Source organism: Lactuca serriola, chromosome 9 (genome assembly GCF_051521515.1).
Source record: "Lactuca serriola cultivar US96UC23 chromosome 9, Lser_US96UC23_V15, whole genome shotgun sequence".
NCBI lineage: Eukaryota > Viridiplantae > Streptophyta > Magnoliopsida > Asterales > Asteraceae > Lactuca > Lactuca serriola.
Genome location: NC_136416.1, coordinates 57770028 through 57842116, shown reverse-complemented (window position 1 = coordinate 57842116; position 72089 = coordinate 57770028). Strand labels below are relative to the sequence as shown.

The following is a 72089-nucleotide window of genomic DNA, read 5'->3' as shown; positions in this document are numbered from 1 at the left end:
GTGGGGTAGGTTTTGTTTGAAGGTGGTCACCACCATGTCGTTAATGGTGGTGGCGGATGACATCTAACATTATTCCATTCTTTCTTCATCTCCCATGAAACTGAAGAGATAGACCTTTTGAGATGGCAAATACTATTTTGTGAGTGCCATGAAATGCTGCAACAATGTTCTCTGCAGGAATCACCTGAAAAAACATAAGTGATAACAAAATAAGTAAGGATAACTCTTAAGATCTTTAAGCTTCCATATAGACCAGATATACTAATATATGTTTGTATAAAACATATAAAATTAACAAGTGTGAATGACATAAATTGTCTGCAATCTTGCTGATGACATATAGAATAAGATTGAAAGGGATGATGCATACATACCTGCCAATCCAATAGATCAACAATAATGTTATCTGCATGCTCATAAGCTGACTGGAGTTGCTCCAATTCTTGGGGAGAAGATATTTCAGAAATCGTGCTAACCAATTTATCCTTGTTGTCAAAAAGACTCTTGTCTTCAATGAAGATGGGATTTATCAATGCTATTGCTGCGTGTAGCAACAATAAAATCAAGATGGATGAAAATAGTTTCTTGGATTTTACCACATTCATATGTTCATAACTTCTCACAGTATGTGAGTTGTGGGAAATGTCAATATAGGTGTGGAAAAGGAATGGGAAGATTTAGAACAAGACATAAAGGTTTAGTAATCAGTAACTCATGGTGAATCCTATAAGAGCTTCTATAGAAATTAAGCTAAAATAGATAATACGTTGCTAGCATCTATGATCTAACCTACACTGAAAGCTGTTTATGGGCATCCGATTAAAATCCATATAAAAACAAATCGATCCATATAATTATGAAATTTCCTACATGACAACTAGAGTCCCGAATGTATCTCCCTTTAAAAGCAAGTATCTAACAATATCAATAGACTTACAAGACCAGTCAGTAGCGAGCTGGCTATGAATAGAAGAGAAGATGAACGTGGTCCAACCCCTTTCAACAGTTGTCGTCATAACCTGCTTGTTCTCTGTCCATATCCACACCTCCTCCTCCTTCTTCTTCTCCATCGACATTGTTACAATCACACCGCTCCTAAATCGTGAAATGTGCTTACCACAGTTGCTTCTGACAGCACAATTGATTAATCTACGAGTCATCAAATTGCCTAAGGACAATAAATAACATTACTAAATGCATAATCCAATGAATCGAGTAACTAATTGCACAAAGATAAACGAAGAGGACCCTCGAGAGAACTTGTAATGGTGATGAATAGGGAAGAATGGGGAGAAGAAAGCGATAGAGTAGCCATTCCTGTGTTTGCTATTTCTAGTATTTTAACTCCTTGTTGGGTTTAAATGGAAGGAATCAGAAAAAAAATGTTATATAATAAACCATACAAATGTGTAAACTCGGATAAAGGTCGAATACTCACAGATGAAGTATCGCATCCTCGTTTTCTTCACCGTTAATGACCTCGATTGCTTCAAGCCTGACAATCGAAGCAACCTGAGCCCCGGTGTCTTCATCGTCAGCAGCAGCTTCCTCCTCCTCTCTGTGTTCAGGATCATTGATAGCCATTATAGTTGAGGATCGAAGATGCTGAGACCTGAGAGCGTCTGTTAGGGTGAAAATCAAAGGCGGCAGTGTCTTCGTCGTCAGCAGCAGCAGCTTCCTCCTCCTCCTCTCTTTGTTCAGGATCATTGATAGCCATTAGATGAGGATCAAAGATGATGAGTAGCATTAGTCTCCGTTACAGATCTAAAAAATTAGAGGTTTGATTGATCTGCTCATCACTGCCTCCGTATGAAGTTAGGAAAGGGGCATCTTTGGTGGTGTCGATGTGAATAGGTTAGATAGCAGTGTGTTTAGGGATTCCTTGTATTAGGGTGTAGTATATGATCCATGTAGCATGTAGTATAATACGTATAATTTTAATATATTATACATGAGGTAATATATGTTGTACCTCTTAATTTTCAAGAAATGAACAATATCCTTAATAATATAGTAAAGATTCATATAATATATTAATAAATCATAATTAATCCTCTTTCTCCTTAGTTCATCCTATCAGTTGCTATGGTAAAGGCAACCCAAAAGGACCATGCTCACAATCGGGTCAAGTACATACCAAAATAGTTATGGGCTTAGACACCTAATCCAACAGTCTCCCACTTGGATAAGTCTAATAACTATATTGTGTATAACTTCGGAACCTGATCAGCAATCGTAGCTTTCAAAAGCCGATGTCGAACTCTGATCATATCAGAAACGTGTCCTTTAGATAAGGGATCATATATTCCTCCATTCTAGATATCGTGTGAACTGAGACATGGATTTAAATCATACTCTCTATTCATGTGTTGTTTCCCGATTTCTGATTTATGACGACTTACAATAGACTACAATTGAACACATAAACTTCGTCCCAGATTGGCCAAGCGCATAGGGTGTCATCACTAAATCATTGAGGGGCCCACAAATATTGCTTTTATCCCACTTTGGGTAAAAGGAACGGATAAACTTCGACTCAATGCTCGCTTGTACTTACTCGCCGAATCACACTCAATAATACGTTTTATAACACCAAGTTACTGGTGCATTTACATATTATCAATGTGTAACTGACTCGCAAGATACAACTTACACGTCTCAGTTTCAAGAATATAATATATTATCATCTCACCAATTACTCGTGATAAAATCCATGAAGCGATCCAAGTGAGCGTGGGTTTAATCCAATGCTCAAATCATATTCATAAGCACTCATGAACGTTGCAATAAACATTTGCTATGTCTAATACACTTTAGGCAATCTACAAACCAGTTCATGACAATCTTCTTTCATACCTACTTCCAAAGTATGAGCGACTGTGGAGCGTTCGAATAATCTTATTATTCAGGAATTCAAAACATGCAAAGCGAAACACAAGAATAATCGAACCCAATATGGCCCAAATCTCTTGAGTATAAATAAAACTCCTTTCATTTAATCACCATATTGATTACACATTATTCATTGTATAATGTTTAGGGTAATCAACTTATTACTTGAATTATAACAACAATTTTCCCATGCTCTTAGTATGCACACTATGTTTACCTATGGTCCTTACTTTCTGAAATAGTATAATTGAATAACATTTTCAATCACACTTATTTCACAATTCCCAATCCTTAGCACAAGTGTAAGAATACCAAATTCTTGTCACTTATAGAATATGTCGATTTTAACATTTTATGCAACGATTCTTTCGTAATGTCATAGCGCTAAAGTCCCAAAGACTTTGCCAATGAAATTACAAAGTCATCTATTAGAGATTGTTGCAAGACAATTCCATAGACATGAAGTCTCACATTCAAAGTACATTCCTTTGAGCATCCTTATTGCATACAAGTTTCTAATCTACATAGAGATTCTTAAAGTCCAACTCTCAATATGGAAACAATTCCATATTTACCATATGACAACTCATTATTAATAGAATCATATCTAATACTCCCTCCGTCCCAAAATTATAGTCCATCTTTCCTTTTTGGTTTGTCCCAAAATTATAGTCCACTTCTAAAAATAAATAACATTTTTACCAAAATACCCCTCGTTATTACTTAACCAACTAAGCATTAAATGCAAAGTAAGGGAAAAACTGTCATTTTATTATATAAAGTTAGTGGTAATTAATGTTTTTCTTAATCTGTGTGTTTTTGTCTGTGGACAATTATATTGGGAAGGAGGGAGTAATAATAATGTCATTAAGGTCCTTCCATTACTATACTCCCAACTGCTCATAAGCGACCAATCCTTAGCGAATCTTAGATTGTCCTCTTGACAGTTGATTAATCACCTTTAGTCATATCTGGTTTCAATCCTTTTTCCCTTTTAATGCCCTAGGCATTTGGAAAATTTTAGAACATGCGAATATTATAGCATATGCAATCGATCCTATGCCCGAAGCATATAGGATAGGATTCATAATGTCTTACATATAGACGTGATACTTAACCAGTCTTTTGCTACAATATCTCTATTTGCCATGTTCTCACAATCCAAACTATGAAGAGGAACGTCGTAATCATAATCGAATTTGAGAACACAATCTTAATTTTATATGACTAAATTAGATAAAAAAAATCAATCCAAGCTTTTAGAACTGAAATGAAGTATAAAATTCTCTCTCCCTTAATTATAGCAAAACAACTTTTCAACCCTTGCAACTTTGCGAATTGAACATGTTGTTTTCTATAATTAATATTGCTATCTCGCAATACTTACCATAATTATCATACTCCCACTCACATAATGATTATATATTTTCTAAGCATAACACTTATGCTCCCACTAGCTTTGACACGTATTCAGAAATTAGCTAAACTTCTAAAAACCAATACTTATTGACTTTATTTACAGAAGTTCAGATTTCTGAAACCGAGACGCTTCGATAAGCCTTTATCTAAGCTTCTCGAACTCATACCCCTTTCCTTAGATAACCTATATGTGTGTTTAAACAATTTTAGAACTTATAACGATAAGTCTAAAATGTTCAGACCCATTTTCCATTTCCCACAATTCGAACTATGAAGAGGGATGTCGTAATCATAATCGAATTTGAGAAATGCAAATTACGTAATGCTATCTTCAAAATCTCTCTTAGTGAAAGCGTTTCCTCACAATCATTTTCAAGAAGGAGAGAAACCTTATGACACTCAGATTTTGTGGTGTATGTGTTCCTATCCATGTGAATTTGTTATAACCATGATCATAAGACAATAATTATACATTAAATTTAAATTGAATGAATTTATATGTTTATTAAACTGTGACTATATATATATATATATATATATATATATATATATATATATATATATATATATATGGCTTAGGGAATATGTGGCTGTCATGTACCTAATGTTAGATATAGAACCATCAAATACTACACAATTTTAACAAAATGCAATCAAATCTCTCTACCATCTTTCTTACATCTTCTATTAGAGCTTATGATAAGCTTTGTATATATTTTTATGTAATTTTATAAGTTTAATTTTACACCGCAAACCATGTATAAAAATATTTTACCAACTACATGTAGGTCTCCAAATTGAAATTTAATATAGAAAACGATATTGAAAGATTGAAATTGTTCGTTAAAAAACTCACTAAACCTCTTCCCATTAGTCATCATAGAAAAACCATACAAGTATACATAAGATAGGTATTGAAGAAAGTTATGAAACCTACTAGAGGTCTAATAAAAAACACATTTAAAATAGATAGATATTGGGGATGAATCTTGAAAGCAAATATAATATAAGTTCAAAGGCAATAGGAAGAAGATAACAATGGAAGAAAAATATGTTTTTTAATCAAAATGAAGTCAATCGTGATGGTTTTATACCTAACATTACATACATGACACCCACATATTCACTTCCCCATATATATATATATATATATATATATATATATATATATATATATATATATATACTCCCTCCGTCCCATAATAATTGTCCACTTTTGACTTTTGAAGTCTTTATTCATCAACTTTGACCTTAAATATCATTATTTGTGTTATGTATTACTTGTTGAAACTTATAGCAATGGAAAAACATTTAAAATCAATCCATTCATAAATTTTGCATTAAGTTTTATATATCAAGGACAAAAATATTTAAGGTCAAAATTGAAGAATAAAGACTTTAAAAGTCAAAAGTGGACAATAAATATGGGACGGAGGTAGTATATAGTATTTAAGCTGTAAATGCATGACTTTATATACAGATATGACTTTGAATGAATGATAGCTACGACGGTGGCATAGATGGTTAATGGCAGCGTATGGTGGTGGTGATAGAGTTTTAGTTTAACTTCTCTGAATATATAAATTAATGTAAAATAGATTGTATTAAGTTGTGAATTTTGTATATTAAACTGTAAAATGATTGTACTAACTATTAAGTTGTATTTTATATAAATTGTAGGTTAAAATAAGAATGAATATATAAATGAAAATATTAGACTACAAAAATTACGATTTTGTCATTTTTTACCAAATAGACAAATATCATGATGTTTAATATATATATATATATATATATATATATATATATATATATATATATATATATATAGAGAGAGAGAGAGAGAGAGCTAGGTTTAAATGTTTTTAGCAACTATTGTGTGCATGAATGAACCAATAGGAATTTTGGAAAAAATAAATAATTAAATAAATCTGTTAGGGGTATTATAGTAATCTTTGCATAGTTAATTATGGAAAACAATTAATATTCCTGATTTCACTCAGGAATCAAAGATAAATTTAGAGCATTAGCCCTAAATCATACTCAATATCGTTTCTAATTCACCTGTAACGCCCCGTCTCAGGTATGTTGCTTCCACGATATTTGTTTAAGAGGTTTTCTTGAGGGACTCGGCGAGTCTATAGCCCGACTTGCCGAGTAGGGACGGGATTTCGAGCACGTGTTAGTCGGAGACTCGGCGAGTCCATATTCGGGACTCGGCGAGTCTGCCTGCCTGGAAGAAACCCTAAATCCCCGGGTTGCACCCTATTTAAGCAATCTTATGAGCCCCAATCTCGCCTCCTTCACCCTCAGAGAGCTATGAGAAAACCCTAATCCATCCTTTGAGTGTTTTTCTGTGGATTTTGAAGGCTTGAAGAGGAAGAAGAAGAAAGGAACAAGGAAAAGAAGTGTAGAGCAAAGATCCAAGGGCAAAATCAGAGTTCATTGAGGTATTCTTCGGATTTCCTTCTGTTTCATGCTTTAAACCTCCATTAGAACACTTCTAGGGCTAGTTTGAAGTATTTTCCAAGCCCTATAGTTGTATGAATGCCTTAATAGGTCGAGATATCCTTAGATCTGTTCATTTAGGAGTTGTTGAGCCCGGATCTATTGCCTTTTTGAAGATACTTTGCATGAGAACCCTAGATCTAGCCTTTATTATGCTTCTTGAGCCATTTTATCTTCATGAATGCATATGGGCACGTAAAGATAGAATCTTTACGTGCTAATCGAGTTAAGGGAGCCCAGATCTATAAGTTTTATACACTGGATTCAAGCAGAATCGAGTTTAGAGTGACTGCATGCAAGCGACTCGGCGAGTTGGAAGAACGACTCGGCGAGTCGAGTCGCGAGTCCCCGGTTTTTCCCTTATTGAGTGATGTCGAGTGGGGACCAGTGAGTAGTAGAGTAGACTCAGCGAGTTGGAGGCCAGACTCAGTAATGGAGGGACTCGGCGAGTTGTTCATACAACTCGGCGAGTCCAAGGCAACCTTCTTAGCTCGAAGAACAACTCGTTGAGTTGTTCATACGACTCGGCGAGTCGGATGCAGATTGCCTGAGTTTTAGATTCGAAAGGGAACTCGTCGAGTTGATGCCATACTCGACGAGTAGCAGCGAGTAGGGTTGACAAGTGAGAATATGGACTCGGCGAGTTGGCGGCCCAACTCGGTGAGTCAGGTCAACTGTAGGTTGACTTTGACCAGGAGAGTTGACTTTGACCAAGGGTAAAAGAGTCATTTTACCCCAGTGCAGTGATTAGCATTTGATTGAGTGTGTTATGGATTTGTAGCCGGGGAGATACCGGAGCAGCAGCAGTTAGCTTCCAGAGCCATACACACAGCAGCCAGTTCACGAGGTGAGTTTCCTTCCAGTAGGAACGGGTCTTCGGCCACAATGCCGACCCGTTTAGTTGGTAGCAGTTCCGGACTTCAGTCCGAAGCAGCAGTTCAGTATGCTTGAGGTCTATGTGATTCGAGCATGTTTGTGTGTTATATGTTCCGGACTTCGGTCCGATGCAATATGCAATATATGTGTTTATATTAGTTGATATGTGTTATGCTATGAACAGTTAGTTCCGGACTTCGGTCCGATGCAGCCAGTTCCGGACTTCGGTCCGATGCAGCCATTTCCGGACTTCGGTCCAATGCAGTTAGTTCCGGACTTCGATCCGACACAATCAGTTCCGGACTTCGGTCTGATGCAGCTAGTTCCGGACTTCGGTCCGATGCAGCTAGTTCCGGACTTCGGTCCGATGCAGTGGGCAAGGCCCAGTATGTGCTTTATATGTATTGTATGGTATGTGGTAGTTTGGGGGAGCTCACTAAGCTTCGTGCTTACAGTTTCAGTTTTGGTTTCAGGTACTTCCGTAAGCAAAGGGAAGAGCTCAGGATGTTGGCATCGCACACACCACAGCTTCAGCTTTTGTCCTGGGAGTTGATTCAGTTTTCTTGATATGTTTTGGATACAGTTGTGATACAGTTTTCCTCACAGTATTTTACTATGGTTTGAGATACATAGTGTGTGGTTTTATTATATGATATTCAGTTTCATGGTTTTGATATAATAAAAATCGAAAATTTTTGGGTCGTATTTTTGGGTCGTTTCATCACCGCTTCTTCTTCTTCTTCTTCTTCTACAATCGATCGCCAGCTCCACAGTCTCTTCTCATGATTCAAGTTAATCGATTACCCTCTTGATTGTTACCGCTATGATTGTCGTCGTTGAAACCCCTTGCTGCCATCGTATCTACTACCAACACCGCCATTTTAATCCATCTGTTCTTCCACCTGCTCGATCAATAAGATTGTCGCCGCTATTTGAGTTTATTGACTTCATTTATTGATCATGGCTATTTGAGTTTTTTGACTTTGTTTATTGATCATGGCTATGCGACATGGATGGGAACTTCCAGCTCACATTTTTCAGGTACAGTTTTTGTGCTTAATTCGCTTCTTCGATCTGCTATGTGTTTGTGTTTTCCCTACAATCGTTCAGGATCTCTATGTATTTATCCTTTATGTAAGATGCACAACTATCGATCCTGCTGATCCTGGCATTCTAATTGACCCAAACATTTGAAGCAAATGTTTTTTTTTTGGTATCAGGAAGTTGTTCAAAAGTTTGGGGATTCTTTTGTGGTTGTATTGTAATAGAGGATTGTAGAAAAAATGAAGATATGCAACAAGGAGGGGAGGAAGAAGCTTTATTTTGTACACTATGCAATGTTGGGGTATCTATTTTCTGTAAAAATATCATTTTTTATTAAACTTTATTCGATTTCTGAAGTCGTATTTTGTATACTCAACTTCTTATGATATGATTGTTGCTTTTCTGGACAAATTATTTAAAATCTTGTTTTTAATTTGTTATAGGTTCGAAAGCATAGCAAACACTACAGAAGTTGTGATAAATGTGTTGATGGGTTTGATCATCATTGTAGCGTAAGATCCAAATTCCAAAATGAAAGAATGGAAACGCACAGATGAAAAATCTTCTAGAATTTTTTCATTGTTTATATGTAAATTCACATGACTTAATTTTAATTCTAAATTATTTATTGTGCAGTGGTTGAATAATTGTGTAGGGAGGAAAAATTACTTCACATTCGTGTTCCTAATGGTTGTAAGTGTTGTTTGGGTAAGTTGATTATCGAAAAAATTGCCATAGAAGGCCTTGGTATCTAATATAATGAGGGTAATTCTGCCAGAATGGAATCTCGAATTCCAATTCTATTAGAATGAAAACTTGGATCCCAATGTTTAAGTTCCAATTCAACCTGAGCATTGAATTTTGTATGAGCTCATGTCTAAAACTTGTTATTTTTTCTACACTTACACATTAGTTTGTGCATTTTCTTCAATTTTTACTTATCGGTTTTGGTGCAACTCACAACTTTCATTCTATGAGAATATAAATATTACAAAAAACATGTGTTGCTAGTAATTCTGACAGAATACATTTTATACATGCTTTAGAATGTTTATGCATATAGAAGAAAAGACTATGATTTAAGTGCATTCTATAATGTATTCTATTAGAATTTATTTCTATAAATGCATTCTGTTAGAATGTCTTTGAGAATGTTTGTTAACAACAAGTATATTTGTTTAACTAGTAATACTAACGAGTAATGTATCTTATTCTTTCAGAATTGCATGGAGAAGGAATTTAATATTAATCATACAAGAGAAATATTTGGAATCGAGTTCAACAAAAAGTATATGTGTAGATCAAGTTGATTATATGGACCACTGAAGAGGATCAAGTGCATTTGTTCAATAATTGTATATTCAAGAATGCTATTTTTTAACAATTTTATTCATGTTTGATGATATTCTGTTAGAATAAGTATAACTATATTAAAATATATAAGAATATTAGTTTATAAGAATATGTATGGATTTGTATTTAATTTCGAATGTATATTAAGAATAAAATCATAGACCCAAGTTGGATGTATATAAATAATATCTTGTTCTTAAATCAGATCAATTATCAAATATAACTGTATTGGAAATGTATTCTGCAAGAATAAAATCGAAAGTATATTTACTAGTTTATGGTTGGCATTCTGTCATTCTGACAGAATAAAATCGAATTTTTAAATCAAAATTAATTTAAAATATTCAAATTTTTTAAAATAAAAGAATTAATTATCCCTTAAAGTCCGAAAATTTTCTTTTTTAATATAGGTAAATTGACCAAAATACCTTTATGCTGAAAGTTGTGTGATTATATAGTGCATGTTACCCTATTGTAATATCATAGACTCTCAGATCATGACCTTTGATTATATTTCATCCGGTAGTCCAGATCTGTGCATTTTGGCACACAATAGTTAGTAAAAACAAAATAACTTAACCATATATATATATATATATATATATATGTGTGTGTGTGTGTGTGTGTGTGTGTTCAGGTTCATTTGAGACCATTCTAATTTTGTGAGACCGTGAGACCAAATCTAAAAATAATTTTAAAATGTAAAATAAATAGAAAAATCCAAAAATTCTTTTTTTAAATATTATTTTCGGAACTTAAATTAGCTAAAAAGAATAAAAAATAAATAAAATCCCGTTTTTTTTTTTGAAAAATACGTGAAATATTTTAATACAATATTAGACTAACATATTCTAAAAAGTAATTTTAAAATGCAAAATAAATGGAAAAATCTAAAAATTCTTTTTTTAAATATTATTTTCAGAACTTGAATTAACTAAAAAAATAAAAATAAAATAAAATAAATAAAAAAAATTCCATTTTTTTTAAAAATACGTGAAATATTCTAATACAATATTACACTGTACATATTCTAAAAAAACAATTTTAAAATGCAAAATAAATGAAAAAATCCAAAAATTCTTTTTATAAATATTATTTTCGGAACTTGAATTAACTAAAAAAAATTAAAAAAAATACGTCTCACGGTTTCACAAAATTAGATGGTCTCATATGAACTTAACCGTATATATATATATATATATATATATATATATATATATATATATATATATATATATATATATATATATATATATATATATATATATATATATATATATATATATATATATATATATATTATGTTTCGTAATCTCTTGATTTTATTTTATGTATGTTATAGAACTATTCTGAAAATCAATAATATCGAGACTCGTGTTCACACACAGCCTATCACCAGTTGATATTAGTTTGACTTGGAAGTACATATTTAATTTAAGATTTGCTGAACTTCAAATAATTCGACTACCAGTAATCAAATAATCAGGATTAGGAACATTAACTCAAATACTAAAATCATTTTTTCCGATTGGACATATTAATAATAGGAAAATTATATAGAAAATAGAAATCCAAACACCCTTTAATGCGTGACATTACAACACAAATATGAATAATAAGAGATGAACTCAAAATAAAATAGATATATATGTATATATGTATAGCCATCATTGCTGACAGGAAAAAAGATGATGAAAAACAAAGAAAAGGGGGAAAGAAGAAAAGCAAAAACACAGCTCCTTTTAAGGGTGGTTTAATGCTTTGAAAGTATTCCATTAGGTATTTTCTTTTGACACCATTTCAGCTTTCCTCTTTAATTGCAATATACAATATACAAGACAAGCTTCCATATCTCAAAAAACATTATATATAAAATTAAAAAGAGATCTTCCTTGACCCAACATCCACAAATATATCATCAAATTAGTCATCATTTCTAAATAAAAATGATTAATATTGTATTACGTTAACCAACTATTTGAAACATCACTTTTAGTTTCTCAAAAATTTATTTCTAAACTCCCTCTTTAATTTCTTTTTATTGTTTTTAAAGTCTCACAACTTTTTCATTATGATCCATTCAAGTGATATTTAGACGGTTTAAGCTACAAGATATTGAGTTGTTTTTTTTGGCCAACAGCACAAATAAGTTACAACTTTCGGATATAATTATTTTTGTCTAACACGCCGTACATACATACATACATACATACATACATACATACATACATACATACATACATATATATATATATATATATATATATATATATATATATATATATATATATATATATATATATATATATATATGTTTGTTTTTTGCATGAAAGTAAGGGGAAACTAGTCTTGGATCTGTTACCCAGATAATGAGTCTTTAGTGGAATCTTTCCTTTCTAGCTCACAGAAACACATATACAGACAAGATGAATCTATCTTTGTTGAGGTTCTGTGACTCATAATTTGAATCTGATGATCATATTGAGGGATCCAAGGCTCCATCATTTCAAAGAGAAATGTGGGGCTGTATGTATGTAGAATGTTACAAGACCAGTCAAAAAGAAACAAAAGTTAAATGGGAGAATGTCTGATCAGATCTTAGATATGTTATGATGCTGCTTTCAATGATTATTTGGTCATTGTTTGTCAGCAATGAGATAAAAAGAGATACAGAAAAAGAAACAAAGTAAAGAGAGATATACCTTTTTCTAACATGTGCTTCCCATGCCCCTTTACTTGGGTCTTGTTCCCCATATATCTTTTGCTCTACAATTGCTTTCTTTTAACTAAACCCAATTTTAACTGGACTAATGACACTATAAGAAAAATTAATCCTTGTGTACAAAAATCAGTTATCCCAAAACTTTACGTAAAATAGAGAACGATATTATTGTTCAATGTACTTCGTGCTTTTGTGACATCAGCCACAGATGTTTAAAATATTCTTGAACAGTGTTGAAACTAGGAAAATATTTGTAATAGGCATATTAATAGCATCAATAACTTATAATTTCAATTACTTATCCTTACGAAAATTGGGACCACAAAATGAAAAAAAAAATGACTGAACAAAATTGAAAAGATGAATGGAGTGTATTTGCTTTTTATTAAATGAACAAAGCAAGCATCAGACTTTATGTACTACTCTGATAACAGAAAGTTTATCGAATATGATATATGAAGATGTTAGATAATAGATACTATTAGAGGTGGTTTACAACCTTACATTAGGCCATTTATAAAATTTTGATTTGGGCCATAACCAGTTACAGGCCCACTAGGGTCCAATTTTATGGGTCTTTCTATTCCATCCTTGGAGCAATCTGCCCATCTCTATGATTTGTCCGATTAGTAGCACATTAGAAGTCTTTCTATTCCATAGCGGCTTTTTTGTTCCACGTGTAAAAAAAATTAGAGAAAAATAGAATCTCTAAATAGAAAACTTATAATAAATCTTCAAAAATTATAACAATGTCGTAAATCCTCCCTAATAAATAAAGAACTTTTTGTCACGTGTCCTCTTCTCCTTGATTTGAACACATGATAATTTCTATAATTTTTTAATTTTCTATTTTCCAATTGTGATTTTATTCTATTTTTCATTTTATTAAATTAAAATTCCACATTTGATATATAAGGTAATACATATATATATATATATATATATATATATATATATATATATATATATATATAGAGAGAGAGAGAGAGAGAGAAATGATCAAATAAAAATATCTAAAAGGTTGAGAACGTGAAAACAGTTGTGAACCAATCATCATATAAAGACATAAAATGAATTTTACAATATAATTAATTATGGATAATTTATGAGTAATTAATTAATTCCTAAAATCATGAGATTTAATATGATTAATAGATTTTTTACCTAAATATTAGGAACTTATATAATCTATTTTTAATTAACAAAATCAATAAAATGATTTTAAAAACGTTTTTAGCATAATTTAAAAAAAAAAAAAAAAAAAAAAAAAAAAAAAAAAAACGTTATTTTTTTGCTTTAAGTTTTTTTTAACAACCACATCAAAAATACTGACGCATTAATCATTTTATCCGAATATTAGTAATCATGCATGAATAAATATATATTTGTAGTCATATATTAAGCCGGTAATAATCTTGAATGAATAGATGAATTAATTTATATTCATAAATGAATAAAACACAATTAAAGAAACATCATCATAAATGAAAACATCTAAATATGAATTGCTTCAATCATTAATGAATATACATTTAATTTTATGAATACATTTAAATACACATTTAATCACTAATGAATACACATTTAGTTATAAATGAATAGAAAACACTGTTAAGAGACAAAGAATTTCTAATATGGTATTGGCTTTGGCTTCCTCGGTTAAAGAAATTGATTCGTTGTGGATCTCCGATGGGTCACAGAGGCATGGTAGTTCGGCGATGATTTTTCTCAAACCACCTTAATCTTTTGTGTCACCCGACTTCCCTTTTCCATAACATTCTTTCTATGTGTATATTTTTGTCTGATCAAGTTATTGTAACTGTATCACCATAAAAACTCAATATTTATAAATGAATAAGACATGAGTGAAAAAAAAATAACGTAATATAATAAGCCAGACTATGATATTCACTGTTCATAAATGAATAAGGTGTTAGTTAAAAAAAGAGCTTAACGTCTTAAGCTAATTTTACTTATTCATTGATTAATAGATCAATGAACAAATTCATATGTCTTGTCTTTTGACCTAATAAACAAACCTGGTGTTCGTAATCTGGTTTGATAGCAGTATTTGCTATCAAACCAGATTATCAGCACATTAGATTGCGTCGCCGACGACTCCATGGCCTCCAAGTCGTTTGATGTCGCAATCGGTCTCTGTATATGTCTTTTTGTCGCAATCGGTCTCTGTATATCATCTCCATTGAAGATCTGGCAGAGAAACATCAAAGAGATTGTTCGGCTTCATCACATCTTCGATAGGCGCTTTCAGTCGGCGTTGCATACGATGATTAAGGTTGTGGTGCAAAATGATGAGGATGATAAACAGGTTTTAATGGTGCTCAAAGATGGTTGTGGCGTGAGATGATAAGCGGGAGGATTTGATTTTATTGATACAACCCTAGGTAGAAGATGGTGCTCAAAGATGGTGGTTGTGCGAAGATGGAGGATGGAGGAAGACGATGAACACAAACAGTGGTGAAGAAGGTGGGGGTGTGCGGCCAGTTTTTTCAAAATAATTAGATTAAGGTTTTCTAGTTAAGTAGCGAGAGAGAGAGAGAGAGAGAGAGAGAGAGAGAGAGAAATTATAGGAATTTCTATTTTATTAAATTATATGAATTTCCTATTGTACCCTTCTTGCCATTTCAAAGTTACATATTTAGCACATCAGTTTTATAAGTGTTCATAAATGGTCAAATTAATAATAGTCATAGATCTAATTATTTACAAGGTTGTGATCTGTTCTTGCGTTATCAATCTTTTAGGTGTTCTCATTTGATCCTACTTCTATATATATATATATATATATATATATATATATATATATATATATATATATATATATATATATATATATATATATATATATATATATATATATATATAAGGTATTTATTAGAAAGGGTTTATATATATAATGTATTCAATACATTAAAGTCTCATTAATTTTAATATTTCAAAAAAAAATCATTTTTCTTATAAATTACAACTTTTTAAATTGTTAAAATTTCATATTTAATTTTTTTTAAATAAACTCATGTAATACATAGGTCTCACACCTAGTGTTGATTAAATAAAGAAAAATAAAAACCTTCCCACATTTTTAGCATGTTGCTTCCCATATTATTATGGCAAAAGTTCTATAAACTTCCATTATTACGTATATATTTTTATAAATTTTCAAAATAGATGTATATCTTTCTAAAACCTATAAACTCACATATATGTCTAAATACTTAATTTAATCATATTTAATATATTAAATAAAAAACACTTTTTTAAATTATTTTTTATTAATAAGAAAATAATTAACTTGTAACATTACAACATTATCATTCTCCCACATTGCTATTCTTTACATATTTATTTACGAATCCTTATAAAATATTGACACACACATTGAAATTCGTTTTTCCAAGATTTTACCTGAATAACAAAATTATATATAATTGAATAATCGTAAATCTCCTATATCGATTTCAGGAGATGAAATATATTGTTTAGTCGACTTGGAATATGCAATCATCAATTTTTGCCAATCGATTATGTCAAATATGAAACGACAAAGAATTAAGTTGTGAATAATCATATCGTAAATAACGATATGATTATAGGAGAGATTGCAAATAAGTATTTAGTAGTTTAGTTATATTCTAGTTTAAAATTTATGTTTTTAATTTTTAAATATATTTGTTATTGAGTTTATAGGTTTTATATGTTTTATTAATACTAATATGAGAAACAATTGTTAAATGTAAGCAGAAAGAGTGTGCTTGTTAGGTGCATTTCATGCACCCATTTTGTAGTTTACTTCATAAAAAGTGCATTGCATTAAGCTAAAATCATGCATCTTTACATGTTTTTCGGGATTTTTCATGACATTATTTCACTCACACTTTTGTGATATTTTAGGGACTTTTGGGGGTGAGATCTTGTGTGGGGAGATAAATAAGAGATGTAGACAAAATTTTAGAGCTTGTGGAGCACCGAGAATGAAGATATTTAAGAATTGAAGATTTTGACAATGCAGGAGATTACACGACCGTGTAAACTATAACAGTGCTCTGTTTGAAACAGGAAGATTTGGACTCTATTTGAAAGAACATATCGTAAAGTATACATTGAGGGAAGACGTATTTGCGAAAAAAAAATTAGAGATTATAATCAATATTCATGAATTTTAAGTATATACGATTATAATCGCCTTATAAAAGATGTTCTTAACATTACTTATAAAAGTATATCTCCTAAACTAAAAAATGATTTTAAAAAATCATATTTTTCATAGATTATTCTTTCATTTTTTATTTTTGAATGACATAAATTTTATTAGAAACTAGCAAAATACTATAAAGAACAAGATATTGCAAACAGGAAAAACAATACTGCGGATGTACAAGCAATCAACCTAATTTATCTTACACCTGTTGCTTCTATTTATTATAAAAAAGCTACCTAAAGGCTCCAACGATTTTAATGGATTTTTCTTATTGCATTTGTAAGAGCTCAAGATCGATCGGGGGGATTTTCTTAACAAAATTATCCTCTAATCATTGTTGCATCACGTTTTTTCCCGGATTACGGATTGTAAGAGTCAACTTTCTTGATTGTTTAATTCAAAACCTTTGCTCCTGATGATTGGTAATTATAAGTTATTTTCTTCTTTGTCCCGGTTTCAATGAAAAGACAGACTTACAAGAAACTCACAGGAAAGCGAACGTTCAATTACTTGCAACAATGATGGAGGAATGCAAGGTAGGTCGATTTCCTATGCAAATATGCTAAGAGGGAAAAAAATTGAAGAAGAGACGAAGGATAGGTTGAATTTTCAAAGAGAAACTTATTAACTTTGACGCAAGTGATAATGTCTTTAAGGATATTGATAGTAGGTGTGCTCACAACCGGATTTCCGAAAGTTCGGATAGTGAATTTGGTTTCCGAATTTATATCTGAAATTTCGAATTCGAATTCAGATATCCAAAATCTATATAAATTTAAAAAAAAATCCAATTAAAAACAATGATACGATTTATCTAAACCATATAACATCTTTGAATACTTGAGCTTGAATGTACAACGAACTTCCTCAAATTAAACCACATAAACCATTATAATTTAATAATGATAATTTAAACCACCATATTGAATTATTAATTTAGTAAGTACTCAACTATAAAGCAGCCAGAAAAATGACATCGATTTGACTCGAATATTCCTGAACCTGATCTTTAATCCTACACCGGTTAATGATGCGATGGGAGAAGTTTTTCTTTTGTCAGTAATTGAACTCAACTTTATGAGTTGGAGAGTCTCAATAATACATTTTAAAACACATAAGTGAATACAAATGCAGATCAACAACATGTATGTAACATCCATATTCGGGTTAGGCAAATAAGTTATTATATACCATAATAATGACTTTTAAATAGGAGATTGTTTAGGATGAATAATCTTAACCAAGTTATAGTATTTGTGACAAGGATTCCTCAAATATAAAGAACGATGGAATCCAAATTCGTATGAAGAAGTTATGCTTCTTCGAAGTTTCGCGATTGAACCGGCACGACTCTCCGTATTGTAAAAAATAAATTTTCAGTAGATTACTTTTTAGCCTTAGTGATCTAAACGAAAGTCATAATAGTAATTAAACCGAGAGCGTGCATATAGAGAATGTCAAAATCTGACTTCATTAGAGGAAGTTATGATTTTTCTAAGATTCAACGTAACAGTATACAACTCAGAAATCGAATTTTAGATCGGTTGATTTTTAGCCGAAACAGTCTAAACAAGAATCGAAAGTCTCGTTGATAGGAGTTCGTCGATATAAAGATAGTCGAGAACGTACGTCGGACGAGAAAGTTATAAATTTTTAGTGGACTTTAGCAGTCTAAGTCTATTAAAAATATAACTTTAAAAAAAATCAAAATTAGCCGATAGAGGCTAATTGAAAGTTATAGATCTCGTTGATAACTAAACGGTGATATAAAACCTGTCAAAAATGAAGCTCATATGAAGAAGTTATTAGCTTTCTAAGATTTTATAAAAATTCGCGCACAGACAAGATGCGCGGCACGCATCAACAACCCACAAAATCATTAGCGAATCTTTGAAGGAACACCACAAACTAGTTATTGTCCATTCCAGCAAAATAGACATCATCAAACCTTTGTTGTGCTCCATTCCAGTAACAAGTAGTGGGGTACCTCGTAAAAATTCCCGCAAAATGGAGATCTATCTTCATGTAAACATCCATAGCAATGATTATGTTGGTCGATTTGAACGAGGAGGAGTTTAAGAAACGGATTCGTGCGAAGAACGGTTTGAGAAAATGATACAGATGAAAAAATAGTAGAATAAAGTAGATGAAAGGGACAGTTCAGGAGGGTTTAAACGGATATTAGGTTTCATTTACTAACACACACGGGGCAATGACATGTCATCTTTAATCTACTTAGCAATGATGTGACATAAACAAAGATCCTAGTAGGATGGGTGTGACCGGCTGCACCCTTTAAATGTTAAAATGTGACCTTTTAAACCATAAAATTACAAGTACAAGCCTTTTATATGCAACAAAAAAATGAAGGACCATTTAAAGTTTTAAACTAATTACAAGTACAAGCCCTTTATAAGAGTATCTAGTCGGGGTTCTCTGTATTTGAATAATGAACAAGGTTTGGAAGAGGGAAAGAACTCCCATGGTCAAGTTTCATATTTCAATGGAGATCTAAAGCAAAATTATGGAAGAAGAAACTAGGGTTTGAAGATAAGAACTCAACATCTGGCAAAAAAGGTATAAACTCTTCCTTCTCTTACTTAAAATTAGATATAGGGTTTAGTCTTTGTTCCAAATCCGAAATTAGACTTCTACAATATGTTTGAGGTTGAATTTAGTGATGTTTCTATCATCCAAACTCCTAAACTTCATGGAATCTAACCCTAATTGATTGTTGCGGAGTTTGGTAAGGATTTAAGATTTAAAAGCACGATTTTGAGATAGATATATGCGGATTTGAAGAAGAAGACATCATAATAATGGAGAATTATTTGTTTTGCTTCTATCCAAAATGATGAGGTTAGTGCCTTAATGATGTATAACAACGTTGGAAATAAGATGGGTTAATGACTGGATGTCCAACTCTAAGAAAAATATCAAATCATCATCAAACATATTACTATCTCTCTAAATGTTTTTTTTTTTAAATTAATGTTTACATAGACCAAAGTTTTGTTTACATAGACCAAAGTTTATATCAAAAAATTAAGTTAAATGTTATTTTGTTTACATAGACCAAAGTTTATTACTTTCATGACTCATTTTCCCTAAAATATTCTTTAGCAATGTCGAGGCAAGGAAAGATTTGTACCAGACAAATCAAAAGCATTAATAACTTAGGTATTAGTTACAAGGTCATGGGTGCAACTAGCAAGATCTTTTTTTAGGTTTTGTTTGTTTTTTCGCGATAATAAACTATACTTATTAATAAGTTTTATTAAAAAGATTAAAAAATCAGTTATAAAGTCCCCAACCCTATCAACCGATTACAAAGACCCCGTTACACCAGTTATCAATGTTCTTCACCACAACCGGTTAAAACATGGAACTCATACTCTATAGAAGTTTGTAAATCATGTAAAAAAAACTAATATTGCACACACATATATGATATATCATACAAAATCACAATGTTGCCCATTATGGAGAGGATTATGACGTTGGGTCCTTCCCAAATTTCATCATAGCATGAGTTGCCAACATGGAACCCCTTCGAGCCATCTCTATAATTCGTCCAACTAGTGGCACATTAGAAGTATCTCTATTCCATAGGGGCTTTTTGTTCCACCTGTAAACAATTTTTTTTTAGAAAAAATAGAACTACTAAAGAAAATGTTATTTAACAGAAATAATATATATACCAATCTTCATGGCGAATGACCTTCCCATCCTCTACATAAAGCTTAATGAGTGATATCATGTCAATATCTTTTCCCATGAACTTGTAGTATTGCTTGTTGTCAATGACTATCTATTTTATTTCAAAATAAAATAAAATAAAACTATCAAAAGAAAAGAAAACATAAAGATAAATGTAAAAGGTATTAATATTATTAACCTCTCTTCTTCCATGAGGAAGTATATTTTCTTTGATGTTGTACTCTACAATTCTTGACTCACTAAACACCTTTGAAAGAGAATAAAAAGCCGACTTGATTTGCTTCACCCTGAAATCAGAAGTCATTAGAAATGATTTTTTTTATATAAAACCATTTTAAAAGAATAAAAGCTATCAAATTATACCCATGAGCACACATGAGTGGATCTTCAAATGAAGCATCAGGAGCATAGATTTCAAAATCCCGAGGTAAGGCACATGATCCATACCTTAAATAAGAAACATAAATCAAATTAATGAATAAATTGTTAATCTTGCAAATACATAGGATTCAAATAGCACAAACTCACAGGTTGAGGATATGAGGAAGTATATCATCCGACACCTTCTTCAATGGATCAATATCACGAGCTGTTTCCTTGTGTTGATCTTTTTTTGGTTCCTGTGAATCTTCACAAACACATTAAACACAAACGATTAGAACCCTAAAACCGACTTACTCCCTGCAAATCGAACTTCATCACTGAAATTGAAGAGATGAAGAGGTTTTCAGGAACTACAGTTCACCTTTGGAGTTTGTTTCCATGGAGGATTCCGGTAAGTTAAACGATGAGTAAGAGACTGCAAAGGGAGAAAGTGGGTTCCGGTGATGAGAAAGAGGAGAAATTGAACGTACGAAAAGGAAATTGGAACGAATCATGAGAGGATTTGAAAGGCGCTACGTGGTTGTGCCATGGCCGATTGATTTACATACTGAGGGAGGGACCTACACATGATGAAAGTGATCCATTTTAACAAGAGTTTAATGGTTTTTTACTAAAATTTTGATGTGGAATTAATATTTTTAACCTATTATGACATGTCAATTTGATGACATAGAAAAACTTGTCCAACGCTGATTATTTTAGGGTTAATGACCTAAAAAGGTAACGAATTTTTGTATTTGTTCACATTTAGCTAACCATGTTTTTTTCGTTCACATTTCACCATTGAACTTGTTTGACTTATTCAAAATATGGTAATATGACCGGTAATTACGATAATATTACCTTATTATGAACAGGTCAAACAAGTTTATTGATCAAATTTGTACGAAAAAAACATGGTTACCTTAATACGGACAAAAACCAAAGTTGCTTACTTGTTTTGGTAATACTGGACAAGAACCGTCTTAGGGATTGTGTGCCCTGGGATCAGGGATCAGGCTCCGACAGTCAATGAACAAGTTGGTTAGGTTTGGTTTAACCCAGTTTAGTCCCGGCTAGTCATGGGCTAAGTTGTGTTGCTCGGTCTTTAAAACACATACAACCAAGTCCCTTAAGCGTATACAGCCTAACCCCTAACTAGCTGGGCCTAAACTGGGTTGGCCCAAGACTTAACCATCTTCTCATACACAAGACCGGACAACCCAATTTCATTTCACATCAATGGATCTTATGACTACTTGCACTTAACATAAAGAACCCAATATTACCAAAATAGGTAAGGAACTTTGGTTTTTTTCCAATTAGGTAACCATGTTTTTTTCGTACACATTTGATCGATAAACTTGTTTGACATGTTCATAATAGGGTAATGTTACCACTAATTACCGGTCATATTACCCTATTTTGAACAGGTCAAACAAGTTCAATGGCCAAATGTGAACGAAAAAACATGGTTACCTAAATGTGGACAAAGACCAAAGTTCGTTACCTTTCTAGATCATTAACTCATTGTTTTAATAGACGAAAATAAAAGACAACGGTTAAACCATAAAAGTAACCAAAGTATAATATACTTTTTGACAAATCTTCATAAATGGTCCTTATGGTTTTCAAAAATATCATATTTAGTCCTTAACCTTTTTCGGTCTCATGTAAAGTCTTTTGTCGTTTTAATTTTTATCGTGTAGATCTCTGGCTCATATAAAAAGACTTTCATACATTTTTATTATATTTTATATTTTTTAAACAACTGGTTAGTGGTTATAATTTAATATCATCAAGTTAGTAAATTCGTTAATGCCCGTATTAAAATTTGGGGCTTTCAATCTAAGAGGCAAAGTCTCTATCAACTGGTTAGTGGTTATAATTTAATATCATCAAGTTAGTAAATTCGTTAATGCCCGTATTAAAATTTGGGGCTTTCAATCTAAGAGGCAAAGTCTCTATCAAGTGGTGACGGAGCATCGACGGCCTAGGGATTTAGGATTGTGTCGTGTGGGGTTGATAAAAAAAAAGGGTGTTCGACGACATTTAACGGAGATGATTCAGTGTTCAGGTTTGTTGGTTTCCAGAAACAGGTGGGTGGAGATTGTTGGTCTTGCCAGAGAGAAAAAGAAGAAGATGAGGGGCGGCACTAGTCACGTCGGAGATTGAGAAGAAAAGGGAGGAAGAGAGATGTATCTGGTGTAGTAAGGGGGAGGAAAGAAAACGTTCGGCATTTATTTTTATTTTTTAATAATTATTATTAAAATATAAAAGAAATTAAAAAAGGTTTAAAAATCTTTTTTATGGATAAGAAACCAACCATAATAGAAATTGAAACCACAATAACTGTCCATAAAACCGAAAAAAAAAAAAAAAAACTAAAGCCTAACATATTATTCAGAAACCCACAATCACAATTTATACAGATTTGTCTGGTTTTTATGTATTTTGCCCATTGAAATATGTTGTTTTAAATTTTGATTTGATAGTTTAAAAAATGAGCTTTATCCGAACAACTAATACCGCTCATAGTTAAACCGAACGAGATTATTTAGTTGCCATTTAACTTTTTTTTCTTGATGCGCATTTCTAAAAACTAAAAATAAAAACAAGTTGCCTATGCAAAACGTTGATCACAAATTATAAATTGTTTTTGGTTTGGTTTTTTTTTTTTTTTTTTTTTAATATCTGAAGGGTTTGTCAAACATTGTTTTCTATAAACCTAAATAAAAAACGACCACCACAAATACATGTAATGTTTTAGAGAAGTTGTGGTAGCATTTAGGGTATGTTTGGGTTAGTTTTTTTATGTCAAAAGTGATTTTTAAGAAAAATGTTTATTAGCTTATTGCTTTTAGGAAAAGCTGGTTTTAAAAAGTGTTTGGATACGAAAAACTGCTTTTTCGGGAGTAAAATGGTTAAAAAGCTAAAAAGCTAGGATTTTCCAGCTTTTTGAAATTTTTATTTTTTCTCATCCATAAAACTGTTTTAAAAAAGCGTTTTTTAAATAGACAAACACTTTTTTAACTTATTAGCTTTTTAAAAAGCTAATAAGCTAATAAGCTTTTTTTAAAAGCTATCCCAAACACCCACTTAATATCAAAAACAAAACTCAAAGAAAATTTAGTTCTATATTCTCTCATTTTAGGTGATTTGTTAAAAGTAGGTTACAATTTTGGGCAATTAGGCTGAAGGGAGTGGTGTCGCGCTCCCTCATTAAACCGCAATAACACGTAGGCGTCATCTCACCCATTACCACAAAAGTGTGGTCTCATACCATACCCAAGGAGTGGTGTCACACTCCTTTAAATTATTTTTATTTTTTAAATAAATAAAATTTTTAGTTTTAAATAAAAACAAAATATTTCATTAATTAAAATTAAAAACCATTACATTACTTTAAAAAAATCCTAGGAAATTAGAAATTAAAAAACTAGAAAGCTTAAACGTTCAACTTAAAAAAAAAAAAAAAAAAAAAAAAAAAAAAAAAAAAAAAAAAAAAAAAAAAACAGATCAAATAATTAAAATTTTGGAAAACTACAAATTAACCACGATTAGCGTAACGTTTTTCACGTCTTCCTTCATTTGCAAAATGACTTGAAGCGCATCTCCAGTCAAATTCGACGTGTCCATCGATAGCACTCTCAGGTTGCTGTCTCTTTGTTTCCGACTCTCTACCCGAAGCAAGTTGCAAAATTTATCCATTCTATCTTTTATGCCTTGCACATTATTGTCCATTTCTTTCAAGTCATCCGATTCCAACGCTTTGCCTTTACCTTTATTTTTGTTTTGTCCCTTCCCATTGGTCGGGGGTGGTGACACTTGAACGAGCTCATCTTCATTGAGGTCGAAACCAGCACAAGCATCCGATGAAGTGTGTTCCGAGTCGGAAGTTTTTGACCCTTTTGATCCGCTATCGATGTACTCGTCGCTTGTTTTCAGGTTTTCCCATTCTTTGTTGCTTTTGAGTAGATTCCAAACTTCAAAAAACTTGAAAATTTTCTTTTGTTTTTTTTTGATAAATGTTAAAAGCTTTCTCCAAAACCACTTCGACACTTTCGCCGCTTTTCCATTGACGTTTCATGTTATTGTATAAATCGTTAAACAATATCACATCTTTGTTCATCTTTCCCCATTTTGAGTATACTTGATGTTTGGTACGATATGGTTCAAAGTTCATTCCTTTATGGAATCGAGCTCTAACGCGCATCCAAAAACGATCATGTTTTTGGTCCCCTCCCGTCTTCGCGTCCTTTGAAACGTCAACTCATGATTGTGCTAATACTAACTCTTCTTAAGGTGACCACGCTTTAGCTTCTGCTTTCTCTTTTCTTTTATTTCCTGGTTGAGAGTGTTGAGTTTGTGGAACAAATTCTGGTTTAGATTCGAAAATGGGTGTTTGTGGTTGTGATTGTGTTTCTGGAACAAACTCTGGTTGGGAAACAAAATCAAAAGGATCAAAATCTTGGTCAAATTGTGGTTGTGTTTGTGGAAATAGTTATGTAGGACGTGGTTGTTGGATATGTTGTGGAAAATAGGGAAGCATACCCTCGTAGTGGTAGAAAGGAGACGAATAAACCGGTTGATCGAGTGAAGACCTTGGAGTTGTGAGTTTTCTAGTGGGTGTTTTTTCGTTGGTTGGATTTCTGGAAGATAACATTTTTTTGTGGGTTTGAAAAGAGAGAAGATGGTAAAATGTTGATGAGTTCTTTTGGTTAAGTTGATAAAGTATTTATATTAGTGGTATTTTTTTTTTTTTTTGGAAAATGACCGTTCAACAACGGTAAAGAGGAGAACCAATCACAATCGAGCATAGAGCGCACCCCTGGAAGGCCGCAGTGCAGCCTAGACCGCACCCAGGGGCGGTGTGCGTGATGATGTGGCGGGGGGGGGGGGGGGGGGGGGGGGGGGGGAGCCTAGTCTGCACTCACTCCCTCTGGTCTTAGTTACCTAAAATGAAAAATTAAAGAAATTGTAATTGTGTTGCTATTTTACACATAAAATTAGGCTACAACTTGCAATCAAAAGGGAACAAGAAACACATCCACTTCTTTTAAATCTATTCATAATCACAAAGTATCTCATACAACATCATTAACAATAACACTAATCAACAACATATGACCAAAACAAGCTTTAAAAGCAGTTTACATACAATATACACTCTCAAAACACACAAAACAAACCGAATATGCAAAAATTACTAAATCCTAAACCATACTCTCTTTTTTTCAAGTCTTACCCTCGAAAAATTCGCCAAGCATTCGATCAAGATCCTCAGCTGTATACCTTATATACTTGTGAGGATTCTTCCCATTTTCAACAAGTGCCCTGTAACCAACAAAACAAAACAACATTAAAAAGAATTTATATGGTTTAGGATTTAGTATTTTTTTTAAACTTTTTTTTTAACTTAATACAGAAAGAATGACTTAATAGGGAAAGTCAAGAAAACAAGACTTTCCCATTAAGTTATTAACTTTTTACAAATTTGATCTAATTATTTTTTCCTTTGAATATTTTTTAAACATCATTTATGATTTATCCGGACAACACTTTATCAGAAAAACAAACAGCATACCCAAAACGCTTAATGAAGGATCTGTAAGCAGGCAACAAGACTTCAGCAACTGCAAGTCTTAATGATTCCCTGAGCTCTGAATCAGGAACAGTCCACTGAGATTGTCTTTGATGAAGCTCCTCAAATTGAAGATTAAAAATCTTTAACCTAATAATTACCATAATATACCATTTTTCAATGTTTTTTCTTAAATAAAAAAGGTAGTGGTGAAAAGACGAACCTATCCTTTATAAGAGCTCGTGAGGCCCCACTACTGTTTCCTCCATCACCACCTCCTGATGAAGTTGACCCTTGAATCGACAGACACTGTAAGATCTAATAAACAAAAAAAAATACCCCAATTTATAAAATCGCAAATTTCAAAAAATATGGGATAAAAAGACGTAAATGCCCTTAATACCTTTGCCCATGCGATCCTTTTATACTGATTAGCATGCTGTTGTACGATTCTTCTGTGTCGTTGTACCCAATCATCCCCTAACAAATCCTTTGCTTCGGATCTAATGGCAAAAAGAAATTTTCAGTGAAAAATCAAGCTGTGATATTACCAAATTAACAAGTTAGGGTTTGGATGATGAACCTGCGAACGGATCTGACCATATAATGAATGTTGTTCATAAGGAACAAGTTGGTCAACGCCGGATCTTTGTATTGCTTTGACTTTCCGTCCAAATTAGTTTGAAGAGCCTGCATGATTCGCATTGTTACAGATGCAAGTTGAGAGTTCGATTCGTCTCCCTTTTCAAACTCTTGGAAAAGTTGCTTCAGTGTTGATTGATAGCTGAAAACGTGAAATCGAGCTGTTAAAAAATTGAAATTGGAGGGATAATTTTGCGAAAGAAGTTGAAATTGGAGCGTTTTTGATTTTGCGTGTTTTGATTATAGCTTACTCGAATAAGAATTTGACGTAGTTGATGACGTAGCTTGTGAGAGGATGAACAGTTCCATCTGCAACAGCAGTTCTTGTTGCATCCTTTTCAACTGCTTCTTCAAAATCTCCAAATGTCTCTTTTGCTGTTTGTGCAAGTCGTTTCGTTAAACCAACTGCAGCTTCTCTGATTTCCTTGCAAGCTTTACCACTAAAAAGCAATTCAATCTGCAAACAATCATCCACTTACAACCATTAATTTCTTCATTAAGAAACACATGAATGTTTGATCGAGAACATAAACATACCTCAGAGTGAAGCTCACGCATAATCTCATACATGTCCAAAAGCACAAACAATTTTTCTGGTGATCTTTTGCTTTTAGCAATTGCATCTCCAAAACTAAGTAACATCGCAACACTACCTTTTGTAACTTCAGCAAAACACTGATCTTTAAGGGACTCAATGCCTTCAAACATTTGATCACACACTTTTTTTTCTGCTGCAAACAATAATTTCACCTGTTTGACATGAATCATGATTAACAACTTCCTCAAAGTCATCAAAAATAAAGGAATCTATCAACATTCAACACCAACAACTTACTGCAATTCTCATAAAATGAATCCAAGTCCCGATTTTAAGCTCCAAGACCTCCCATTGTATCTTCTGAACATCATCTTTACTAAGCTTCTCCACCCCCAATTGATGAAGGCTTTCTTGAAGCACTTGAGAACGTGTATCCCTAAAATTTGAAATTTCTATATAAAAACCACTAATCTTTTTTAAAAAAAATTACTAATTTTTTTACCTGTATATGATCATACACTGCTGAGAATTACCAGCATTCACCATGTGTTGAGCTAGATCATGTAACAATGGCAACACACGAGGTGGAATGAGGACAGGAGGATTATAAACAGCATTTTCTGCAGTGATTCGATCATTATGAGAAGATGGATTTTTGGCATTTGTTTCAGGTGATCCAGATGAGGGGCGTAGGGAATTAGGTAGGCATTCATATAGACGATCAGGCTCCACGGGTTTACTGAAAGATTTTATAATACAATAAGTAGATAATTACATTTACAACATTCATCAATATTTTTAGAGGAGTAGATGTAGAAGAAACCTGTATGATGATAAAAGTTGTTTAAATTCATGTTCCAGTTTGGAGATAGCTTTGGAAAGCAAATTATTTGCATGACTAAGCACCCCATCGCTACTCTTAAAGCTTTTATTGTTTGTAAAAAACCGAATATTGCTTCTTAAATTCTCAATAGCTTCAAGATAGCCTTCAAGATCCTCATGTGGACCTCTAATTATTTTAGACTCCGCCTACATATTGGAAAAGTAAATTATGATATTTTGATTTTGGGTCCCGAAGAAACTTCTATTTGTCTGAAGGGTATTTTAGGAATTTGAGAAATAGATAAACACTAGCAGCCATCAAAGCTAAGAAAAACTAACCTCTCGAGAAAGGTCAAATCTGTTCAATATAACATTAGCAGCCTTCAAAGTCTTATCAATGTTCTCGTGAGCTCTGCGTATTGCATGTGTCCTTATCTACAAGAAACAAAAATATAATAATAATAATTATTATGTTAACTATATTCTTGAAATCAAACCAAAACTATCATGGTGTTTCTGATTAACAACTTATTAGTTATTAGGAACCTAAATTCGACCAAGACAATATCTTTAGCACCAATTTGTTGAATTCCAACACAAAAACAATGTTTGATCCACTTGAAATTTTCTGATAATTTGTCAAAAATAAATCAATTGGTGAGGTGGGTAATAATTGACAACCTATATTGGATAATAGATCAAAACTTATCACATGGAGCTTATGTTATAAACCCTTAATTACAACATATATATCAAAATTATCTCACAAAGGGTCATTGAGTGATTTTCAAACGACAGTTCTTGGTTTTTCGGTTGCATATGAAGAATAGATCTGTGAAAATGCAAGAAAAACGCTACATTCCAAGAAAATTGAGACGATGTAGAAAAATTGCCAAATAATATCGTCTTTTTACTACATTTTCATAGTGAGTCCAAAATCAATGATTCTTGCAAGCAAAAGTACACTTTTTTACACGTACGATCGTTAAATCAAAGAGAAAACTACTGTTCCTTGATCACAGCAATCCCACAAATGGGTTTGTTTAACTAACACACAGTAGATCGAGATTCTGCAATTTTCCCCTAAAGTTCAAATTCAATTTGCTTCACAACGAATTCGAACAAAATATCTAAAGTGGGAAATGAGTAAAGTTGGAAAACAGATCATAACATGATTAACTTTACCTGAGTCGGACGCATAGCAGTTTCTAGGGCGGAGAGACGGTGGTCAAAAGAACCCAACATGGAAACCATGTTGTCCGTGATTGACTGACTCTTCTGTAGTGATTCTCTCATCATCGCGGCTTTATCGCTCAGATTATCCACCCCTGCTGCTCGAATCGGAATCCCCATGTCTCTCTATTCTGCTGAATATTCTGAAGGATTGAAGAAATTGCGTAAAGGGGATTGTTATTGAGTGAAAATGAGTTAACAGCTCTTTGAATTTTTGGTTTGAAATTGCCAAAAGGGTATGAGTGCGAAGCATGTAGAGGTGGTATCATGGCTGTCTGAATAGTGGGTGTTGTTGAATTTGGATATTTGTTTAGTTGTTAAGAAAAGTACATAGATTTGTAGGTCTTAGATGGGTCCATGATTGTCGATTGTCAAAAAATTTATAAGATTGGCAAAGACTATATAGTTCGAAATTTAATGTTCATTGAAGAAAAACAATATCACTAGGAACCAACTAATTATCCGAAATTATCAAAAAAAATTTAAGGTTTGAAAAATACCATGAAGTAATTTTTAAGGATAATGATTTAAAAGGGTAATATATTTTTTGATTTGTACACATTTGGTCACTGAGTTTTTTTCGTTTATATTTACCTTTTCAACTTGTTAAATTGTACACATCTAGTCCTTATGACCGGTTACTCTAGGTTAATCGGAAAAAATGACTTATTATGGTAATATATTTCATATTTTTATACACATTTAGTCCTTAATATTTTTGTACACATTTAGTCATTAATTTTTCTTTTGTTTCAAAATAAGTTAATTTTTGTTTTTGTACAAATTAAGTACTTATGAATGATTTATTTAAAGTTTTTCTCACGACATCTAATATGGGATTATCATTGATGACAAGGACAATTCTCTTTGGGTGCTTGCAGTGGCACCGACAACCCCTTCTTTCTCTGTACGCAATGTAAATTTTTCGATATTTTTCGATTTTTTTTCTTTTTTCTACTTACCGGCAACACCTACTACCAAATCCTACGTCCGTCCCTGATTGATGAGGTGTTTGGGGCTGTTGATGTTTATGTTCATTGCGGCCTCGACTGCTTGGTTGCATAGGTCTTGTGGTTTAGCTTAGGTTTTGTATTCTGAACGTCGTAACCTCTCTATACAACATCTAATTTTAACGATCTTTATGCCTACGTGTTTATTTTTTAAGTCTGCTATAACTTTCGTTAAGATTAATCCCGGTAAATAATATGTTTTTACTTACGATTTTATAAAAAAAAATATCCATAAATGCATTCATAAAAAACGTATGGATATAAAGATCGTAATTAAAAAAATATATTACTTTTTAACGGGAGTAATCTAAACGAAAGTTGTAGTAGACTAAAATACAAACACATAGATATAAAGATCGTTAAAATCCGAGATAATATGAAAAAGTTATGATGTTCAAAACACATGACCTAAGCAACCAAGTAGTCGAGATCGCGATGGACATAAGCATCAAAAGTCTAAAACACCTCGTTAATGATTGTTCTATGTAAGATGTTGTGAGAAAAACTTAAAGAAAACATTCATAAGTATTGAATGAGTACAAAATCAAAAAAATTTGCAACAAAAAAAAATTAAGGACTAAATGTGTACAAAAATATTAAGGACTAAATGTGTTCAAAATGAGAAATATATTACCATATTAAGGCATTTTTACCGATTAACCTGAAATAACCGGTCATAAGGACTGAATGTGTACATTTTAACAAGTTGAAGGGGTAAATGTAAACAAAAAATAAACTCAGTGACCAAATGTGTACAAATCGAAGAATATATTACCCTTTTAAGTTATTATCCATAATTTTTATTCCGGACTTTTAAGGTTTGAAATTTTTAAGGTTCACTTAAACAAATCATCACTAGGAACCGATTTGTTATTTGAAATCGTCAAAAAAATTTAAGGTTTGAAAAATGACTTTGAGGTTCGGAACGTCTTATTTCGGATTTTTTGTTTTTCTATTGAATTGTCAGAGAATGGATGAAACGTGACGTAAAGTGATTTGGAATATGATATGTATGAGTGAATTTATATTCTGAAATGCGACATAAGATAATCTGAAATGTGATATGTCGAAGTGAAGTTACATTACCCATTGTACATTTTGGGTTCTCTTTTTTTTTCGGGTTGATATTCATGAATTCAAAGGTTTATTATATGGGTTTAGGGTTTTATTTTTAATTTTTATCTAAATACATCATTCTATTATTGAAAAGGAGTTCATATAATCATAGTTTTTTAGAGTCAATAATTTTGGTAAAGGGCAGCAAGAACGAATCAACAGCATTATGCAGTATATGAAGTCATATTATTTATGTTATAATGTGGATTTAACCTAAGATAACAACTTTTGTGGATTGATGGACTTGGTGGATTCCAAGTCAAGGCCAGAGACTAAGTAAATCCATTAGTCTTTTTCAATGTCCTCGATTGAACGATGTTATGTAAATATTTGATGAGAGTAATGTCCATTATTTTGATAATATTGTTGCTAATATGCTACTAAATATTTTGATAATACAATGCAATGGTTTGTTGTGAATCATGTTGTTGTTCACCGATTACTTAATAGTTCTTTTGAAATAGTGCATGTGCCTACACATAAAATTAAAATTATTATGTATGTGAGTATTGAAGTTTACCCGCCTCAAAATCTTTGGTTTGGTTTTATTATGTGCTCATGAATGGGTAGGACATATGAAATGTAATGGTGTCAGTCATAAATATTGGAATTTATTTATAAAGTTATGTGTATAATATATTCAGTTAGTCAAATGAATTGAATTGATGAGTTTAATCATTAGCGCACCTAGATAATGGAATATTTAAAATATGTATTATACTAATATGAAAAAAAATCTAGATATTTTAAATTTGGTTTAATGCATGTTATTTTAAGTTAGTCATAGACTCCATTAAAAAGGATAATGAATGTTGATGATTTTAGCGTTATCAAGTCGTTTAGTACGATTGTGATTAGTCTCAGACATATTAACTCAGTTTTTGCTAGTGAGGAAGAGTGCACACTCACATAAGTTAATTTGATCTCAAGAATACGGGGTCGACGAGCGGCGTCCTTGGTAGGGTTCCATAGGGCATCACCCGTGTCCAAGAGGTAGATCCTTTACACAATATCAATAGTGTAGCAGATACATCCATCTTTCAGTATTCTTGTCAAAACCAATGTGAATCTGTCAACATGATTTTTCTTGACAAAATCAACCAAATTTAATTGTTTTATCTTTTTGTGTATAGGTTTGGGTTTTTAGACTTTTACTCTTTTTCCCTTGAGTTTTCTTTGTGAATTGTTGCCTAAAAAACATAGAACAAACATAAGGTCGTATCAAATATATTTGAGGCCGGGGCAAAAATAAAATAGAGGTCATCCATTTATATTAAGATATGAACCATATGCCTAAGTTTTTTTTAGCCTGCTGTACTATAAATTTATTATGGTTTTGAGAAATATATATATATATATATATATATATATATATATATATATATATATATATATATATATATATATATATACTAATTCCAACAAAGCTAAATTAAATTTTGAAAAACAAATGTCAATGATAATTTGATTTCGAATACTTTAATGAATTAAAATCTCTACCCAACTAAACTAGATGATATTAATATGTGTTCTATAAGCTATTTATTTAAATATATTCTTATAAAAAAAACAAAATAGAAAAAATAAGAATACAATTGGGAGTCCCTTGAATATAAAGAGAAGTTTATTACATGTAACTTAAAATAATTAAAATTTCGTAACTATGATCATTATGATAAAATAAGGTATTATAGAACTTTATTTGACATTTAAATTAATTTAAAGGGGTTCAATGTCATAAATGAAATACTGAAATGAAAAGGTATTAAACAAAATTGGAATAAATGCAAAGTAACAAACAAGTGGATAAATGTGGTTTTTCAGAAAATATCACATAACTAAATAAATGGAAAACCACAAGTAAAATATGGAACAACCTCAAAAGTACAAAAGATGTAAATTTTTTATTTGAAAATGTAGTAACATGTTTTTTTTTATTTGAAATTGGATGAAACACCATTCCTTCCGAGATACAACATCCATTTTAATAAATAAATTAAAATAAGATTTATTTTGTCATATTTCAATTTCTCATGAGTTTTGATATTTGTTATTTTGTGTTTTTTTTAATAAATAATATATACATGTCAATTTCTGATTTTTTATAATTTTAAAGTAAAAAGTCGCATAATACTCATAATTATATATGTAAACTATTAAATGTGATAATAAATTTCAACGAATATGTTTTTTCTTCCTTATTTCAAAATTAAAAGGTAACATAATACTTAAACTTTGATATTTAATCTTTTTTTTAATCCACTCGTTTAATACACAAGTCTCACACCTACTCCTAAGAATCAAACTTGGACAATTTTTTAGAAGCCTAGCACGCGTTACCAGCTAGTCTAAAACTTTTATGGTAACATTATTTTACATATTTGTTATTATATAAATACTAGTTTATAACCCGTGGAAACCACGGATACAAAATTTATTAAATCTTTATAGTAAAAACTTAAAATTATTAATCAATTACTTTAAATATATTATTAATTAAGAGATTTTTTTAGTTATATAAATTTATAATCATTGATTTTAATAAATATGTGAAATTATATCATTTTATAATTTGTATTAAATTTTATTCTCTTGTTATTAATTTAGTTTAATTAGAATGAAAAATTTAAATTTTGAAATTTGAAATGGAGAATCAATATGTTGACAAGTGGCATGCATTAATTAGAAGGGTTAATAGGATGACACATGACAAAAAGAGAATACAGTATGCATTAATTAAGAAGCCTAATAGAGTGACACGTGTCAAAAGGAGAATAAAACTATTCTTTTATTAGAATAAGGAGATAAGGAGATTAGACTAAATTGCACGAATGATCCCTGTGGTTAGTTGAAAATTGTCACTTTGGTCCAAAAAAGTTTGGACTAGCACCAGACGTCCAAACTTTTTATTTTATTGCGAGTTTTGACCGATTTTGTTTGAACTTTTTTATAAATAAGATTTTGCCCCTGATTATTTAATATTTTAATTTTCTTTTATTACAACAATTAAAAAGAATTAAAAATAAAAGAAAAAAGAAAATATTTTCTCTCTCTCTCTCTCTCTCTCTCTCTATAGATCTTTCCGAATATGAATTAAGTTCATCAACAAACTTTCGTATCTGGAATTCAGCAAACACGCATTCTTCATTCCACCCTCATCTTTTTAGATCAAATATCCAGTTTCCACTAAAATTTATTATTCTTCACATGTTTTTTTCAACAAAAGCACAAATTTGAGTTTTTTTTTTTTGATTAAATGCTTTGACCGTTTTGAGTTGCTTCAAGAACCCAGAATCCATCGAACCAAAAATTCAGTTAGGAGTTCATGTATCACTTCAGTAAACACCAAACAATCATCGTCATCAATAATTTTCAGATCAAACACCATACCTAAAAACTTTCATGTTCTTGATTGTTCTTCGAAGATAATTACACCCACTTTAGGGCTCAAAAACTTCAACCAAGAAAAAAACTCTCACTCACACACACATAAACAAAAAAACCCAACTAAAACCTCCATCTCCATCTACCATCGATCTGTATAAAGATTCAAATAATGAACTTCTCAGAAAACTCACTTCGTTTGAGCACTTCTAGTTTAAATTTTTTTACTTAATTTCTTCATGTAATGGAACAAAAGTGTAAAGTATTACAAAGTGAATCCGAGTTGTATTGAAATACCCATTTCTTTGCAGCGGCCATCACTGATGTCCTCAGAGAGGTGGGTTTACTGGGTTTTTAGATCCGGGAGAGAGGGGGAGAAGGGTTATCAGATCTTAAAGAGGTAGAGAGAAGGTCGGCGATCTGAAAAAAAACATCATATTTCATCAGAGCTAGGGTTTTCAGCGATGGCTTCCTACGTTAGAGGTGAAGATCTGTGAAAACCCTAATAGCGACGAGACGACTTATGGTTTCCAATAGACGATATCGGAGAAGGTAGAGGGTGGCGTTCCAGATCCGGTTACGTAGAAAATAAGGCATGAAGAAGATGTTGGTGGTCGCATTCTTGAAGGTTGTCTGACGGTGGTTGTTTTGGAGATGACGACGGTGGCTAACGATGGTGACGAAGGCGGCTGGCGGTGGTGTATCAGTAATTTTCATCTTCCTGCAAGTGGTGGTGCATCGATGTATATGAAAATGAAAGAAGATGGAGTTACAAACTTTAAGAAAGAGAGAGAGAGAGAGAGAGAGAGAGAGAGTATTTTATTTTTCTTTTATTTTTAATTGTTGTAATAAAATTAAAATGAAAATTTAAATAATAAGGGGCAAAATCGTCTTTATAAAGAAGTGCAAACAATATCGAACCAAACTCGCAACAAAATGAAAAGTTTGGACCTTTGATGTTAGTCCAAACCTTTTTGAACCAAAGTGACAATTTTTAGTTAATCATAGGATGCAGTTTTGTCTAAATATTAATAGTTTTAAAATTGGGCCCCAAATCTTTATTAGGCCTTGGGTAATACCGTGCCTCACCCATTGGGTCATGCTTGAACTAACACAGGATAATGTGTAATGTTTCTTGAATTTTACCCGAAAATCAAGATAATTATTTTTAAGATCATCTCAAGGTGTTTGGGATTGTATACTTTTTGATTGTTAGTTTTTTTAAAAGTCAAAAAATTCAAAAAGATGTTTGAGAAATAGAAAAGTCTTTTTCAAAATAACTTTTTGCCAAAATAAAAAATATGGTTTTCAAAAATCAAGAAATTGTATTTTTTTTCTTTTTTGTGACTTTTAACCTCTTAAAAAATAAATTACATTCTAAAATCAAGAAATACAAACCAAACAAGCTTTAAAAACAACTTTGGTTTGCCCCCTCAAAAGTTAAAGCCAAAAAAAACTTTTGAACTTAAAATACCCCCTTAATTCCGATTTTGTGTACCTTATCTTCAAGGTAGAAGTCACAGATTTTGCATAGTAAAAATATACCATCCTGGAAATATCATATTTGTTTGATATGTTTGTACCAATTAATACGAGATCTTTTTGATATTCACTACCCTGTTTTCTACCAATTACTATCTTTTCTAATAAATGAAGGTTTTTTTTGCCACTTGTTATACTCACATTTATTTTGCCACATGTCATTTTATGGTTATTTTGAATTAATTTTTATTCCACATGTAATTTTGTGGTTTTTTTATTTTATTAATTCCATATGGTATTTAAATTTAATAATAAATGCATATCAATTCTATTAATAGACTTTCCTTATAATTTTATATTTCTTATAAATTCAAAATTTTCAAATGTTTATATATATTTAATTGTTTTAAATACAACCATGTAATACATGGGTCTCACTAGTAACCCAATAAAGCAAAAATTTGGTTCACTTGTGATTTTGAGATCAAACCAATATTATATGGTCCGGTTTTTTGTTCATAAAGTTTGGTGTAGTAATAACGGTCCGGCCCGGTTTGTATTATTGTTCAAGCAACGAAACCGAAACTTTAGAACAAAAGGAAGGGTATTTTCGTAAATTGGAAGTGACCAATGATGATAGCTAGCGAGGAAGAGATGAAACCTTCTAAAAGAAAAAAAAAACTTAAATGGCAATATGTCGATATTCCTTCTGCCTCTGTAATCCCCCATTACATCAAGTACTAGCGAATCCCACTTTCTTCTTCCCTCAATCCCCTTCTTACTCCAAAAAATTTACACAACTTACACTCACACTTCCCAATCGCCTCCGTCCGATTGTAACCTGTGCTTCCCCGTCGACATCCATGGAAACTCCTCCGGCTGGGTACAGAAGAAACGTCGGTATCTGTCTCATGAATTCTTCCAAAAAGGTTCGTTTCTCCTTCTTCACTGAAGATCATCATGGCCCTGATTTGTCTTTCTTCTGATTCATTTGAGTTAATATAAGTACATACAATTTTGGACTGATTGGAGTATTAATTGTATGCAGATTTTTTCAGCATCAAGGCTCGATATACCGGACTCATGGCAGATGCCCCAGGTAAATCCAATCAATTAACATTGCGAAAGTAATTGGTTTGAGTTTATCTATCAATTGTGTAGAAATCCGCCTAACGGATATGTACCTCATATTGCTTTATGCATGTTTTATCCATCCATAATTCGATTGGTGAAATTGCCAGATTTTGTAATGGAATAACTTTCTTAGGTTTTTACAGCAATACATCAATTCTGAATATGGATTATGATTACCTTACCATTGTTTTATTTGGGGTTTTTTTTGGATGATTAAGTTTATGAAACAGTATATGAAATTGAAAGAGATATATGGAGATATGATATAAGTTTATGAAACAGGGTGGTGTTGATGAAGGTGAAGATCCAAGAGCTGCAGCCATCAGGGAATTAAGAGAAGAAACAGGTGTTACATCAGCTGAAATTCTTATGGAGGTTTGTTTGTATCCTACTAAATATTATTTAAGTTACTTTTCCTTCCATTCCATTTTCTCAATATGGTATTTAAATATCATTTATCCAGTCTTAAGCCATTATCAATATCATCATGATGCAGTCTCCACACTGGTTGACATATGATTTTCCTCCAAAAGTGAGGGAAAAGCTTAATAGACAATGGGGTTCTGATTGGAAGGGTCAAGCACAAAAGTGGTGAGTCATAGTCAAATAGTCAACCATACACACTTTTTAGTTTTTAGTTTTTACACTTTCAAATTTAACCAAAATCAGTCTGTTTAGTTTATATAATAACAATTTTCACAGGTTCTTGTTTAAGTTCACTGGAAAAGATGAAGAAATAAATTTATTGGGTGATGGCACTGAGAAGGCTGAATTTGGAGAGTGGGCTTGGATGTCACCCGAACAAGTGATTGATCGTGTGCGTGGGTCCACCTTTTTTTGCATGTCCTTTTTCGTCATTTTACCTACATCACTCTCATTTTTTTTTCTTTTCTTTTCTTTTCTGCAGGCTGTGGATTTCAAGAAACCTGTTTACAAGGAAGTTATCACTGCTTTCTCTCCTCATCTTCAGTAAAACTAAAACTTGTCGATCTATGGAACCATGTTTCAGCATCTTTATTTAATTCCAAATTCCAAATACTAGTTATCTTTTTAGAGGATGTGAGGGGTATATTGGTCATTAACATATGAAAGAGTAACTATGAGTAATCGTAAGAGATTGTGAGCTCATTGTATATGATGATTATTCACATGTGAATGTCTAATTCGAACAGGTGTCATGTTAAAAACATTCACATTTGATAGATCAACAACAATATCCAATATGTCCGATACGAATAGTTGTCTGGTTTGTTATTACAAATACTAGTCATAGAAATAATACACATAATATGTAACATTAAAATAGGAAGTGAATGATGAAGCAACAATATAGAATTATTTTGATCAACGATGAAGCAGAATATGGAAAACAATAAAATTTAAAGTTATTGAATTATGATAGAAAATTTTCAATAAATCAACGGCGGAGATGTGTTATCATGTTCTTTACTTCTTTGAGGTTGTCAAATGGACCTCACTACTTTGAATCGTATAGAGAGGCTGCATTAGATCCTCTTTAGCAGAATATTATGGCTGAGGAATTCACTGCTCTTTATCAAACTCATACATGAGATTTGGTTCTCCTTTCTCTTAGGAAACATACAATTGGTTGTCGTTGGGTGTACAAGATAAAAACCAAATATGATGGATCTGTTGAGTGGTACAAGGTCAGACTTGTAGCAAAAGGGTATTCCCAACAACACGGTTTTGACTATGAGGAAACCGTTTCCCTAGTAGCAAAGATGACGACAGTCAGTAGTATGATTACAGTTGCATCTATTCGACAGTGGAAGATCTTTCAAATGGATGTCAAGAATGTTTTTTTGAATGGTGACCTCTCCTAGGAATTCAACACCATCCGGGTGAGGTTTTGTCGGTTTTGCAAAGCTTTGTATGGCCTCAAGTAAGCACCTCATGCTTGGTTTGAAAAAATTTCCACAGTGGTTACCTCTCAAGGGTTTGTCCAGAGCAATCATGATTCAACTTTGTTCATTAGATCACGAGTGTAGGACGAATTCTTTTGTCCTTATATGTGGATGACATGATTATTATTGGTGATGATCATGATGGTATTGAGTTTTTTAAGCATGATCTAGCTCATCGAGTTACTATGAAGGATTTGAGATTGTTGCGTTATTTCTTGGGTATTAAGATAGCTCGGTCTAAGAAATGAGGTCTTCTTTCTCAGACTATATATATATATATATATATATATATATATATATATATATATATATGTAGATATATATATATATATATATATATATATATATATATATATATATATATATATATATATATATATAACTTGTTTATACGGGCAGACCTCTCTGACAATCAGACTGTAGATACTCCTCTTGAAACCAATGCACAATACTGTCCTACTGATGGTGTTCCTTTGTCCAATCTGAATCCCTACTGCACTATTGTGGTGTAACAACGCAAATTTTCAAACAAAATTTTCATTTTAAAAATAAAGTATTTCTATTCAAAACAAGGCATAAAGAGTTTAAGTATTCTGTCAAATACAAATAGTCAAAATCCCAAGATCATAAAAACATTCTTCAGTGTGTATCGATCACGTCGGCGCCTTCCCACGGTCCTCACTAGTACCTGAAACACATACATAAACAACTATAAGCATAAATGCTTAGTGAGTTCCCCAATATACAACTTACGCACATACGCCTTTCCAGGCCCCGACCTTCCGGTCCATGTGTCTCAGGGGACTTCCGTCCCTGCTGGGTAAACCTTCCGGTCCTACCCACGCCGACCTTCCGGTCCATCACACAACATATCGCCTTCCGGCCCATACATATTGCCTTCCGGCCCATAATATACATAGCACTTATAACAAACAGCTTACCACATATAGCATACATAGCACATATCATAGCTGACCTTCCGGTCACACAGTCAAACCCTTCCGGGTACAGTATAGTGAGAAGACTCACCTCGTAAATGCTGAAAGCTAGCAAATCCTGAAGTCACTCGTGCACAATCCGACGAGCTACAACCTCCCTATAACATCACATATCTCTCATTAACACTTATATCATATAAGTGTGACTATCCCTAAGAAGACAGACTTAGGTCAACTCTAGTCAACGGTCAACGGTCAACGGTCAACTCGACCGGACTCGGCGAGTGCCATGGCGACTTGGTGAGTCTAGACGTCCTCCCCAACTTCCCCTGATGTTCCCTTTCTACTCGTCGAGTATCCCTCTTGACTCGACGAGATCCTTGTGGAAGAATCGCGGGGCCACCCCGACTCCACTCGCCGAGTCTGAAGAACAGCTCGACGAGTTCCAGACAATCTCCAAGCTACTCGCCGAGTCTGTTCATCGGACTCGGCGAGTCCATGCCATGCAGTCGATCAAACTGCTTCCTGAGATAAGTTTCGTCCCGAATTACACAAGCATGGGACCTTCTGGACCTCTAAAGGTCCTAATACAGGGTTATAGTCGTTTGGGTAACAAGGTACTAATTCATCTAATCACCAAATGGGTTCCATAAACCCTAAATCCATGCACACATCAACATAACAGAAGGAATCCGAAATATTACCTGAATGACGCACTCTCTGTGTCCCCAAACCGCAGAACTCGAATCCCTTGCTGTTCCTTTAGCCAAAGCTCTTCTCCTCCTTGCACAACAATTTCTTCAAGGCCCTAATATCCTTCAATCTTGCTCTAGATGCCCACAGCCGTTTAGGGTTCTTCTCAGTCGACTAAAGACGGACAATGACGGCCTATAAGTGCATTATATACGACCCAAACCTGAACGGTTAGGGTTTTTCGCTAAACAGCGTAGACTCGCCGAGTCCATATCGGACTCGTCGAGTCCAGTCGCGAACCCGCGACCAAGTCTGCGATCCTACTCGGCGAGTCTAGGCTCCAACTCGCCGAGTCTCCTCTTAACTCACCCCAAAAACATAATTTAACAATACCTGAGATTCCGGGCTGTTACAACTCTCCCCCACTTGGATTAGACTTCGCCCTCGAAGTCTCACTCTGAAAATAGTTCCGGATGTTGCTCCCGCATCTCACGTTCCGGCTCCCAAGTCATTTCCGACCCCTTACGGTGTTGCCACTGGACCAACACCAGAGGTACTTCCTTGTTCCTCAGAACCTTGATCTTCCGATCCCTGATGGCCACTGGTCTCTCGGCATAATTCAGGATCGCATCCACCTGAATATCCTCCAATGGAACCACTGCCGACTCATCGGCTATGCACTTCCTCAATTGCGACACATGAAAAGTGTCGTGGATCTGTCCCAACTCCGCTGGCAACTCCAACCGATATGCTACCCGTCCTATCCTTGCAATCACACGAAATGGCCCAATATACCGGGGCCCCAACTTGCCCCTCTTCCTGAATCGAATCACTCCTTTCCAAGGGGAGACCTTCAGGAGAACGAAGTCACCGACCTGAAATTCAAGCTCGGATCGGCGCCTGTCTGCATAACTCTTCTGTCGGCTCTGGGCAGTCAATAACCTCTGCCCAACTTGCTGAATCTGCTCTGTCGTCTGAAGCACAATCTCCGTGCTGCCCATCACTCTCTGTCCCACCTCTCCCCAGCAAATGGGGGTCCGACATCTCCTACCACACAACAGCTCAAAAGGTGGCATACCAATGCTCGAATGATGGCTGTTGTTGTAGGAAAACTCTGCCAATGGTAAATACGCATCCCAACTACCCCCGAAGTCTAACACACACGCCCGGAGCATGTCCTCCAGCGTCTGAATCGTCCGCTCGCTCTGACCGTCTGTCTGGGGATGGTATGCGGTACTAAAATGCAATTTAGTACCCAGCTCCTCATGGAACTTCTTCCAGAAACTGGAAGTGAAGCGCACATCACGGTCTGAAACAATCGAGATCGGTACTCCATGCCGAGATACCACTTCTCTCACATATATCTCTGCCAACTTCTCCGCTGAAGAACTCTCGCTGATGGCAAGGAAGTGTGCACTCTTCGTCAACCTATCCACAATCACCCAAATTGCATCAACTCCCCTGGCAGTCCTCGGCAATTTGGTGATGAAATCCATAGTGATCTGTTCCCACTTCCACTCGGGGATCTCCAATGGCTGTAATTTTCCATGCGGTCTCTGGTGCTCTGCCTTGACCCTACGGCAGGTCAAGCACCTCTCAATGAACCATGCGACGTCCCTCTTCATACAGGGCCACCAATACTCTTTCCTCAAGTCCAAATACATCTTCGTAGCACCGGGATGGATCGAAAATTTCGATCTATGAGCCTCTTCCATCAAAGTAATATGCGTACCGCCCACAAACGGTACCCAAATCCGACCCTGAAACGTCATAAGCCCTCGTCCATCCTTAACGAACTCTGAAATTAACCCCACAACCCGCTCTTTCTTCTGCATTTTTGGTCGCATAGCTTCGGTCTGCGCCCCACGAATAGCATCCAATACTGGAGTCATCACAGTCAGTCTCAAGCATACATCTCGCAATGGAGTGCTCTCCGCCCTGCGGCTCAACGCGTCGGCTACCACATTAGCCTTACCTGGGTGGTACAGGATCTCACAATCATAATCATTGACCACATCCAACCACCTCCTCTGACGCATATTTAGGTTGGGCTGATCCATCAAATACTTCAAGCTCTTATGGTCCGTATATATTGTACATCGAACCCCATACAGGTAGTGACGCCAAATCTTGAGAGCGAACACTACTGCTCCCAGCTCTAAATCATGCGTGGGGTATCTCGCCTCATGAGGCTTCAGCTACCTCGACGCGTAAGCTATCACATGACCCCTTTGCATCAACACTGCACCCAGTCCCGAAATCGATGCGTCGCAATATACCACAAAATCTTCCATCCCTTCTGGGAGAGCTAATATCGGGGCTTCGCACAACCTCTGGCGAAGTGTCTCAAAGGAGGTCTGCTGCTCGGGCCCCCATGAGAATGCAACACCCTTCCGGGTCAATCTGGTGAGTGGCACTGCGATCTTGGAGAAATCCTTGATGAATCTCCGATAATACCCTGCCAACCCAAGGAAGCTCCTGATCTCAGAAGGTGACTTCGGCACTTCCCAACTCATCACCGCCTCAACCTTGGCCGGATCGACCAATATCCCTTTCTGATTAACGACATGTCCTAGAAATTGGACCTCCCGCAGCCAGAAGTCACATTTGGAGAACTTTGCATAAAGCTTCTCCGACCTCAATACCTCGAGGACCTCCCTCAAATGCTCCGCATGCTGCTCTCTAGATCTAGAATACACCAGAATGTCGTCAATAAATACAATCACTGATCGATCCAACATCGGTCTGCATACCCTGTTCATGAGATCCATGAACACAGCCGGGGCATTGGTGAGCCCGAAAGGCATCACCACAAACTCATAATGCCCATATCGCGTCCTAAACGCTGTCTTCTGGACATCCTCATCCCGCACTCTCACCTGATGGTACCCTGACCTCAGATCGATCTTGGAAAACCAAGACGCTCCCTGCAACTGATCGAATAAATCATCGACCCGCGGTAACGGGTAACGGTTCTTGACCGTCAACTTGTTCAACTCCCGGTAATCAATGCACATCCGGTGTGAACCATCCTTCTTCTTGACGAACAGAATAGGTGCTCCCCACGGCGAGCTGCTCGGCCGAATGAATCCCTTCCCCGACAACTCTTGGAGCTGCGAGGACAACTCTTGCATCTCTGGAGGTGCAAGACGATAAGGCACCTTAGCAATAGGCGCGGCTCCCGGAACCAGATCGATACCAAACTCTACTTGCCTCACAGGAGGTACTCCCGGCAGCTCCTCGGGAAAAACATCTGGAAACTCACGCACCATAGGGACCTCCTCAACTGACTTCGGTCTCTCGGAAACCTCCCGCGTATCCATCACATACGCCACAAAACCCTTACAGCCTTGCTGTAGACACTGCCTCGCCCTAGTGGCCGAACAAAAAGCTGATCCCGAACGGGTACCCTCGCCGTACACCGAGAGAACTCCCCCACTATGGTCTCGTATAGTCACCAACTGACGCTCACAGTCGATGACAGCGCCGAATCGGCTCAACCAGTCCATGCCCACGATGACACAGACATCACCCATCGCAATAGGAATCAGGTCAATCGGGAATTCAACCCCGAAAATCTCTAGCACACATCCCCGAAGAACCTCCGTGGCACAAATCACCTTCTCGTCAGCTATAGAAACCCTCAAAGGTCGACTCAACGACTCACGACTAATGCGGATATGCTGACTAAAGGCTAAGGACACAAAGGACCTACTCGCACCCGAGTCAAATAACACTAAGGCAGGCACAGAGTTCACAAGGAAAGTACCTACGCATATAATAACATAAGCATAACATCTCGACATTAAAATAAATACATGAATTACAACATACCTGCCACGACATCGGGCGCAGCGCGGACCTCCTCCGCAGTCAGCTGAAAGGCTCTTCCCCGAGCCCTCGGGGCCTCGGCCTTCACCGGTCGAGTCGCAGTAGCTCCGGTAGTAGGTGCAGATCCCTGAAGAAGCTGAGGGCACTCGGCCTTCCTATGGCCTGTCTGGTTGCAATGAAAGCAAACCGTAAACCCCTTGGGACACTCCCTAGCAATGTGTCCCTCCTTGCCACACTTATAGCAAGCACCAGATCGACACGCCCCCTCATGACCCTTGCCGCACTTTCCGCAAGTGCGGCCCTTCGAACCTCCTTTGCTCGCATCGGCGGACTTTATCCGCTTGGCTGCCGGCTGAAACTGAGCCGGTCGCCGGTCCACCCGCTGAGACTCGGCCTCCTCCCTGGCCTGGGTCTCCAACTCGATCTCGCGCTTCCTGGAATTCGCCTGAAGCTCAGCAAAAGTATGGTAAGTGGAGTTTGACACAAACTCCCGGATATCCCTCCTCAACACTCCCAAGTACCGGCTCATCCGAGCCTGATCAGTGGACACCAGCTCGGGGCAGAACATCGCCCTCTCATGAAACTTCCGCGTGATCACCGCGACAGAATCAGTACCCTGCTTGAGGGTTAAGAACTCCTGAACCAATCGTTCCCTCCCCACTGGGGGAACGTACTCATCCCTGAACATGGCAGTAAACCCCTCCCATGTTACTGCTGTAGTCTCTGCCAAAGTGAAGTTCGCCGTCACGAACTTCCACCAGTCCTTCGCTCTCAGACGGAGCTGGTTCAATGCGAACCGTACCCTCAGGTGCTCCGGGCATGAACAAGTGTAGAAGCACCCCTCTATATCCGCGATCCACCTCATCGCAGGAATCGGATCCTGCATCCCATCGAACTCTGGTGGCTTCGTGTTGCTGAACTCTCGGAACATCAACGAGTCACCCCCCTGTGGCCTAGCAGCGGCCACAGCTGCGGTAGCTGCAGCGGTTGCAGCCTCAGTCAATGCGGCGTACCGCTCATCGAACGTCTCCATCAGGGTGGTCTTAATAGACCCAAACATCTCCGGGATCTCAGCCCGGATTGCTGCAGCTACCTCCTCGTGAATCATCTGACGAATCTCCTCGTCACTCACACCGCTCGAACTCGCTCCGTGGCGTGGTCTAACCATGATGTCTCTGAAATACAACATAAAACTATCAGAGACTCCATCAAGTGTAATTGCACTCGATAACGCAACCCTACTCAGTCTCCGATATCCAGGGATTCGTACTTGGGTCTCCCACTGACCCGGTGTCTTCGGTAGTACGGGCCCAATACTACCGACCACACCGCATCAGCATTCATCCCAAGTCTTCCTCCCCAAACCCCGGATAGTGAGTACTCTACTTCTGATATGCACTATCTACCCGTATACTAGCAAAGCATCTCATATCGGCAAACTTCCCTAGACTAAGGCATCACAAATCAGGCCACTCTAGTCCTATCATGAATACCTAGTCTTCTAGCATGCATAACAATTTACATTATATAACATTGTAAGGTATTTTGGGGATCTTTACCGTCCGGGCGCTGACTGATCGTACACACTGCTTCTTTCTTGCTTACCACAAAACCATTTACAAAAGTTTATGCCTTTATTTAAAAAGTTTTCCTCAAATTCTCGGTTTGAGTTCAGTTACTCCCGAAGGTGCACCTGAATCCCTCAAACCAAGGCTCTGATACCAATTGTAACAACGCAAATTTTCAAACAAAATTTTCATTTTAAAAATAAAGTATTTCTATTCAAAACAAGGCATAAAGAGTTTAAGTATTCTGTCAAATACAAATAGTCAAAATCCCAAGATCATAAAAACATTCTTCAGTGTGTATCGATCACGCCGGCGCCTTCCCACGGTCCTCACTAGTACCTGAAACACATACATAAACAACTATAAGCATAAATGCTTAGTGAGTTCCCCAATATACAACTTACGCACATACGCCTTTCCAGGCCCCGACCTTCCGGTCCATGTGTCTCAGGGGACTTCCGTCCCTGCTGGGTAAACCTTCCGGTCCTACCCACGCCGACCTTCCGGTCCATCACACAACATATCGCCTTCCGGCCCATACATATTGCCTTCCGGTCCATAATATACATAGCACTTATAACAAACAGCTTACCACATATAGCATACATAGCACATATCATAGCTGACCTTCCGGTCACACAGTCAAACCCTTCCGGGTACAGTATAGTGAGAAGACTCACCTCGTAAATGCTGAAAGCTAGCAAATCCTGAAGTCACTCGTGCACAATCCGACGAGCTACAACCTCCCTATAACATCACATATCTCTCATTAACACTTATATCATATAAGTGTGACTATCCCTAAGAAGACAGACTTAGGTCAACTCTGGTCAACGGTCAACGGTCAACGGTCAACTCGACCGGACTCGGCGAGTGCCATGGCGACTCGGCGAGTCTAGACGTCCTCCCCAACTTCCCCTGATGTTCCCTTTCTACTCGTCGAGTATCCCTCTTGACTCGACGAGATCCTTGTGGAAGAATCGCGGGGCCACCCCGACTCCACTCGCCGAGTCTGAAGAACAGCTCGACGAGTTCCAGACAATCTCCAAGCTACTCGCCGAGTCTGTTCATCGGACTCGGCGAGTCCATGCCATGCAGTCGATCAAACTGCTTCCTGAGATAAGTTTCGTCCCGAATTACACAAGCATGGGACCTTCTGGACCTCTAAAGGTCCTAATACAGGGTTATAGTCGTTTGGGTAACAAGGTACTAATTCATCTAATCACCAAATGGGTTCCATAAACCCTAAATCCATGCACACATCAACATAACAGAAGGAATCCGAAATATTACCTGAATGACGCACTCTCTGTGTCCCCAAACCGCAGAACTCGAATCCCTTGCTGTTCCTTTAGCCAAAGCTCTTCTCCTCCTTGCACAACAATTTCTTCAAGGCCCTAATATCCTTCAATCTTGCTCTAGATGCCCACAACCGTTTAGGGTTCTTCTCAGTCGACTAAAGACGGACAATGACAGCCTATAAGTGCATTATATACGACCCAAACCTGAACGGTTAGGGTTTTTCGCTAAACAGCGTAGACTCGCCGAGTCCATATCGGACTCGTCGAGTCCAGTCGCAAACCCGCGACCAAGTCTGCGATCCTACTCGGCGAGTCTAGGCTCCAACTCGCCGAGTCTCCTCTTAACTCACCCCAAAAACATAATTTAACATTACCTGAGATTCCGGGCTGTTACATGTGGGAAGTTTGGTTTATCTTACAGTTATTCGTTCAAATATTTCTCATGTTGTTCATGTTGTCAATCAACTCCTACCGCTGTTCATTGGGGAGCTATACTTTGTATTCTGAGTTATCTTCGTGACACTTAGTTTCAGACCCTCTTATTTCCCTCAACGTCTTCTCTTGAGTTACGTGCCTATAGTAATGTTGATTTGGACGACAATCTTCATGATCGTAAATCTACCACCGGATTTTGAGTGTTTTTTTAGAGTCTCATGTCATGGAAGAGCAAGAAACAAGACGTTGTCTCTAGATCTTTCACTGAGGCTGAGTATTGTGATATGGTTGTGACTACATGTGAGATTATCTTGTTACGGTGACTTTTTGCGGATATGGGGGTTTACATTTCTTCACTTACTCACTTGCATTGCGATAACAAAAGTACGATACAAATTGCGAAGAATTTTGTTTTCCATGAACGGACGAAACACATTGAGATTGATTGTCACTTCATCCATCATCACTTACAGCTTGGAACCATATTACTTCCATTTGTTTTATCAACCTTGCAGTTTGCGGATATTTTTACGAATGTTCTATTAACATCTTGGTTTCACTTTTTGTGTGACAAACTTTCAATGTTTATTGTTGTGATATTGTGAGTTTGAGGGGTGATGTTAACCCATATGTTATTAGCCCACATGTTTATGGGCTCTTTAGCCTTTAGTCTTTTAGGGTTTGGTTCTTAACTAGTATTTATTTTTCATTTTTCTTTTTTGTAGTCAAAAATATTTTTCATCAAGAACCTTGTAATTTCCCTCTTTCATTAATCATATGTCTCTATTGTCATTGGAATCTTTACAACTTTATGTTTTAAGTAGGTTGAGTTGATGGTAAAAAAATATGATATTTTACATGTTTTTTTGGAATATGATATTTCTTGAAAAGAAAACTATTTGTTTAAAAGAATCTGTACACAACTAGAAAAGAATTGGAATATGCTACTTTATGCGATACACACCTAGATAAAAAGTATAAGTTTAAGTTTTAGATTATCTTAATTGTTGGGATTTTTATAACAATTAGATTATACTGCCGTATCATTGTTGTTGCTATCTTTATTCTATTAAATTTTAATGTTTAATAGCAAACCATGATGTTTTTTCTCATCATTCATGAATTAAAGAGCATTTATCACATTTTGAAACCATTTGCAATATTAATTATGGGTAAGACTCTGTTTTTTATCATTTCATTTGTATTTATATAAAAATATTCATGAAGTCGCACCTAGTTTTAAACTATATTAAAATTTAAAGGGATAATGACTTAAAAGGGTAATATATTCTTTGATTTGTCTATATTTGGTCACTGAGTTTATTTTTTGTTCATATTTACCCCTTAAACTTGTTAAACTGTACATATTTAGTCCTTATGACCGGTTATTTCAGGTTAACCGGTAAAAATGTTTTAATAGGGTAATATATTTCTTATTTTGTACACATTCAATCCTTAATATTTTTGTACACATTTAGTCCTTAATTTTTTTTGTTGCAAAATAATTTATTTTTGTTTTTGTACTCATTCAATACTTATGAATGTTTTTTAATTTTTTCTCACAACATCTTATATGGAACAAACGAGATGTTTTAGGCTTTTGATGCTTATGTCGATCGCGATCTCGACTACTTGGTTGCTTAGGTCAAGTGTTTTGAACGTCATAACTTTTTCATACTATCTCGGATTTTAACGATCTTTATATCTACGCGTTTGTATTTTAGTCTACTACAACTTTCGTTTATATTACTCCCGTTAAAAAGTAATATATTTTTTAATACCATACGTTTTTTATGAATACATGTATGAATGTTTTTTTACATAAAATCATAAGTAAAAACATATAATATTTTAACGGGAGTAATCTGAACGAAAGTTATAGTAGACTTAAAAAACGAACATGTAGATATAAAGATCGTTAAAATCAGATATTGTGTGAAGAAGTTACGACGTTCGGAATACAAAACCTAAGCCAAACCACAAGACCTATACAACCAATCAGTCGAGACTGCGATGAACATAAGCATCAACAGCCCCAAACACCTCATCAATCAGGGACGGGCGCAGGATTTGGTAGTAGGTGTTGCCAGTCCGTAGTAGGAGTTGCCGGTAAGTAGAAAAAAGAAAAAATATCGAAAAATTTACACTGCGTATAAAAAAAGGAGGGGTTGTCGGTGCCACTGCGGGCACCCAAAGAGAACCGTCTATGTCATCAATGATAGTCTCATGTTAGATGTCGTGAGAAAAAATCCTAAATAAATCATTCATAAGTACTGAATTTGTACAAAAACAAAAAATGACTTATTTTGAAAAAAAAAATATTAAGTACTAAATATGTACAGAAATATTAAGGACTAAATGTGTACAAAAGGAGAAATATATTACCCTAATAAGACATTTTTCCCGGCTAACCTGGAGTAACGGGTCATAAGGACTGGATGTGCACAATTTAAAAAAGTCAAAGAATAAACGTGGACGAAAAAAAAATTAAGTGATACAAATCAAAAAATAAATTAACAAGTAGTTATCCCAAATTTAAAACCAGCCATACAGAAGCATAGAAATGTTATCATCCTTTAGATTCGTTTCAATGAACTGAAAAATGCCTATCAAAATATAATAACAACATCGACGCATGATTCGTTGGGCAAGTCTACTTTGCAAATCTTTGAAAACGATTCCTTCTTCGTTCCCACTCAATTTCGTTCCATTTTCTGCCTACAAAACCTGCAACAATCGCTTGCTGTTGCCCATCATCACTTCTCCTATTTTGGCCAGACTTTTTCATGGGCCCTGCCAACCGTTCGATGAAATGCCTAGGAGAACTCAAAGCTTTTTCGCTATTGGGTTTTTTGATGTTCTAAATCTTGTTGAGTTATGTAAAGTGAAACCCGATTTTAGAAACATAGTCAATGTCCATGCCTTAGCATTGAAGGTCGGTGTTCTCGATCATCTCCCCACTTCCACGTCTCTTATTATAGCTTATACACGAGCAGGACATTATCCTTCTTCTTTGGCACTTTTTGGTGAGGTTTCTTGCAAAGATGTGGTACTTTGGAATGCAATGATGACATGTACAATCGAAAATGGACAGTTTACAGATTCAATAAGCTTCTTTGTTCAAATGCTACATCAAGGAATCAAGTTTGACTCTGTAACTCTAGTGATTGCCATTTCAGCATTGACAACCATTACAAATAGTTTGCTATATCTACAGGCTGTTCATAGTTTAGGCCTAAAGCTAGGTTTACTTTTTTACTCTGATCTATGTAATGCTCTTATCAATGCACATGCTAAATCTGGTGATTTGGAGTCCTCAGAGAGCATATTTATGGATTCCAAAGTGAAAGACAAATTTTCATGGAACTCTATGATTACTGGTTGTTTAAGAAACCATCATCCTGAAAAATCTTTATGGTATTTCAAGAACATGGTTTCTAGTGGAACACAAGTCGATGATGTCAGCTTATCATGTGCTATTGCAGCTTCAAATTCTTTGCTAAATCTTCATAATATTGGTAAGACTCTTCATGGGTTTGGAATAAAACTTGGATTAGATGAAACCCCTCATGTTTCTGTCCAAAATGCCCTTGTTTCATTGTACTCAAAATGTGGAGATATTGATGCTGCTGAGATTCTGTTTAGAGGGATTTATGATAAGGATTTGGTTTCTTGGAATACAATGATTCAAGGGTTTGCTTCAAATGGAATGATTCTTGAAGCATTTCATCTTTTCAGTGAAATGCAATTTATAAAATCTTCCATCCAACCGGATACAGTGACAATACTTTCTGTGCTTTCATTATGTGCAGAATCAATGCTTTTAAGAGAAGGGAAAACCATTCATGGATTCTTTATAAAAAGATTGCCCACATTTGACCTAATATTGAATAATAGTCTTATGAACATGTATTCCAAATGCTACCAAATAGACAAAGCCGAAAATTTGTTCATGTCTATAAAAGATAAAGATTTGGTTTCTTGGAATACGATGATATCCGGATACACCCAAAATGGGAATTCAAGATTTGCTCAAATCCTATTCAAGAAACTATTGTATCAATGTTTGGAATGCAGTTTATCAACTGTTCTAGCAATCCTTTCTTCTTGTGATTCACCTGAATTTCTTAAATTTGGGGAATCTTTACACAGTTGGGAGTTGAAATTAGGGTTCTCGAACAATATCCACGCGATTAACTCCTTAATCTTCATGTACACCAATTGTGGAGACTTAAAAGCTTCTTATAAATTATTACAAAGTGTTTCAAAAGTTGTAGACACAGCATGTTGGAATGCCATGATCACAAGCTGCACACAAAACAGATACTTTCTAGAAGCTTTAAAAACTTTCAACTTAATGAGACAAGAAACATACACAAAACCCGATTCCGTTACCCTCGTAAGCGTCATATCTGCTTCCGGAACCCTGGAATCAGTGATTCCGGGTAAACTAGCTCACGGAATCGCACATAAAACTTTATTTGATCGAGATGTTCGTGTACAAAATGTGTTGATCACAATGTATGGAAAATTCGGGGACATCGAGAGTGCGAGTTTAGTGTTTGACTTGTGTGTTGACCGGAATCTTTGCTCATGGAATTGCATGATTTCGGTTCTTTCTCAAAACAAGGAAGCGAAAACCGCGTTACGTTTGTTTAAAAACATGGATTTTGAACCTGATGAGATCACAATTGCGACTATTTTATCATCATGTACGCATTTAGGAACAATCAGATATGGAAAACAAATCCATGGATATATTTTAAGATCAAATTTTCACAAAAACAGTTTCATAAACGCTGCACTTATCGACATGTATAGCAATTGCGGGAGGCTCGACATTTCCATCATCATATTCCGTTCTTCATCGGAAAAGACAATTGCAAGTTGGAATTCAATGATTTCCGCATACGGGTTTCATAGCGAAGGTCGTAAGGCAATTGAGGTGTTCAACGAAATGGTAATGACCAAAATACCCCCAACAAAAACGAGTTTCATAAACTTGTTATCGGCTTGTGGTCATTCGGGGTTGGTGGAAGAAGGGGTCGGGTATTATAATTGTATGTTTGATGAATATGGTGTGGAACGGGTCACGGAGCATAATGTTTGTGTGGTGGATATGTTGGGTAGATGTGGGAGGTTGAGTGAGGCTTATGAGTTTATAGAGAAGATGGTGTTGAGAGATGAAGGTGTTTTGGGGGCGATGTTGAGTTGGTGTAGTTATTATGGGGATGTTGAAATGGGGAAGAAAGTAGGTGAGATTCTTTTTGATTTGGAACCTCAAAAGGCAGGGTACTATGTTTGTTTAGCGAATGCTTATGTTGGTGTTGGAAGTTGGAGTGATGCTGTGAAGTTGAGAAAGTATGTGGAAGATATGAGGTTGAAAAAACCGGGTGGTTATAGTTTAGTTGATATCGGTTTGTAATCAAAGTTGATACGCATTCATTCAAGATGGGAGAGGAAAATGTTATATTTCAAAAAATGGCAATATTTATGACTTCATCAACCTTGTAAACATCATATTCTATTTCTAATGATATATATATATATATATATATATATATATATATATATATATATATATATATATATATATATAGTTTAAACTACACAACAATAGTTGAAAACATTAGGAGTCGAACAATTTCTTGAGAATAAACTAATTAAAGGTAATTTCAAAATCAAGAAAGACTACAAAAGTTGATCACTTTTTGTGCAGTAAATTTGTAACAACTGGAAAATCCGGTGCTATATCAACTGGGACCTGTAAATTCATCAAACAAGGAGATAAAAATTTAAAAATTAAACCTATTAAAGTAAGCACATAAGTCAAAAAATCTACAAGCTATGAACATAAGTTGAATTTTTTACCTCAACCCTTGCCAATTTTCCCAAAGCAGTGTTGAGAGGTTGTGTCATTTCACCGTATTCTTCTAGAAGCTTCCGAGCAGCATCTTTGTCTCCTTTGGCTTGGATCGTTAGTATTTCCCTACTTAACCCCTCAACCGCACCTTCAATCTTATTATTTCAACATATATATACAACAATTAATTAAAAAATGTAAAATTATATTTTGATTTTGAATTTAAAAAAAAAAGTTTAGGGAAAACATTATTACCTTATCAAAGTCAACAGAGAACGTCTCCCCAGGATGCAAAACAAAGGCTCCTTTTTCAAATAGCCAGTTAAACTGTAGTGCTTGTCCTTTGCTGATATGTTTTGAATAAAAAGAAAATAAAAAAAAATCCATTAGTGCTATAAATATGGAGGAAAAGTTTATAAAAAAATTGCTGATTAGTTGAGTTACCCATGAGCTTCCTCTAACCCGAAACGTACTGATCGAAAGCAGCCAGCAAGGAAAGAAACATAGATGGACTTTACAAGGGTCTTTGGAAGTAAATTCTGGTCAACCCCATACAAAATAAAAAGTCAAACATAAAGAGGATATGACAAATTGACAATGACAACTATACTTTTTTTTATCAACTGACCTTTGAAATAAGGAAATTAAGGGCCCACAAGCCGACAATGTCCGCTTTAGCTTCTTCAAGAGCCGAGTGAAGTTCTTGTAGCTCCTGTTTCATCAAGGAAACAAAAAAAAATCATTCCAACGATTCCATTCCGTTTCCGAATTCCATCAGAGAAACTAACCAATCGCACAGTAGACGTTTGACCACTAGGAAGTGTTATTGTATGTGGTCCAATACCATGACAGCATTCATGACAAATTGTGTGAGTGAAAAAAGAGTCAAAGTCAACTAGCTCCCTTTGTTCCTTTACAATACACAAGTCTGCTATAGGCTGAAGAATTAGCTTGAACCTGTTACATCATTTTTACAAAACTAGTCATAAAAACATGTTATTAAGAATCAAGATATATTATATAATCATGGAATATTTTTCACTTTACTTTGCCTCAGAAATGTTTTTCAACATGACCATTGATGAACCACGATCTTTTACAATACGCTCATCATTCGGAAGATTAAAGGCAACAGTTTGTGGGCCCTTCACATCCTGCATTAAAATTATAAATCAAAATGTCATATCTTAACTTACAAGCTTTCCAGGGCTATTTTTGATGATGAGGGCATTTGCGTCTTTTGTGACATTAACTTACCCCTGAATTATACACAAGCTGGATGACACGAATAGGTGCAGATATCACATCTTGTGATTTGTACATGTTGTCCATTGGAAGATTTTGCTCCAAGACCTAAATACTTTCATTAATTAGATAAAAAAATATATATTAAATAATATTTATCATAGTAAATCCAAAATCACACCTGCAAATTATCCCCAAAGAGTTTAAGTTGAGCAGTTGCTTTATCATCCCGAATTCCAATAAATGTCTCAAATGTCGCCTAAAGAAAAATCACAAAAATCTTTTAAATGACTTTTTTAAAAAAAAAAAACTTTTTACCATGAAATCATAGTGAAATGCACAAAAGAATAAGAAAAAATACAATACCTTGTATCCAAATAGTACATCTTCATAAGTCTCATATGGACCAATAGTAACATCCAGCTTAGAATCCTTAAGAAGATGAAAAAAAAATTAAAAGCAAATTTGATATAAAAAAAAAAATAAGACAAATCATATAATGGATTAACTAAATTGTGCACTGACCAATTCCATCCAAGCTATATCAGAGTCATAATAGTCATTTGAGAGAAAAGCATCAGCCTTACTATGTAACAATCTCTTCAAACTACAAAAATGTGAATTAACTTTATACGTATGAATTAATGGATATAATAAAATTTAATAAAATGTATAGAATACCTAGGTGAAGTGGTTAAATCCCCTGCTTTATGCAATAATTCAGCTGCTTTTGAAAGAAAGGCAGAATATTCTTGAGAGAATGGAATGATATAGAGATCACTTGTGGGATTAGGATTACTAATAACTGCTATATTTTTGGAATGAGAATCACTATGCCTTCTAATAACATTGAAAAAGCCTGTTACATCTTGTTTTTCATTATCTGAAAGCCCTTTCTTCCATAATTCAAATTCCTTCCATAATAAACGAAAGAGTGAAATGTAAGTAATAGCAATGTTATCCATATACAAAGCAAATAAATAGAAATATAATGAAATAGGTTGCTATAAAGCACAAATAAATGGAAGTATATAGCAATTTATAAGTATATGAAACATAAAAAAATTACCATTTTATCCATGTCTGGAGGGTAAAAGCTGGCACCAGGTGGTTTCACAAGGGGAAATGCAGCTTTGTATTCTAGACCTTTCCAACCAGCCACCTTCCTTGTTGCTTCCGGAAGCAATTTCACAGCAGAGTCTGCAGTTGTCAGAAAAGCTTCATTTTCATCAAGACAAGACCTGTCAAAGAAACCATTTACCATTTTACCCTTTTTCAGATCACATATAGTATAGTCTTGATGACAATCTTTTTGAGAAGATCTTTTAAGAGAGACACTGCTAGAGTATGTTTAGGGGTAGGATGGTAATCTTACCATGGACTCTTATTTATGGAATAATACTTCCATTTTAACATGTCAAACTCAGATACTTGAGCATGCCCTTTTAACCATTCCCTTAAAGACGAATTGCTAGACCAAACCTGATTCAAAGAAAAAAGGGTATAGAAATAAGAAGAAAAATAAAGCATTTGCATTTATTTAAAAAAAAGAGAGAGAAAAACTGAAAGACCTGCTCATAAAAAATATCATCCATTATTCTTGCAGCTTGAATGAGTAAAACCAAAGCTTCCTTGTCCTCCTTGGAGAGACCTATCAACTGCCATACAAGAATTTGATTAAATTTCTTTTTTCAAATTAATAAGTTCCAAATTATAAATTTATAATAGTAAAAATAAAGAAATTAAGGAAAAAACAGACCTCTGCATCAAGTGAGATAGGAGCATAACGGTTGAGCTTCTTTTGCAGAAGCAAACCTCGTGCTTCCATGTTGTTTTGGTACCTATCAAGAACTCCAATTAATATTTAATTAATGGTTCAATTTAATAAACAAAAAAAAAATCTTTCAATTTGGTGGTATAAATATCCTTCATTTCAAATTTTATTTCCTTTCTGTTTAAACAAACAATCCAAGTTAATCCTTCAACTCAATGTTATAATGTTATGGTTTCACTTTCACTACTATTTATGTATACATATAAGAGTGCTTCTATGCTCAAAGTTGTACCTTTTGCAAATTATGTCAAAAAGTTGACCATATTGTCCCTCCAAATTGTAAGGTACATATTCAGGGTCTCCTTTAACAAGTAGGCTCTTGTACTCCTCAATAGAGATATATTTAACAGCTGAAACTTCAGATTCCTACAATGGAAAAAGAAATTTCGTTTTTTTTGAGTTTAATTGGTAAAATTCAAATCTATCATTCCTTAAATGTAATTAATTATTGATAAACTGAACACATGTGGTTTACTAGTTTATTAGGGCATGTCTTATTTTGGTATATTTTCCCAAAAATAAACGATGATTGGATAACACAATACCTGTAAAGTAAAAGCTTCCAATGGAATTGGGGCTAATGTTGTTACAAGATAAACATCATCAAATTCATTATCAATGAACTTCCCACCATTTGTAACACTACAACCAAATGCAAAGACAATAATATCATTTCAAAAAGGAATGATCATTGTTTATACAAGATTCTTTAAGCTAACATTTGAAAACGTGTAATGATCTTTAAAGAATTTAGAAGCACAATGAAAGTCTACCATTCTTGCAGGAAAACAAATAGCAATTCAAAGGCATCATTCGGGAGGTTAACACCAAGCTCTTCTAAAAGCTCCCTCCTGCAATCATACGACATTTTCAAGTCATATAACTATAAACTAAAGGGTTTAACAAATATAGCATACACCCGTAGCCAAAATGCATAAAGATTCCCATTCAAATTCGTTACTTGTGGAAGAACAACCTTTTTGCAGAAAGATTCCCAATCAACAAATTTTATCAAAAAAGGTTTTCAACTTTCAATAGCATCTGATAATCTACCTGGCTGTGATAAGGGACGCATCTCCAGCAGATACATGACCTGCACTAGAGATATCCCATAATCCAGGCCATGAATCCTTGTGATCAGCACGTTTTTGCAGAAGAAGTTGTTGTGTACTTTCAGCAAAAATCCATACATGAACAGCTCGGTGATAATCCCCATCTCTGTGAACGGCGCTTCTGTAGAATGTTGGATTGGAAAATAAACACAAATATCCCATGAAACTTCATATCAAACAGATTGTAAACTGGAAGACAGTCTCTAAGAAAATAAGGTCAAACCTAGGAGTTACAAATTCAAACTTGATATGGAGTATTTTACAAATTAATCGTCAGTTGTCTGTCATGAAGAACTTGTGTCTAACGTTATAGTCTGTAATCCGAATCCCAGAAATCACAGAACTATTGAACTTGATAATCCGTTCCCTTTTATCAGTTTCTTATAAACGGAGTAACGAAACCCGAATCAAAATGTTTAACTCGCGACAGAAAACTGTGATCGATCACGTCACGCTATTTTGACATGGGGTTACTTTCAAAAACGTAAAATTGATCAGAAGATTATCTATTTTAGCAAGGAATCTGACCTGGGTTTAGAAATACCAGTTTTCAGACCGGTTTTAGTGAGGACATCAAAGCGTTCTTCTTCATGTAGTTCATCGCCATCGCCCATTGTTTTATTTTACTTTGTTTCTTTCTTGCTTGGTTAATTTTAAATCCTCCAGAGTGTAGGATTCACCGGTTATATACCATCAATTTGCAACGGATGAATATCAATTTATATTATTTTTTGTTTTTTCAAATTTATATAATTCAATATGTTCTATATAAAATTTAGTGGTTATTGTCCCTATTGCCCAATAATGTTTAGTATAATGGTTTAAGTGGTTTATCATGGTTTTTTTTTAACCTTCGAAGGATACCGACTTGTGTTTTTAGGTTTTAAAAGGTCATTATGGAAAATTTGATGAAGTCATCCGGTAAACCTATCCTAATCATCATATGGTATATGCCGGGTTGGTCTCCCTCATCCTAATCATCAGTTGCCATGTTGGTTTCCCATCAACAAATTTACTTTATGTAGAAATAAGTAATCGATTAACCAGCCACTGTAACATGTTGAAGTTCTACTCCGGTAATGTAATTCCTCACCTCTATCCTAACCATCACCTGCATCACCGATAAAAACTCTGCACTAAATGGCAGAACCACCTTCATTAAATGGCAGAACTACCTTCTCTGGCTGCTCAATCGGTGGTCGGGATACATGAAGTTGCTGCTTCGCCGCCAAAATCTCCATCAGACAGGTTTCGCAGAGGATGTGTCACTGTCACCGATATCGACGAAGCTTCAAATGATTCGGTTACAGGAGCCGATATGTAACGCCCTGATTCTCAGGTATTAAATTAATCAAGAATTTCTTTAGTTTTTAAGCCCTACACGACGAGTAAATGATGCCCTACTCATCGAGTAGCGTCGACGCGGGATCGCGAAATTAGTGATCTACTCGCCGAGTCCATAAAGGGACTCGACGAGTAGGAGCTGGCAGAAGAAACCTTAAGTCACGGGTTCTGCACTCTATTTAAGGAGGCATAAGCCCTATTTAGCCTCCTTACAGTCAGCTAGAGCTCATAGAAAACCCTAACCGTGTATTGTGTCATTCTTGTGCATTGTAAGCTTGGAAAGAGGGCTTGGTGGAAGGAAGAACTTCGAGAAACAAAGGGATAGGAGCAAGGAAGGAGTGGAATCCGAAATCTACCTCAGTTAGCACCCATTAAAGGTACCAAGTCGACATCTTTATCTCTTTTCCCTTCTAGATCTCATATGGTGGAAATCTAGGGTTTTTATGGTTTAAGTAAGGTGATATTGCAAGACATAAGCTAGATCTGAAGTTGTAACTTCAGATCTAGACCATTCCCGAGTTCTAGATTCATAAAGTTCCTGTCTTGGTCGTGAATGAGGCCCCCCTTGTGCATGAAACCCATTAAGAGCTTAGTTTTGAGCATTAAGAACCTTTTTAGCCATGCATGCACGTAAAGTTTGCAACTTTATGAAAGACCCTAACTTTCATATTTATGAAAAACCCAAACTTTCATACTCGACAATATAGTTACTCCAAAACATGCTACTTGCATATTCATAAAAACAATATTTTACATTGATAAAGAGATTACAAACTACTGGATACAAACCGACTATTTTAAAGTGTTATATATTACATAACTTCCCAGGATTCTATAGTTTTATACATATGAGAGTGCAAAATACAATAGTTTCAAACTATTCATAAGCTTCTATCGATACAATAGTTTCAAACTATTCAAAAATCTTCTACCAGTATATAACTATACTGGATGCTTATCTCCTGCAATTTGTTAAACATTGAGAGGGTAAGCGGTGACGCTTAGTGAGTTCAATAATAGATACAATATAACGTTATGTCATATATACTTTAATATGTCAGAAGCAAAGAGGAACAAAGAACAACAAGGGTATATGTGAATCATGTGACAAACATTCCATATCAATCATTGATTTGATTTAAAGATATACAATCAATGAGACATAACAATTTCCATGCTTGATATACATCAATAAAGCTTTGGCCCAAACGGCGCAGAAGATATACAACTTCGGATTAACATTTTGGTAGATTTCAGGCTTAAAGCCCTGTCTAACCTTCTGCCAATACCATAGAATAGAATTCATTCTCTTACGGAGACATGTTCTACATGGCCAGAGGCTACATACCAGTACCAACGTGAATCTAAGTCCTTTCACTGATCACATGGTCAAAGGTATTTCTTTGCTATTAAAAATAGCAAATAAAACTAACCCGGAATAATAACACCGAAAGGCACGTAGCACATATAACACATAACATACAATTGTTCCTATATACTAAACTCACCGTGAAATAACCGGGGGCTAAAATATTAATTTGGGCAGTACTTCGGCTCTAAATATGACTTTCGTCGTTAAAAACCAGGAGTTTTCTTGAAAATCGGGCTCTGCGAAGGTAGAGCTTCGAAACCGAAAAGATAAATTTTTCGGGCCTCTCGGGAGTCTCGGGGCGTGTTTCGGGCTTTGGAATTAGTACCGGGGCTTCGGGGGAAGTGGAAGTAGAAGAAATATAAGTTTAGGGGTGAAAAGGGGCAAATTTCAAACATTTACCCGGGAGGTCTCGCACCCCTTATATAGGGCCGAGGTTCGGATCCGAAGCGAAGGCAAGATGGCAGGTGGCTGCGAGGCTCGGACCAGATGGCAGCTTCGGCGAGGCTCGGATGTGAGGAGTCATCAGCTTCAGGCGCGTCATCGGCTGGGTCTTCGGCTCGGAATAGCAGGCTCGCTGACGGCAGCCTCGGATTGGACCCAACTTCGGTCCAATGGGCAGGCTCCACGTTGGTGCGAGGGTGATCCGGAGGTGTCTCTTGCGAAGGTGTCCCAAGCTTAGTGGACCTCGGACTTGGTCCAATCAGAAGGCGACACAGCAACCTCGGTCCAATCAGCAGCGAACACGTGTCCGACACGTGGAAGCCTCGCATGCGAGGGTGACGTGGTAGTACTATTCATGCGAATTTTCTCGAAAAATGTGTCAAATCTTGTAAAATCCATAACTTTCGCATACGAGCTCCGTTTTTGACATTCTTTATATGCACGCGAAGCTAAAATTATGCTCTACAACTTTCGTTTAGACTTAGTTGGCTAATTTTGACTTTAGTTTTAATATTATTATTTTTAACAGACCGGGACAGGAAAATCCGTTAAAAATTCATAACTTCTTCATCCGACGTCCGTTTTCATCAGACTTTTTACCGTTGTATTACAAATGACGACGTTCAATTCTCGTTTAGGTTGTGTTGGCTAAAAATCACTCGATCTAAAATTCGAGTTTTTTAGCTGTCTACTGCTAAGCTGAAATTTCGAAAAATCATAACTTCCTCATACGAAGTCAGATTTTGGCGTTCTTTATATGAAAGTTGATTATTTTCACGAGTTCTAGAGCTTTCGTTTACATCACTAAGGCTAAAAATTAGTTTATCGAAAACTAAATTTTTACGCGACAAAGTATTTTCCGGATTTATCACGGATCTTCGTTTGGTCATAACTTCTTCGTTATAACTCGGATTTCGATGAGGTTTTCGCCTAAATGTTTCTAATGAGATTTTCTACAACTTTCAATAATAAAATTTTACTTATTCCAAATTTTATATTTTCACTATATTTCACTATTTGGTTTTTAATTAGAATCTCATAAGACTTCCAACATTTTATGAGTGATTCTAAACATAGTTTTACTTTATTTCTAGTAAAAACTATCTGTTAGAACTCAACATTCAAATTCACTTAATATTTCATAATATTATTTACTTAAAACACGATTTCAAAACGTGTATGTTACACTTTACGTGAAAGGAATGCCCTGGAAGCTTGGATCTGTAGTTTGGAGTTGTTGCATGGCTTAAAATGGGTCTGTATGGCTTAAGAACTAAAGGAACTCGGTGAGTCGCAAGGGCGACTCGGCAAGTCATATGAATATAGTCGTGAACTCGACGAGTTGGGAGAACAACTCGGCGAGTCCGATGAAGATTGCCATAGATTCGACGAGTTGCATGAACAACTCAGCGAGTTGGATGAGTTTTCGCCAAGTTAAGAATATGTGTGTATCAACGTGTTACTAGAAGGAAACTCGATGGGTGGCCGTAGGGCCTCAATCAAGAATCGTGGGAACTCGACGAGTCACCCCGGTAACTCGGCGAGTGGGTAAGGATTTCAAGGAACTCGGCGAGTAGCTGAGGGTACTCAACGAGTTAAGGTCAACATGGACTGTTGACCTTGACTAAGGACTTTGACTTTGACCAGGGTTAACTAGTTGGGTTATGAAGTACTCTGTGAGGATGAAGACTTATGAGCATGTTCGTATTATGGTAATAGGTGGTGGAGTCTTTGACGAGTGATCGGAGAGCTGTGATTTATTTACTGTAACACCCCGTTTATAAAATAAATAAATAAATATATAGAAGCCCTAAAATGAATAATAATTGAGCGAAGCGTTAGTTTCGAGGAGTTAAAAGTCATAATTATAGAAGTCAGGGTGCATTTGGTAATTTATGGACTTAAATTGAAGAGATTATGGAATCAAGGGGCTATAAGGTAAATATGGGACCAGAATTGATAAGAATTTGGATGTTGGGGGTTATTTTGTAAATTGTAGGATTTAAATTGAAAGGGTTTGGAAGGGGAGGACTGAAAGTGTAAAAATGATTAAAATGTTAATGAAATGACACGGGACTTAAACCCGTGCCTTTCCCCTCGTCGTATATCAAAACCCTAAACCTAGAGACCTTCTTTAGCCGCCATGGATAACCCTCTCAGCCGTCACCCTATCTTCCCCATCAAAGCGCCACCGTTAACTTATCATCGGAACACCACACGATCGCTGGACGTCGGGAGCAAGCTGAAAGGTCACGTGAATCGCCGGGGAACCTCCATTGGAGTCCGAAGCGTTGTTTTTTCGCTGCATAGGTCGCGAATTTCCGAGAAACTCCCGGTAAGGCCATCTGTCGCTTCTCCTTCCCTTTCCCTTCGTCCTTTTCATGTTTTTTACGTCGTGCTTGCCGGCTGTGGGTATCGGCAGCCCTTGAATCGCCGTTTCTGCTCATTCCGACGACCACAACCTCTTAGTCGGTGGTTAGGAGCTTGGTATCGTGTTGTTTTTGTGTATGAGGCTGCTGCCACGAGTTGAATGTGTAGCTATGGAAGTTATTTGACTAGAAACCCATCGCCACCACCACAAGGTGGTGGCTGCCACCGTGTTCTATCGCCCATTTCCGCTACCATCCACCATAGGAGGTGGTTGTGTGTGTTTATTATTAATTATGAAGAAGTATGTGTGATTTTTGGACAGGAACCACCACCATCACCACCATTGGAAATGGTGGCCACCGCCGCTGTGCCACTGCTGTTGCTATCGAACCACCGTACGCCACCGTGAAGTGGGTGATCGTGTGCATTCCCGAGCAAGAGGCGTATTTCTGGGTGTGTGTTAGAATAGTTAGTGTGTGTATGGTTATTTTTGGATTAAAAGCTCTGTAATTGTAATTAGCAAAATGAATAATAAAAAGAAACTCAAAGCCATCACCGTAAGGTGGTGGCCGCCGCCGTGGACCACCACTACCCGAGGTGGTAGTGGGTGGTGCCCCACTAGCAAACCCTAATGGGCTTAGAGATTGGTTTTGGGCCTATTGGGCCATGTTTGGGTGGAAAACCCTAATTATGAGTATTTGGGCCTCGGACTTATTTGGACCCACTTTTGGGCCATTGGGATTGGATTGTGAATTAAGCCCAAACTATTCCATGCCATTTATCTAATAGAGTAAAGAACTTAATGGACTAAGTCCTTAATGAGCTAATTGAGAAAATCTTAATATTTGAGAAATTATCAGGACACACACGGGAATTATTTAATAAGTGAAATATTAAATAATAATCATTGGCAGAAATTAATCTAAGAAATAATGGACGTAATGGATTAAGTCCTTAGTGGGTTAAGCCCTTAATGGGTTAAGTGAGAAACACTTAACCCTAATTATTATTTTATGAGAAACCCTAATTTCACTTGGGCTTTGTGTTGGGCCATCCAAGAATAATCAAATGGACTAGAGTAATTAGTTGGGCTCTAGGGTAAGGCCCGTATGAAGGATTAGGCCCAATTTGGAAAATTGGGCCATAGTTTGGGCCTAGATGGTTGTATGATATTGGGCCCTTAGAATGAGATATGTTGGACCAGATTGAGCAACTGGGCCTTAAGGGAAGTCCATGTAGAGGTTTGGGCCCAATTTGGAAAATTAGGCCATATGTTGGGCTTTGATCCCTAGTTGACTTTGGGCCTATGGATTGGGCCTTGGGCTTGGGTAAGCCAAGCTAGAGGTAATGTAGTAATTACCCAAAATATGTATTTATAGTTATGTGTTAGAACCCAATTATTAATTGGGTGTTATTTTGGTTTTGACAGTTCGGGAATCTGTCATCCAGCAGCTAAGGTTGAGTCTGCGGGACTTCAGCAGTATGAGATTGTGTCTACGGGACTTCAGCAGTGTGAGGTGAGTTTCCTTCCAGTAGGAATGGGTCTACGGCCATAATGCCTAACGTTTAGTTAGCAGCCAGTTTCGGACTTCGGTCCGATGCAGTAGTTCAGGGTGCTTGATGTCTTTGTGATTCAAGCATGTCTATGTGTTATGTGTTCCGGACCTCAGTCTGATGCAGTATGCAGTATATGTGTTTATGCTAGTTGATATGTGTTTATGATATGCTATGTTCAGTCAGTTTCGGAATTCGGTCCGATGCAGGGGACAAGGTCCCAGTCAGTTCCGGACTTCGGTCCGATGCAGGGGACAAGGTCCCAGTCAGTTCCGGACTTCGGTCCGATGTAGTTTCCGGACTTCGGTCCGATGCAGAGGGCAAGGCCCTGGTCAGTTTCCAGACTCCGGTCCGATGCAGTTTCCGGACTTCGGTCCGATGCAGTGGGCAAGGCCCAGTATGTGCTTTATATGTTATTGTATGGTATGTGGTAGTTTGGGGGAGCTCATTAAGCTTCGTGTTTACAGTTTCAGTTTTGGTTTCAGGTACTCAGTTTTCAAAAGAGGAGCTCGAGAAGATTGCAGTGCACACACCATTTGTTCAGCCTGGGATGTTTATACTCTGATATACTTGACATGTGTTATAATATTTTGAGATACATTGTTTACGATTTTTATACGAGGTTTATTGACTATGGTTTTTATTATTAAATTAAACGAAATTTTCAGACTGTGTTTTTGGGATGTTACAAGTTGGTATCAGAGCCTTGGTTTGAGGGATTCGGGCGCACTCACGAGTGTGTCTGAACTCAAACTAAGGAAGTGGTATAAAGTTTTCAAGAGAAAAACCATGGTTACAAAAGAATTTTGAGAAAAGAAAACAATTTTAGAAAAAGTATAAAGAAAAGACTTTTAGAAAAAGCGAAAAGAGTTTTGAAAAGAGAAAAGGGTGTGGTGCATGCGATCAGCCGAGCTCAAGTAAGTACTCCCAAATTACCCATACAAGCTTATGTTATGATTATCAGTTTCAGTTATATTAGAACAACATGCTAGAATAGGACTGAGGATCTAGGAGGATGCCTTATATGCCTGTTTTATGTGTTTCAACTTTATGAGAATTGCATGCTAGTGTTGAGTAGACATCAGTAGGATAGCCTGGTTAGGTTATGCCTGATAGTATGAGCTTAGCATTGTATGTTAGTGCAGATTAGTCAGTATGACAGCCAGAGTGGTATATGCTTGATTATGTACTCGATACCCGAATGCTGCTTGCTTTGTGCTTTTAGGAGTTCTAGTTGTGTTTCACTAACTAGTGAAATAGTATGTCAAGTTACATATTGCCAGGACTAAATAACTTCAGAAGGTTAGGTCTAGCTCTATTTCGCAGCTCTCGTTTGAGTCCAACCGTTATAGGGTAGGATCCCTCATTCGAAGAATTATCTAGTCTGAGTGATATGTAATAGTATTCGCGAGCTAGTTAGGGGAAGGAAATAGGGATTTCTTATGCAGCTGATGGCGGAGAGTGGGTCAGAGATTTCCCTAGGGTAAGCCTAGGATGGTAGTAGCAGAGATCAGTAGCAATAGTAGTGACTTGGTGGAGTCAAGGCAGTTCTTGAGGAAAGTACGGATAGATGTGGAAGATAGTATGGGCCTATACTACTGAAAGCAGAGGATCCGTACTCGAATCAAGGAAGGCTGAGATGAATCCAGGAAACTTGTAGTGTGTGAGATCCCTCAAGTTTGGATGAGTATTGTGATATTAGTGATGGAATGTTGCCAAGTATAGTGGCGCTACGTGGTAGGCCAGATGGTAGTTTTGGTGTCGACAAGGGATCAGGCTCGGACTCTGGAGCCGGGCAGATTGATGATCAGATGAGGGAGTTCATTCCATCTGAGAATTTCACGCAGTATCATTGACCAGACTTCTGTGATCCTCAGTGTGATCAAGGAGGGCATTATAGAGATTTGTGATGAGAGACCGAGTGCATTCTACACTGAGATAGCAATCATGATAGAGACCCATACGTTGATGTTTTGGGAATTTAGAGTTTGTGAGGCTTCAGATTGTCATGGGGGTTACGGACCCCACTGTTAGCGGTAGATGGTTAGCAGATGTCACCAACACTTTTCATACCAAACATTGTCTCGAAAGGAGACAAGATCTGACCTACTTCCTGTCTCCTGAGGGATAGAGCACGAGATTGATAGGAAGAGGTTGGTAGTAAGTTGAGTGATGACGTGGTTGATGATATTTCATGGGACGACTTCCATACCAGATTCTGGGCAGAGAGTGCCCATGCGATTGAGGCACAATAGTTAGCGCAAGAGTTATTAGATCTCCACTACACGACTGAGACTGTGGCACAGATCACTGCTAAGTCTCGGGAAAGAGCTTATATGGTACCCCCAGTATGCAGCTGATGAGGAAATGAATAAGGTAAGTTATCAGAACATACCACAGAATGATAGCAAGTAGATCGGGAGTACCTCGGGGTGTGAGACCCTGGGTGATATGACTTCCAAAGCTCGAGAGCGGGATATTGACTTAGAGCACACTGGGAAGAGGGAACCAGATCAATTGCTTATGGTGAGGGGTCTCTGGAGGAGACCGTAGATTTCAGATTAGCTTTCGAGAGACCAATAGGACCAGATTCGGTGCAGCACTTGCGGGAAACTGCACAACGGAGCCTTTCGTTCCAGAGGTTTAAGTAAGTGTAACCCTGATTTATCCTCAGTTTGTGTCTCAATTATATTTTCAAGAGATGTCATATGCCAAATGCATATCGAGAAGCATTAGTGAATAGTGATAGAGAAATTCCTCAAGTTTCAGGAGTGGGAGAGTACAACGTCATCTTGGTTTATTCCAAAACTAAGGAGCAGCACGAGAAGCACCTGAGGGGAGGTGCTAGAGACTTTGAGGAGGGAGAGAATTTTCGCAAGGTTCTCTAATTGTGAGTTTTGGTTGCGTGTGGTACAATTTCTTGGGCACCTTGTCAATCCGAAGGATATTCTAGCCAATCCGGCCAAGATAGAGGCCGTGATGCAGTGGGAGATTCCGAGGTCTCCAATTGAGATTCAGAGCTTCCTAGGTCTAGCCGGTTATTACCGAAGATTTATTTGGATTTTTATAAGTTCTGTGATCTTTTGGATTAGCTGGTGTTGAACACTAGCAATGATAAGCATGGTTTCTACCAGATTGGTCATGGGTGGTAAGAAGGATTGAGAATCCTTCCAGTATTGTGCATTGTGGAATGTTGAAGCTAAGTGGGGGAGAACCGTCTAGGGATTCAGAAGTAGGAGCAGTTTTGAAACTGTGATAAGCTTCGCATCTTTGTCAGGAAGGAAGACAACTCAAGTGGATGTATAGTTTGAGGGTAGTGTGAAATGGAAGTTCGGAAAAACTTGCTCATGATGAGATCGCGTTATTGGAATGAATGCCAGCAAGCCTTAGGGAATCAGTTTGGGGATTCCAGTCAGGAAATGGGTTTAGTTTTGGATGCTAGGTCGTGTGTATGTTTGACGTTGGATGTGTTCGGATCTGTAACCAGCGAATGAGATAGTGTCAGAGTGTTGTAAGTCTGCGGGTGTAGTCGTAGCATTCACTAGTAGCCAGATAGTGTTAGAGTGTTGTAAGTCTACGGGTGTAGCCGTAGCGTTCACTAGCAGCCAGATAGTGATAGGGTGTTGTAAGTCTGCGGGTGTAGCCGTAACATTCACTAGTAGCCAGATAGTGTTAGAGTGTTGTAAGTCTGTGGGTGTAGCCATAGCATTCACGAGCAGCCAGATAGTGATAGAGTGTTGTAAGTCTATGGGTGTAGCCGTAACATTCACTAGGTTGGTAGATAACGTGAGTGCATTGTTAGAACGCGGAAAGAACAGTAGTACCCACCAGTTCGGGTGTAACAGTGAGGAAATGGAAATCCATGGATTGGATTTCGGAATTTCCCAGACAGATTAGACCTGGTTAAGCCAGTGATAAGATTGTAGAAGCGTCACTATAGAGATGAGAGCAAGGAAGCAGTGGACTGCTTAAGGTCATTTATGACATAAGGCTACCAGTGGTCATGTAGCAATCACTTTTAGCTTTGGGTTTGGTGACGTCAGGATTCGACGCATGGATCCAATCAGTTAGATCAGAAGGCCGTTAGGGCCACAGTGATAAGATAACTAGTAGCAGCTAGATCCATAGAAGGATTTCATTCAGAAGTCACGCGAGGTGGCTAAGCAGGGAGTCCTTTGGCTCTACAGTTGGGCTGGAACCCGATATTTCAGATGATTGGCGGAAAATTGAAACCAGGTAGGTCTCGGTAGATGTCGGGAAGCAGCCATGTGGCAGCATATAGTTTCAGACAGTTCAGTGTTTCAGGCAGTTCAGTGTTTCAGGCAATTCAGTGTTTTAAGCAATTCAGTGTTCAGGCAGTTCAGTGTTTCAGACAGTCAGTGTTTCAGGCAGTTTAGTGTTTTTAGACAGATCAGGGATTCAGACAGTTTTGGGTCTCCATCAGTAATGGTATTTGAGGATCTCATGTATGATAAGCGTAAGAGATTGCTGAGTAATTCTTAGTCACCCACCGCGGGGTTCAGCTATAATGATTCAGTATGAGTGGTCTGTTAGGGATTCAGATCATCTAGAGATAGCAAACGTCAGACAGAGTACATGTAATCTTGTTGCGAGGAATTCGTTCACTTGAGGGTTTTAGGGCTTTGCGAAGATTGGTCATGGCTACTCTAGTAGGGCTAGGGTGTGCCTAGGATGGTGTAACGCCCGTAGATCCGGGCTAGTCAATTTAGAGGCAATAGGGGTCGAAAATGACTTTTTGGCAAAAGATTATTTATAATAAATGGTCTTAACCAAGTTGTAGATTATGTCACAAGGTTTCCGTACATATAAGGAACACCGAAATCCGAGTTATAACGAAGAAGTTATGGCCCGTCGAAGTTTTACGGCAAAACCAGCATGGCACCGGGAAGCGTAAATGGTGAATTTACGATAGAGCGAGATTTAGCCTTATCAATATAAACAAAAGTTGTAGAATATGTTAAACTAAGAACATCGATAAAAAGAACGCCCAAATCTGACTTCGTATGAAGAAGTTATGATAGCCGACATGACCTAAATGATAATTGAATATCTCATTAAGAGTAGCATAACGAGAAAAAAGATGGGCGAAAACGGACATCGGATGAAGAAGTTATGAGGATTTAACGGACCAATCCTGTCCCGGCCTGTTAATAATATAAAATTTAAAATCGAGCAAAAATTAGCCGACGGATTCTAAACGAAAGTTGTAGAGTACGTTCCCACCGTCACGTGGATATAAAGAACGTCGAAAATGGAGCTCGTACGCGAAAGTTACGAATTTTTAAAGTTGAAGCATGAAATTGCGAAACCTGATGAAGGATCGATGACGTGGAGCGTTCTGAACCGTCCATCGTTGAAGAAAGCCTCGCTTCGGATCTTGATACGTCGCCCTTCGCTTTACGCCCCGCATCCAAGTTCGGTACGCCCAGCGTACCTCGGTTCTTATCTGTCCGAGTCCGAAGTGCGAGCCAGCTGGTGCGAGCTGGCAACCCTATCCGGAGTTACGCCCAACGTAACCGAAGGCTACGCCCAGCGTAGTCTGAAGTCAGGCGCCTATAAAAGCCATGCAAGGTGTTCCGGATTTCTCAATCATTTCCACCTTCTTTCTCTCACTAGTTTCTCTCTCTAGCTCATCTAAACCCCCCTAAGCCCTAGTTAAACCCCTTAGCTCCCGAGGGAAGCCCCGAGGCTCCCGGAGTCCCGAGAAAAAGAGCCTTTCGGTTTCGAAACGCTGCTCCAACTAAGTTCCGATTTTCGATAAAATTCGCTGTAAGTGTGCTACGCTTACGCAATTTTTTTATATAGCTTTCAAATAATTATAGGAATGTTATTAGGTCCTTAAAATAATTATTTGAGCTATTATTATGAGTTATATTGAGTGTTATTAACGCTTAATAATAGTCAGACTAATTAATTTGTCGCGGTTATCGTTAGACTAAACCCTATTGGTATTGGTACTAGGTTTTATCGAAAGAAAAATCGTTTTGAGAGTATCAAAGCGTTGTCCGAGTGCTGAGTCACCACCTTTCAGGTGAGTGCATAGTTACTTTCAGCTTACACATAGATATGAAGTATTTTATATAAATTACGTGTTGTGTGTGTATATTATTTGTATACTTGCTATCTATGCTGGATGAACGTTTTATACATGTTTTCAATGATTTAAACTGTATATGTATTT

General features: G+C 36.0%; 5 protein-coding genes across 5 annotated transcripts; 2 read left to right on the top strand and 3 right to left on the bottom strand.

The window, feature by feature from the left end:
• Window positions 1–20289: 20289 nt before the first annotated feature.
• On the bottom strand, window positions 20290–21674 carry LOC145076900 (Nuclear transport factor 2 (NTF2) family protein). Its single transcript, XM_079022696.1, has 6 exons — window positions 21499–21674; window positions 21282–21381; window positions 21117–21200; window positions 20932–21040; window positions 20735–20844; window positions 20290–20661 (listed from the first exon to the last, which is right to left on the bottom strand). Exons 1-6 carry the CDS (start codon window positions 21629–21631, stop codon window positions 20526–20528), a joined length of 672 nt encoding a protein of 223 aa, XP_078878822.1. The 5' UTR covers window positions 21632–21674; the 3' UTR covers window positions 20290–20525.
• Window positions 21675–26150: 4476 nt separating this feature from the next.
• LOC145073706 (exocyst complex component EXO70A1-like) lies at window positions 26151–30230 on the bottom strand. The gene is made up of 12 exons (XM_079020217.1): window positions 29888–30230; window positions 29042–29137; window positions 28704–28909; window positions 28383–28619; window positions 28178–28316; window positions 27880–28092; window positions 27594–27799; window positions 27284–27484; window positions 27104–27203; window positions 26924–27018; window positions 26704–26850; window positions 26151–26453 (listed from the first exon to the last, which is right to left on the bottom strand). Exons 1-12 carry the CDS (start codon window positions 30053–30055, stop codon window positions 26354–26356), a joined length of 1908 nt encoding a protein of 635 aa, XP_078876343.1. The 5' UTR covers window positions 30056–30230; the 3' UTR covers window positions 26151–26353.
• A 7351-nt stretch (window positions 30231–37581) lies between these two features.
• Window positions 37582–39293, top strand: NUDX26 (nudix hydrolase homolog 26). Its single transcript, XM_079022523.1, has 6 exons — window positions 37582–37856; window positions 37976–38026; window positions 38344–38436; window positions 38558–38652; window positions 38764–38878; window positions 38969–39293. Exons 1-6 carry the CDS (start codon window positions 37614–37616, stop codon window positions 39032–39034), a joined length of 663 nt encoding a protein of 220 aa, XP_078878649.1. The 5' UTR covers window positions 37582–37613; the 3' UTR covers window positions 39035–39293.
• Window positions 39294–51305: 12012 nt separating this feature from the next.
• Window positions 51306–54269, top strand: LOC145074372 (Tetratricopeptide repeat (TPR)-like superfamily protein). Its single transcript, XM_079020763.1, has one exon. It carries the CDS (start codon window positions 51388–51390, stop codon window positions 54175–54177), a length of 2790 nt encoding a protein of 929 aa, XP_078876889.1. The 5' UTR covers window positions 51306–51387; the 3' UTR covers window positions 54178–54269.
• Window positions 54270–54372: 103 nt separating this feature from the next.
• Window positions 54373–59474, bottom strand: LOC145074374 (nudix hydrolase 3-like). The gene is made up of 21 exons (XM_079020764.1): window positions 59335–59474; window positions 58748–58927; window positions 58468–58545; window positions 58240–58336; window positions 57927–58060; window positions 57620–57701; window positions 57432–57518; window positions 57236–57342; window positions 56930–57101; window positions 56542–56774; window positions 56386–56467; window positions 56227–56292; window positions 56042–56119; window positions 55873–55968; window positions 55663–55769; window positions 55404–55572; window positions 55244–55327; window positions 55060–55154; window positions 54871–54961; window positions 54624–54770; window positions 54373–54516 (listed from the first exon to the last, which is right to left on the bottom strand). The coding sequence occupies exons 1-21, from the start codon at window positions 59418–59420 to the stop codon at window positions 54457–54459; spliced, it is 2331 nt and encodes a 776-aa protein (XP_078876890.1). The 5' UTR covers window positions 59421–59474; the 3' UTR covers window positions 54373–54456.
• Window positions 59475–72089: the final 12615 nt, after the last annotated feature.

Bases quoted from the DNA above. Each gene is read 5' to 3' on its own strand.
- LOC145076900 (XM_079022696.1), bottom strand. From the start codon at position 21,631: ATGATTCGTTCCAATTTCCTTTTCGTACGTTCAATTTCTCCTCTTTCT. The intron at 21,201-21,281 runs GTGAGTTTGTGC...TTCTTATTTAAG, and splicing joins CTTCCTCATATCCTCAACCT to GTATGGATCATGTGCCTTAC. The intron at 21,041-21,116 runs GTATAATTTGAT...TTCTGATTTCAG, and splicing joins CCACTCATGTGTGCTCATGG to GGTGAAGCAAATCAAGTCGG.
- LOC145073706 (XM_079020217.1), bottom strand. From the start codon at position 30,055: ATGGGGATTCCGATTCGAGCAGCAGGGGTGGATAATCTGAGCGATAAA. The intron at 28,620-28,703 runs GTTTCTTCTACA...AAAATCTTTCAG, and splicing joins CAACTTTTATCATCATACAG to TAAACCCGTGGAGCCTGATC. The intron at 28,093-28,177 runs GTAAGTTGTTGG...CATGTCAAACAG, and splicing joins TTCATTTTATGAGAATTGCA to GTGAAATTATTGTTTGCAGC.
- NUDX26 (XM_079022523.1), top strand. From the start codon at position 37,614: ATGGCAATATGTCGATATTCCTTCTGCCTCTGTAATCCCCCATTACAT. The intron at 37,857-37,975 runs GTTCGTTTCTCC...AATTGTATGCAG, and splicing joins TCATGAATTCTTCCAAAAAG to ATTTTTTCAGCATCAAGGCT. The intron at 38,653-38,763 runs GTGAGTCATAGT...CAATTTTCACAG, and splicing joins AAGGGTCAAGCACAAAAGTG to GTTCTTGTTTAAGTTCACTG.
- LOC145074372 (XM_079020763.1), top strand. From the start codon at position 51,388: ATGATTCGTTGGGCAAGTCTACTTTGCAAATCTTTGAAAACGATTCCT.
- LOC145074374 (XM_079020764.1), bottom strand. From the start codon at position 59,420: ATGGGCGATGGCGATGAACTACATGAAGAAGAACGCTTTGATGTCCTC. The intron at 56,120-56,226 runs GTATTGTATTTT...ATTTTTCTTTAG, and splicing joins ATGTACTATTTGGATACAAG to GCGACATTTGAGACATTTAT. The intron at 54,517-54,623 runs GTAAAAAATTCA...ATGAATTTACAG, and splicing joins GAAAATTGGCAAGGGTTGAG to GTCCCAGTTGATATAGCACC.